Source organism: Podarcis pityusensis (genome assembly GCF_964106645.2).
Source record: "Podarcis pityusensis genome assembly, chromosome: 11".
NCBI classification, from domain to species: Eukaryota; Metazoa; Chordata; class Lepidosauria; order Squamata; family Lacertidae; genus Podarcis; species Podarcis pityusensis.
The window spans coordinates 55,344,194-55,405,153 of NC_138036.1; the positions used below are offsets into that span (position 1 = coordinate 55,344,194).

The following is a 60,960-nucleotide window of genomic DNA, read 5'->3' on the forward strand; positions in this document are numbered from 1 at the left end:
CCTAAGGGGGGTAGCTTGCTGCTCCGGCACCTGGAGCGGCGGAGGTGGGGTGAGCCACCCACAGAGTCCGCTTGACAGATGCAAGCCCCATGCTGCTGTTTCAGGCAGTGTAGGGGCCCGAGCCACTGTGTCACTCCCAGGAGAGACACCATTTTGTCACCCCCCTCAAGGATGACACCCAGGGTGAACCGCGCCATCCGCGCACCCCGTTCCTACGCCCCTGGTTCCCCTTTCTCTTCTCCAGCCTAAATTTCTCCAGCTCCTTCCACCATTCCTCACAGTACTTCGCTTCCAGACCGCTCGCCACCTTGCTAATCCGCCAGTTCACCAGTGTCGTTTTTAAAATGTCATGCGTAGAACCCTACCCAGAACTCCAAATGCAGCCACCACAGAACACGGCAGACCTATCATTTTTCATAATCTGAGCTCTAGGCTTCTGTCAGTGCAGCCTAAGTTTGCATTAGCCCTTTTAACAACCACTTTGTGCTGCTGCATCAGCTTTGCGATTCACGAAGACACCTTGATCCTTTTGAAGAAAAATTCAAGCACTGCTTAATGACACAGTCTGCCATCCAAAGGAAACACTTTCAAAAATAACATTGGGAAAGCAGGAGCCCTTTGGTGTGTCCAATTGAATTCTGGATATTAGTATTATTGTAGTTCAGCACTCCTACCTATAATGATCAAAGTCTTAGTTAAAAAATTTAAATGGTTTGCAAGCATTTTTTGGGACATTTCTTATAATGATGCTAGTATGTACCAAAGCTTTGCATACCCTGTCGAAGTTGAGTTATGTCATCATCATCTGTATGACCAAACCCAGCAATGCTGGTTCACCATAATTATTATAATTACTTTGACTTATGAGTATGTATGTTACCAAAGGTGCTCACATACCACCAAAGGCAGGAGAATAGCACTTTATGAACATGCCAAGCAACTGAGATCATCCCCAGAGGCCCTTTGCTGCATAGATTAGTAGGTGGTTACCAGAGAGAGTTTCCTTCTGTGGTGGCATGTGGATCATGGAACTCCTTCCCAAGGGAAAACTGCCAGGCCCAATCTTTGTTATCCTTTAGAACCAGGCAAAGGCCATTCCGTATTCTGGTTTTTGTTTTTTGAGTTTTCCATTTTGAATCTTAGGAGTTAATTATCTTGTTGCTGTGTTTTTTCATTGGGTTTTCTTTTTAGCAGTTTAAATTTGATTTTCGCTTTTTTTACTTGATTCTGTATTTACTCAGTCCTGTATACCTGAAGGAGCATCTCCACACCCATCGTTCAGCCCAGATACTGAGATCCAGCGCCGAGGGCCTTCTGGCGGTTCCCTCATTGCGAGAAGTGAGGTAACAGGGAACCAGACAGAGGGCCTTCTCAGTAGTGGTGCCCGCCCTGTGGAACGCCCTCCCATCAGATGTCAAGGAAATAAGCAGCTATCCTATTTTTAAAAGACATCTGAAGGCAGCCCTTTTTAGGAAAGTTTTAAATATTTAATGCTGTATTGTTTTTAACACTTGATTGGGAGCTGCCCAGAGTGGCTGGGGAAACTCAGCCAGATGGGTGGAGTATAAATAATAAATTATATTCATTATTATATTCCTCTAGGGGTTTTTTTGGTCTGCCTGCTGCTATTTATTTTGACAATTGTACAGTCATACCTTGGAAGTTGAACAGAATCTGTTCCAGAAGCCCGTTCAACTTCCAAAACATTCGAAAACCAGAAGCTCCGTCAGGCATTCAGCTTCCAAAAATAGTTCGCAAACCGGAACAGTCACTTCTGGGTTTGCGACATTTGGGAGCCAAAATGTTTGGGAACTAAGCTGTTCGAAAAACCAAGGTACGGCTGTATTTTTAAAATGATATTCTATCCTTTGTTCAACTGTTTTTCTTAAAAGTCAGAGCATACATTTTTATTGTAAATTGTCCTAAATGCTTGTTATAAAGGTGAGGTATAAATGCTGGAAATATAAATAAATAAACAATCTAGACCAGAGATTATGGAATGTGTGGCCATCCACAGCTGACCATTGGCTGTGCTGATAGGAGCTGTAGTCCATCAGTCATTGGGGAGCTGGTGGAAGTTGCAGTCCAGAAACACGTGAATGGTGAAACGTCCGCCAGCCCTGCTTTAGTACTGATTCCTGTACTCTCAAAGGCCGGGAAAGGGTCTTAGGAGCATTAGGCTCTTGGACTATGGCACAGCCACTGACAATTAGAGTTCCGTGTGTTAGAACAATTAAACACCATTCCATATATGCAAGCAATTAAAAACCATTCCATATAGGAAAAAACAATTAAAAAGTATTTTCTTTGTGAAAAGAATAATGGATCCAACAGAGATACACACAGGGATAAAGTTTTCCATTTAAAAGCCTTGTCTTCAGCTGAGCTTGCTCTCAAGTAAATGTGCAGCGGATTGTAGCTTTACAGCACAATCCTGCACATTACTCAGAAGTAAGCCCTATTGAATACAATTGTTCTTATGCTCAGGTAAGCGAGTAGAGAATTGCATCTTTAAAAGTACTGATTCCTGTAAGGGTGTGTGTGCATGCATAAGTAATATGATAATCATATGCACTAATAGAATAACTCTTATTATTATTGATCATCGGGTAGAATAACAAGTGTTCTGTTTTTAGTTATCTTATAGCATGTCCAGGATCAATAGGAGGTGTAGTTCCTAACTAGATGAGCCACACATATTCCTCATAAAGAGGTGCAGATTGTGGGTTATTTAATAATAGTTATTTGATAGCCACCAGGACTGTCACATGGCGGCTTGCTTACTCCTGCTCTGGAGGGTAGGACCCAAACCAATGGCTTCAAGCTACAAGGAAGGAGAGTCCAAGTAAACATTAGGAAGAACTTTCTGATGGTAACAGCTGTTCAATGGTGGAACAGACTCCCTAGGAGGTTTTTAAGCAGAAGTTGGATGGCCATCTGTCCTGAATGCTTTAGCTGAAATTCCTGCATTGCAGGGAGTTGGACTAGAGGGCTCTTAGGATCCCTTCCAACTCTTTAGAATTGTATTATTCTAAACCATTTGGGAGAAAAGCAATGACAAAACCTAGACAGCATCTTAAAAAGTAGAGACATCACCTTGCCAACAAAGGTCCGTATAAGTAAAAGCTATGGTTTTCCCAGTAGTGATGTATGGAAGTGAGAGCTGGACCATAAAGAAGGCTGATCGCCGAAGAATTGATGCTTTTGAATTATGGTGCTGGAGGAGACTCTTGAGAGTCCCACGGACTGCAAGAAGATCAAACCGATCCATTCTTAAGGAAATCATCCGAGTGCTCACTGGAAGGACAGATCGTGAAGCTGAGGCTCCAATACTTTGGCCACCTCATGAGAAGAGAAGACTCCCTGGAAAAGACCCTGATCTTGGGAAAGATCAAGGGCACAAGGAGAAGGGGACGACAGAGGACGAGATGGTGGGACAGTGTTCTCGAAGCTACCAGCATGAGTTTGACCAAACTGCGGGAGGCAGTGGAAGGCAAAAGTGCCTGGCGTGCTCTGGTCCATGGGGTCACGAAGAGTCAGACACGACTAAACGACTAAACAACAACAAGAGCTCATCCAGATGATGTCGTAGTCAGGATAGCACATCCCAGCTATAAACCATACAAGAAGGTGAATACAAGATGCACTCACAAAACAAAAACAAGGCACAGAGATGGTACAGTTTGAAGGTTCAAAGAATGTTCCAACAGGTGGCGAGATGAATAATCAGCTTCATCTGGACATGGAATGACAAAAACATTCACCTCATATAATACATTCATTCCACCCCATAATAAATTGCTTTGGTCTCCAGGCTGCTGTCAGCTTCCATCCTTCTTCCTGGGAAACTGCCTCTGGGAAAAGGGATCTTTTCTTCCTTTCTTTCTTGAAGAAAGGTATTAAAAGGCAGCAAGAAAATAACTCCAATCTTAGCTATTATTGTGGCAGAAGTTTTATGTGAACAACTCATGCAGCATTTATAGATGCTATTGCCAAACCATCTGCATTCTGATAAGGGCAGCTTGTGAATGTCAGCCTAATTAGCCAAGTCTAATGTCTGGTTTCCTGTAGAGAGCTTTTGTAGAGTAATTACCTTCCTTGAGGTCAAACTGCTGCAATTATAGGCCTTTAACTAATCGAGATAAACAGCCTTTGAATTCTCACAGCAAGTAAGTCAGTCCCACAGAGGGGCTTCTCATCTTGACCTATAACAATATAGGATATTATGACAGGTGATTGCAATGCCTTTTATTTATGTATATTTACCACAATCATCTGAATGCCAGTTTATCCGGCTAAGTCTTTTACAAATTACAAACATGCACTAAATTCTGCACTGTGGCGATTGCTGGAGTCCTTATGATGGCACTGGGGACAGTTTAACATTTACATTTGAGAGCGAAGAGTATACATTTTGACAGAATGATTGATTTGGATTTACTAGATGTCCTCAGTGAACCAAACTTCAGCCATCCCTGGATTAGATCCATTGAAATCAATGTGACCTAGTTTTTCATGATTAACTTACGTCCTATTGATTTCAGTAGTTGCACTCTAAGCAAAACCAAGGCCCCATCTGCATTATGAATTTAAAGCATCATGATACCACTTTAAACAGTCACAGCTTTCTCCCAAAGGATCCTGGGAACTGTAATATGTTAAGGATAATGAGAGTTGTCAAGAGACAGTGCTATTCCCCTCACAGAGCTGTAATTCCAGAGGTCAGTATGGAGAGGGAATGATTGTTAAACCACTCTGGGAATTGCGCCTCTGTGAAGGTAATAAGGGCCTCCTAACAACTCTCATGATCTTCTCAGCTGACTACAGTTCTCAATATTCTTAGAGGGAAGCCATGACTCTTTAAAGTGGTAACGGTAAAGGGACCCCTGACCATTAGGTCCAGTCGTGACTGACTCTGGGGTTGCGGCGCTCATCTTGTTTTATTGGCTGAGGGAGCCGGTGTACAGCTTCCAGGTCATGTGGCCAGCATGACTAAGCCGCTTCTGGCGAACCAGAGCAGCACACAGAAATGCCGTTTACCTTCCCACTGGAGTGGTCCCTGTTTATCTACTTGCACTTTGACGTGCTTTCAAATTGCTAGGTTGGCAGGAGCTGGGACCGAGCAACGGGAGCTCACCCCGCCGCAGGGATTCGAACCGCTGACCTTCTGATCGGCAAGTCCTAGGCTCTGTGGTTTAACCCACAGTGCCACCCGCATCCCCTTTAAAGTGGTATCATACTGTTTTAAATGTATAGTGCAAAGGGGGCCTAAGTCTGTACCCACTGCCAAGAAGCTGTTGATACCTATAGTCGAATTTGACTGGCGTCATTTACCTTAACTTTACCTTTGATTCTGATGAATAAACTTCCCTAGGAAAGCATGTGACATTCCCCAAAGAATCTTGGGAACTGTAGCATTCTTAATAAACTACATTTCCCAGGATTCTTTGGGGGGGGGAGGCATGTGCTTTAAATGTATGGTGTGCATTTCCTTTCTTTCTGATTCTACGAGCTGCTTTGGAAGGCTGTGTTGTCCATCCCATCCGGCATTCCAAAAGAGCCAGCTTTCACAGCAAGAAATCAACATGCAATGAATTGGAACATTTCTTTTTAAACTCGGAGGAGGTGTCTTAATTGCCTGGCATGATGCCTGAGCTACAGGGATGTTAGAAGGTCAAATACAGATGAGTGATTTGATGCAGGACCCATAAGTGCATTAAGGAGTCCGCAGCACGCCCCAAGCAAAAAATATTTTGACGAAGCACAACAGAGCAACACACTGTGCTGCCGGTTTCTACGGAAAGAGCCCGTGCTCTTTCCTTTATCAACAATCACAACATTGTACAGTCATACCTCGGGTTATGAACATTGCATGTTTTCGGGTTGCGGACCACACCGAACCCGGAAGTACCGGAACGGGTTACTTCCGGGTTTTGGTGCTCGCGCATGCGCAGAAGCACAAAATGACGTCATGCACATGTGCAGAAGTGCTGAATCGAGTCACGCGTGTGCGCAGACGCAGCGCTGCGGGTTGCGAACGCTGTGGGTTGTGAACGTGCCTCCCACACGGATCACGCTCACAATCCGAGGTACAACTGTATTAGCAGCATGGGGATAGGATAGCCCTAAATCCTGTCTGCAGTGAACAACTTGGAAGGCATGAGCTGATGCAGAGAGACAGTTCTGTAGAACGTGGTAGCACTTCATAAAGAAGTAGAGGAGAAGTTCCCCCCCAAAACAAAACAAAAACCTCACCACACAGCCAGCTCTCTGGGTGGGCCACACTTATTGTGGTGAGCTGTAAAGTTAAAAGGAAACTAGGAGGGGAGACTTGTGACTCTCAGTGTTGCATTCAGTACACATGGCTAAGGCACACACTATCAAGAGGACCTCCCTGAAAGGCCAAATGGGGGCGAGGTTATCCTTCTATAAATATCCTGAGACCCAGCAGTGTTTCCCATTTAGTTGTATGAGCGGCACCCTCGCTTTTGATAGCTTGCAAATGTCTTTTTTAGGTTTTAGTAACCACAGTCATCATGTTGCATTAAATATCAAAAGGGACGTTTGAGGGCGGGGGGGGGGGAGCAAACACAGTGGCCAGGTCCTCATTTATGGTTGAAATGTTTAGAGCAGATGCCAATTTGCAAGGAATGCAAATATAATGTAAATATCACTTCCTCCTCACTCCCCTGGATTCCGGCAGCTGCTGTCAGTGCTGGAGGGAGCCAATATTTCTCCATGGATGAAAAGTTTCTAAGCTGCTACGATATATATATATATATATATATATATATATATATATATATATATCCCCAACCCACAGTACAATAATCCCACAGCAAGTGAGTTACCAAAAACTAGAGACATCATAATTTGGGTGCTCTCATAAGAATCACTCAATATCCTTTTTGTCTCTTAACGTGTTTTCATTGGGGGGGGGGGGGGTTGTAGGTTTTTAAAAAAGCAATAGGCAGCTTCCCTGCCAACGAAAACAGCAATTTCAAGACTCAGTGCTTTTTACTGTGACCATGGCAGTACAAGGGTTAGATCCCCTTAGATCCCCTTCTTATTTGCCATAGTCTTCATCACCCCTGCACCTATTTGTTCTTTATTTTTAAAAAAGTGCGAACATGATCGTGGCTAAGTGTCAAATTGAACGTGACACTAAACTACTTTCGAAATTGCAAAAACAAACCAGTCACTGGTAGGCTGATCAGGATTAGGACCATGGTATGCAGGGAACATAAAAGTTCCAGCATCCTGTTCTCACAGTGGCCAACAAGATGTCCATAGGAGATGTTCAAGCAGAAGACAAACACAACAGCATTCTCAACACTTGTGATTCCCAGCATCTGATATTCAGAGGCATAATGCCTCCAACAGTGAAGGTAAAACATAGCCATAATCAATAATAACAATAACAATAACAATAATTCTTAAAAAGCAGAGACATCACCTTGCCAACAAAGGTCTGTATAGTTAAAGCTATGGTTTTCCCGGGAGCGATGTGTGGAAGTGAGAGCTGGACCATAAAGAAGGCTGATCGCCGAAGAATTGATGCTTTTGAATTATGGTGCTGGAGGAGACTCTTAAGAGTCCCATGGACTGCAAGAAGATCAAACCTATCCATTCTTAAGGAAATCAGCCCTGAGTGCTCACCGGAAGGACAGATCGTGAAGCTGAGGCTCCAATACTTTGGCCACCTCATGAAAAGACCCTGATGCTGGGAAAGATTGAGGGCACAAGGAGAAGGGGACAGCAGAGGACGAGATGGTTGAACAGTTTTCTCGAAGCTACCAGCATGAGTTTGACCAAACTGCGGAAGGCAGTGGAAGACAGGAGTGCCTGGTCCAAGGGGTCATGAGGAGTCAGACTAAATGACTAAACAACAGCAACAACAACCCTGCCCATCTGGCTGGGTTTCCCCAGCCACTCTGGGCGGCTTTCAGCAAAATATTAAAATACAATAATTCATCAAATATTAATCAGGGCTGCCTTCAGATGTCTTCTAAAAGTCATAGTTGTTTATTTCTTTGACATCTGATGAGAGGGCATACCGAGAAGGCCTTCTGCCTGGTTTCCTGTAACTTCACTTCTCACAGTAAGAGAACTGTCAGAAGGCCCTCAGCACTGGACCTCAGTGTCCGGGCAGAATGATGGGGGTGGAGACGCTCTTATTCTCCATGAATTTAGCTAATCCTCCTTTGAATTCATCCAAGTTGGTGAGCAACATGGTTGAACTAGCTGCTGTGAAGAAATACTTCCTTTCGTCTTTCCTGAATCTCCTAAGATTCGCAGAGGCCAGTTAAACACCTGGCAAAACCACTTCCGGGTTGGCGCGTCTGTCTAATGGCGGATTCCCTCCGAGCTCCGGAGGGAATCGGCTCAGCAGGGGATCGGGTCTTACCGTGCCGGCGACACGGGGACCCTCACAAACCACGTACACGGGGTACGTGGACATGGCGACTCGGCGGGCATCGTAAGCGCCCCCCCGACCCGTGAGAGAGCCTTTTTAAAGGCTAAGGATCGGGTGCCTGGGAGCGGCGTGGTGCTGTGAGTCTTCTGCTACCCCTGCCGAGCGAAGCCGCATGCCATTCTTCAGTCAGCGCTAACTTCTTCCTGCTAAATTTGGACTCAAAACTAAGAGCAACAACCCGTGAGTAATTTGAAAATTGGATTATAAATTTTTCGGATTGGATTTGGTACGAACGGAGGAGATGAAAAAAAAGGGAAGTCCGCCTCCTCCATATTGTTAACAGTGCAAGCAAGGATTTGACAACTAAAGTTGCGGGAAAACTTGTGAGATTGGATAAAAAATACAGACCTCACGGATTTAAAAGACCTAAGCTAAGGTGCTGGAGGACAAGAGATTATTTTATTTGAAATTAAGTATCACCCTACTCAAGCCCGGGAGCAATCCGAGCTAAGAGCCTGCTGAGACATAGATACTTTTGACAGCTGTCAAATTAGCTGTCAAAGTTGAAAGAACTGAAAATTGAAACTTTAACCGATTAAATTGCTACAAATTATTACAAATAAGGAAAGATCGACACAAACAAGTCTGACTTTTGGATCGGAGAGGGAGAGATCATTAAAACCAGAATCCCTCTAGAGGGGACTCTTGGACATTGCAAGAATGGAACTAAAACAAGGAATACAGGAAATACGTGCTGGTTTGAAAGAGCTGATCTCTCTTGTGGGAAATTTGATACAGAGGAATGAGAAAGGCCTTGTTTTGTCTATGAGCCCACCAGACCCGAAGCTATCTGAAAATATACTAACTGATTTGGAAAGGGACTCATTGTTTGAAACACAGGCAGCTGGACAAGGGAAAGAACCCAAGATTGAGGAGGAAAAGACACCTGCCAAGCAAAAGGAGCTGAAGGAAGGGAAGGCTGAGACACCACATAAAGGAGAGGAGAGACCAAGATCTGCTAAGAAGAAACCTAAACTGACTAAGGTGAAAACAGGACTATTTGGGACATATAGATTTATGAAACAATGTTGGAATATGGGACACAAGCAAACAGGTTTAACTGAAAGAATCATCGCCAACATTGAGAAAATAAGTCTTCGATCCTGGGAGTTAAGCATGAGAGACTTTCGAAGGAATCGGCTGAAAGGAACTGTGAGAGACTTGCGTGCCTCGGACGTGAGATCACCAGGCTAGAAAGATGGACTAAATGTACTTTGATTAAGGATTGAAGCCGGGGGAGAAGGGTGGGACTTAACAGTCCGAAGGGGGTTGAAGCTTTCTTTTTTTGTTTTCTACCTTTTAATTTTTATAGAATAAAGAATATTTTATAAGAATGGGGAATCTGTGGGGGGGAAAGGGTGGCAATTTTAGGAAAGGTATCTTTTTTCTTTTTTAGAAACATGCTTATATCTTTTTTCTGTTCTTTTACTCTTATACAGAGGATTAAGGGGTATACGTTAATAAAATGCTAGCACAACAAATGAATTAAAGTATAATTTTATAATTTTATAATTAAAATGAATTTAATCAAACTAGGGTTAAGTAATTTTAATAAAATAAGGTACAGGATGTTTAGGGGAAAAACTTGCTAGAATAAATAAACTGGAGTTGGGAAACAATAGGAGGAGACGTGGGGAAGTCCTGAAAAGAAGTTACTGAAAATAAGTGTAAAGAGGTGAACCTCTTTTTCTTTTTCCTTTTTTTCTTTTTTTTTGGATATATGTTTCTATGTTCCTGAGCTTTGATTCTTAATGTAATCTTTTTTGGAAAATTAATAAAGATTATATAAAAAAAAAAAAATAAACACCTGGCAAAACCATTCTTCCAAAGCTGCTATTCGTGTTGGGACAGAAGTTTCTGCCGGCACAAGGGATGGGGAGAAATTTGATTCCGTTCATCTTTATTGGTGAACCTACCAAAACACACACACTTTTCTGAAACAATATGAGAAGTGAAACACAACAATCCTTCAAAATTGTGCAACACCGTATACCCTGTGTACAAAATTACATATACTAGGGTAAAGTATGCACGGACATGTCTATATTACCGAAAATAACATACAAAAGGCATTATATTTGGGGGACATTGTATGCAAAAATGTGTATGTTTGGCAAAATTGCATACAAACATGTATACTAGGAGAAACTTTCACTAAACGTGCAAACTGGTGTGGGAATGTGGACAAGTGAACTTGAGACTGGGGGGGAAATGAGAAATGGAGAGAAACTGAAATTGACAGAATCACCCATCCCTAAAAGGTAAAGGTAAAGGGACCCCTGACCATTAGGTCCAGTCGTGACCAACTCTGGGGTTGTGGTGCTCATCTCGCTTTATTGGCCAAGGGAGCCGGCATACAGCTTCCTGGTCATGTGGCCAGCATGACTAAGCCGCTTCTGGCAAACCAGAGCAGAGCATGGAAACACCGTTTATCTTCCCGCTGGAGCGGTACCTATTTATCTACTTGCACTGGTATGCTTTCGAACTGCTGGCGGGCAGGAGCAGGGACCGAGCAACGGGAGCTCACCCCGTCACGGGGATTCGAACCGCTGACCTCCTGATCGGCAAGTCCTAGGCTCTGTGGTTTAACCCACAGCGCCACCCGGGTCCCACACCCATCCCTAGTTGGCACCAATAGTGTGAAACAAGTGAATAAACAGGCAGAATGTACAATACTGTGAAACCAAATCCATGAGTCCAATGAAACTTTATGACTCATTTTAATCCTATGGCCACACCCTTACTGGTTTTGGAATGGAGGGTAGTTTCAAAAGTAGTTTATTAGATGGCATGCCGTTCTGCTCCTTGAAGAAAAATAAACATTAAAAGTTCTGCACAAGTCCCTGACAAAAGCCTAAGCAATTCTTTTGAGCCCAGCCAATAAGTTGATAACTTCTGCAGATCAGTGTGATGTCATAATAACACAGATGCAGGAAATTAAACAATATATATGTTTTGGTTGAAAGCACTGCACCTCCTTTTCTCAATGCATCTAGTAGTAGCTGTGGGAAGCTTTGGGCTGCATCACAATTCTCATGAGATCTCTGCCAATACTGGAGGGGAGACCTCCAGGGCACAGGGCCAGATTTTATTAAGACTGCGACAAAACATGAGCAAGATGGGAAAATCGACACCAATATCTCACCCGGAATTATTAATACCAGCACAACACAGAAATCTGAGTTGTGATCTGAAATTAATTTTGAATAATGCTGCGCACAAACAGAACATTAAACAGGAAACAGCTTTGCCTAGAGAAAACACACAACTTTCTCACCGATAATGCAAACTGAAAGAAACAAAACCCACCCCAAATTGTTGATGAATATCCATCAGTAAAGGTGGACCAAAACAATAATTAGGCATAAGAACACAATTGCACATTCTGTAGTAAAAGAATGAATTTTATAAAGTTGATAAGAGGGCTTTCAATTTCATTTAAAAATAAGCAGGAGCCCAGAAGACCTTTCTAAAAACTCTGCAAAAGGTAATTCAGAAGCAACAGCTACCTAACTATACACACCTGTATGGGAGTGTCAAGATGTGTTTATAGAAGATGACGTATATAAAGAAACTGACTATGACAATCAGGGCCGGATTTAGGTTTGATGTGGCCCTAAGCTCCTGAAGGTAATGGGGCCCTTTATATGTCCAGCTGTCAACAACAAACTGTTGCTGTTTTGTGTGTTAAATATATGCTATATGGTAATTTATGGACCTAATATGTATCTAAAGCCATTTGCACATAACAAAATATGTATTTTATCAAAGTAATTGTTGAACTGAAATACTGTATTTTTCGCTCTATAACACGCACCCGACCATAACACGCACGTAGTTTTTAGAGGGGGGAAATCCGTAGGCATGCCACCTGTAGGCATTCCCTCCATAACACGCACAGACATTTCCCCTTACTTTTTAGGAGGAAAAAAGTGAGTGTTATGGTGCAAAAAATACGGTACAATTAATACCGGTTTTTTCCCCTTTAAATTTTTTGGGGCCCTAAGCTATAGCTTGTTTAGCTTGTAAGTAAATCCGGCACTGATGACAATGGCCCCGAACACACATAACACCAAGCCAAACCATAGCTTAGCACAGACAAGCAAGCCACAGCTCGCTCCCCACCAGTCCTGGAACTGTGCACTCCCCAAAGCTAAGCCATGGTTTGGCTTTGCATTATGTATAAACCTGGGGTTGTGGTTTGTCTCACTCCAGGAATACCACAAGTTGTAATTAAAGTTTGCTCTTCAATGACTGCTCATGCTTTAGAGACAAACCATGAGTCTGGTTTCAAGTGTATCACCAGGGCCGTCTTAAGCATATGTGGTGTCGGATGCAAAGATCCACCCAGCGCACACACACCCCGGTTGCCCAAAGTTGTTGACTTTTGAAGGAAAGCTTCCTTTGGTGAGACAAAGACATCAGTTGTCTTCTACCCTACTGCGATTCCTTCCTTCACCCTCAACACATGTTTTGTGGCCTGTGCTCTTGCCGCTCTTCTCCGCCTCAGAAGCCGGTGTAGCCGGGCAGCCCGACTACAAAAGGAGTAGCGTCTCCCTGGACGGGGCGGGAAAGCATCGGGGAGGAGCACGGCTGTCGGGTGAAGGGATCCGCCTGGAAAGCAATACTGGGGGCTCCTATGATGCGTGTCTGCCCACGATGCCCCCTCTGTGGCGTAACTCTGCGAGATCAGCTCCCGAGGAGCAACGCGAGTCTTGAGGGAACCCGGAGCAGGGCCGTGAGACGGCCACATCCCTTTCACATGCGAAAGGACCCCTTGCCAGGTGGGCGGCGGCAGCGGAGACACCACGAGGAAGAGATTCGTATTGGGGCCACGACCGGAGGGAGGGAAGGCGGGAGGCCAACCCACCTTCAGGCGGGACTCGTGGCTGCAGCACCCCTCCCTCTTTCCTCCCTCCCTGGGGAGCACTTAAATCTGTCGCTGTCTCCCCCTTGGCCAAGGCGGCCGGTCTTTTTCCTGCGCAGCGCCTTTTTTTCCCCACTGGAGGCGACACGGAGGGACGGCAGCTGCACTGGCTCAATCCGCGCTGCATGTTTGCCTCCTTGCTTTCTCGGTGGCGGAGGGGCACGCCAGAGCCTTGGCGAGTTGCACGCAACACCCCCCCCCCCACGAGACACCCCCCGTGTGGGCTCTGAGCAGCCGCGGGTCTGAGTAACGCGCGGCTGGGCTCCACTACTCCAGAGGGTGCTCTTCCTTGGACTCTCCAACTTGGCCCCAGACTCTCAGCCTGGCGCCCTCCAGAACTGGGCGCCCGGGTGCCATGCACCACTCGCACCTCTGGGTTAAGACGGCCCTGTATATCACCAAGTAAAGCCATGGTTTAGCATGATGACAGCAAGACCAGGTGAGGAACAGCGGAGCACTGCAGCCACAATCTTTGCTCTGGAAACCTGTTCATTCATACTAAGGCATTATTCGGCTTAGCCTTATGTAGGAACCAGGTCACTTTTGTGTTCCGTTCTGCATGAGATAACCTGGGTGCAAGTTCATTATGGGAGGCTTCTCTTCGGACGACAGAGGCAGTTTTCATTATAATGTGAAATTCTGGGGGTTTTGACACAGAAAATGCAACGCGCACCATCTCATTAGCCATGCAGTGAAAACACAGACAAGCCCCACGGCTGCCCGCTTGGGGTTTAAGCTTCAACCAACAACGTTGGCGGGCCTGACAGAGCCATTATGAAAAAGTCCTATCCGGAGGCACTGCATGTGGGAATGTTACCAATTGGGAATCAGGCTGTCTTTGTAGTACAAAATGTTTTCGTCAATTAAAAGTGTGCTCTGGGATATGAAAAAAAAAACTTGCTAGGTGCTGATAGATGAGGTTACGTCATTCTCTCTCTATTTACCCCCCGAGAAATAAATTCCTCAATATAAAAATATAAATTGTCTCTCCTCAGAGAGGGTACATTTTGCTCCCAATGGTAAAGTGGTCTGTAATCTTTTCAGTCCCAGAACCCATCTTCAAACCCAATCTGCTATATGAGATCCGCTTTTATTTTTTAACTGTGTATATTCTTTTTCTGCTTCTCCCTTTCATGATTTTTCCTTAACCCACCCCCAACACAATCTTTCTGCTATGCCCTCTCCTTCCTTCCTTCCTTCCTTCCTTCCTTCCTTCCTTCCTTCCTTCCTTTTTTGCACACTTATGCCTAAATCAAACTGAATAAAATAATGGTTGTGTCCTTGGTATAACCCACCTTAGGTTGGCGCGCAATATAATTTTTGGACCCAAACCACTAGTTGCAAAATCAGTGTATCAGAGGAGCCAGGCAACAGTGCTATAGAGCCAAGACCCTAGAGGAGCCATCAGATATCAACTCCCAAGCTAATGGTTAGCATAAGGATTTTTCGAGAGTCGTCTTCACCAACCCGGCACCTTCCTGTTGGTTTGGACTACAACTCCAATCAGCCACAGAAAACACAGACATTGGCAAAGGCTGTCATAGGGTCTAGCCTAATAAGCATCTAGCCTAAGCGTACTTAAAGGTAAAGGTAAAGGTAAAGGGACCCCTGACCATTAGGTCCAGTCGTGGCCGACTCTGGGGTTGCGGCGCTCATCTCGCTTTATTGGCCGAGGGAGCCGGCGTACAGCTTCCGGGTCATGTGGCCAGCGTGACTAAGCTGCTTCCGGTGAAACCGGAGCAGCCCACGGAAACGCCGTTTACCTTCCCGCCGGAGTGGTACCTATTTATCTTCTTGGACTTTGACGTGCTTTCGAACTGCTAGGTTGGCAAGAGCAGGGACTGAACAATGGGATCTCACCCCGTAGCGGGGATTCGAACCGCCGACCTTCTGATCGGCAAGTCCTAGGCTCTGTGGTTTAACCCACAGCGCCACCCGCGTCCCTACTTACTTACTTAAGTAAGTAAGAGTACTTACGCAATAACAAATCATTATATCAGCAGGGAAGTAATATATTGTGCAAATTTATTTTTTTAATTTAAAAAAAATAAAAATGTTTCCAATTGCTCCCCAAATGTAAGTAAGTTATTAGGTGTTACAGTAGCAAACTCTGTTTTATATGGTACTTTGAAGAATACAAACATTAAGTCACATGAAATCAAAGTGTTGGCCAATAAGATCTCTGGATGGCTTGCTCTTTTTTCAGCTGTAACAGTCTTGTCATGCTGTTTTACAAGGCAGTAATCCGGCCACCAAGCAGAGGGACTCTCAAAGCAAAGCCTTCAAACTTTATCCCAGCAAAGGTGGGCGGGGGGGGGGTCAAGTTATGACCTTGTAAAACAGCACGACAGAGCTGGGACAACCTTTGCGTCAACTGCCTAAAAACAATATTTTTTTTTTAAAAAAGAAAGAAATAGTAACTTGCTCAGAGGAAGAGTTGAGAGAAAAGCATTACAGGAATGCTCCGTTATAACAGCGGCAAGCGATCAAATCATCTAAGAGCCGTTCCCTTGCTTTAATCAATATCACTGGATGTGAACCAAAAAATCAAATTATACTTGCTGGGGCTTCATAACTTGAATAAGACATTTCTTTCTTTCTTTCTTTCTTTCTTTCTTTCTTTCTTTCTTTCTTTCTTTCTTTCTTTCTTTCTTTCTTTTGTCCTTCCTTCCTTCCTTTTACAGTGGCAACTTCATAGTCGTCATCGTCGTAACAACAACAACAACAACAATATATTACTTATATTACCCATCTGGCCAGGCCTCCCCAGCCACTCTGGACAGCTTCCAACAGGATATTAAAAACATGATGAAACTTCAAACATTAAAAACTTCCCTAAACAGGGCTGCCTTCAGATGTCTTCTAAAAGTCAGAAAGTTGTTTATTTCCTCGACATCTGATGGGAGGGTGTTCCACAAGGTGGGCGCCACTACCAAGAAGGCCCCCCTGCCTGGTCTCCTGTAACTTTGTTTCTCGCAGTGAGGGAAGGCCCTCAGAGCTGGACCTCAATGTCCGGGCTGAACGATGGGGTTGGAGGCGCTCCTTCAGGTATACTGGGCCAAGGCTGTTATGCTAAATATTCCCATAACACTACCTGCTGGATTAATTTAACTGTCTAGAGCTAATTGTTGTACTCTATAGCACCATCTCTTAACAGAAAAATTCTCAGCATTTTCCCCAGATGGCATGATTTCAATGTATGCTGTAACTAGAGTTTAACTATCAGATCTTTATGAGGCCTGTCTTTCTTACCTCTGTGAAAATAGAGAGCAGCGCTAAAACTAGGTTTCACCCTACAATGTAACTACTGGTGACAAAAAACACTTCCTCAAAGGACTTGGCTAGATTGGTAAAGAAAAAGTGTTTTATATGCGTTGTAAATACATTATATGTGAAACTGGGATAGCTCAGTTGGTAGAGCTTGAGACTTTTAATCTCAGGGTTGTGGGTTCGAGCCCCACATTGGGTCAAATATTCCTGCATTGCAGAGGGTTGGACTAGATGATGTTTTCTCTTTCATCTCTATGATTCTATAAAATCTTAGGGACATGGGTGGTGCTGTGGGTTAAACCACAGAGCCTAGGACTTGCCGATCAGAAGGTCGGTGGTTTGAATCCCCGCGACGGTGTGAGCTCCTGTTGCTCGGTCCCTGCTCTTGCCAACCTAGCAGTTTGAAAGTACCCCCAAAAGTGCAAGTAGATAAAGAGGTACCGCTCCAGTGGGAAGGTAATGGCGTTTCCGTGTGCTGCTCCGGTTCGCCAGAAGCGGCTTAGTCATGGTGGTCACATGACCCGGAAGCTGTACGCCAGCTCCCTCAGCCAATAAAGCGAGATGAGCGCTGCAACCCCAGAGTCAGCCACGACTGGACTGGTCAGGGGTCTCTTTATGTCTGAATACAAATCCCAATATTAGTTTTAGTTAGATGTACACTGCTGTATAACTCATGCATGAACTATGTGCAACCTGCTGTGGATTTGTTGTCCATCAAGCGTGCGTTGAGACACAGCAACAACACACAACTGGCACTAGAGAACTGAAATTGCTGTCCTGTTGTGAAACAGTGTTTGTACCACAGGATCCCGAGCAACTCCAGGCCTGGTTTGGTTGCCTCAACCATTTTTCCAGAATTCTGCCATATCAGTCCCACAACTTTGGACTGTGCAGCCGCAGCCCAGTATGAAAACTCTTTTTCCTTTCAGTCCGCAATACCAATAAACAAGGACCAGTTCTGCATTCCCCGCCCCAGGAGTGCAAACCAGCACAATCCATTCTTTATCCCTTTAAATCATAAAAGCTTAGATTTTGAGGGAAACAACTCTAATTGATGACAGATACATCACTGACTTGTGGATTCCACATTTATCTCACCGTAATAATTTTCCACTGTGTTGAGTAATGAGAAACAAATTGCCAGCAGCCTGGCACCAAAGCAGATGGGAAGGGCAGATTCAACAGACTGTCTAATTGCAGTAAATATTTAGGGAAGGAAATCTCCTTACGTTTCAATCTAAGTTCAACTTGTTTGTTGCATCCAAGCAAATTGAATTTCCAAATACAATTACCAGCATGCGTACATGAAATCTTGTAAAGGATTCATTAGGAAAGGAAACTGGCAGCCTTCACAATAAAATAAACAATGAGGAAAGCCCATCGCCCTGCAACAATTTGATTGCATCCCCGGAAAGAATAAGTCAAGAGGCAAAGTTGCTGATAATTCTACATAGAAGTAGGAATTCCTGGGGCTGTTTCAAACCAAGGGACACTAGTGGTTCTATGGTTCCATGGAAGAAGGAAGACCAACCTGGCCACGTCTATTGGTCACTGAAGCTGCTCCAAAGCTTGCTTTCCTCTACCCTCCCCATTCCTTTTTCCTTTCATGCCATGTGTATTACAAAAGTGAGCCTGCAGGCAGGGACTGACTTTTCTACTTGTTTGTTGTTTAGTCGTGTCCGACTCTTTGTGACCCCCTGGACCAGAGCACACCAGGCACTCCTGTCTTCCACTGCCTCCCGCAGTTTGGTCAAACTCATGCTGGTAGCTTCGAGAACACTATCCAACCATCTCATCCTCTGTCATCCCTTTCTCCTTGTGCCCTCCATCTTTCCCAACACCAGGGTCTTTTCCAGGGAGTCTTCTCTTCTCATGAGGTGGCCAAAGTATTGGAGCCTCAGCTTCACGATCTGTCCTTCCAGTGAGCACTCAGGGCTGATTTCCTTAAGAATGGTCAAGAGTTTCCTCCAGCACCCTAATTCAAAAGCATCAATTCTTCGGCGATCAGTCTTCTTTATGGTCCAGCTCTCACTTCCATACATCACTACTGGGAAAACCATAGCTTTAACTAGACGGACCTTTGTACACTTTCCCCGTCTTTCTTATCTCCCATATACATGGTTTATTTTAACCATGGTACAAGAGTACGTCTGAACCAGAGTTAACTATGGTTAATGTTCCCTCATAATAGGGACGCGAGTGGCACTGTGGTCTAAACCACTGAGCCTCTTCGGCTTGCCGATCAGAAGGTTCGAATCCCTGCGATGGGGTGAGCTCCCATTGCTCAGTCCCAGCTCCTGCCAACCTAGCAGTTCGAAAGCACCCCAAAAAGTGCAAGTAGATAAATAGGTACTACTCCAGCAGAAAGGTAAACAACGTTTCTGTCCACTGCTCTGCTTTTGGTGTTCCGCTGTGCCAGAATGTGGCTTAGGCATGCTGGCCACATGTCCCGGAAAAACTGTCTGCAGACACTCCCTCAGCCTGTAAAGCAAGATGAGTGCCGCAACCTCAGCATTGTCTGCGACTGGACTTAACTGTCAGGGGTCCTTTACCTTTTAATGTTCCCTCATAACTAGGGTTTGCAAACACATTTCAAACCCCAGGGAAATGCTGGTCAGTAACCAGTGCAGATGTGACACTGTACTGCAGTTAATACAAAACAAGGAAGGAAGGAGAATTCAAGTTTGCAAGCCCATGACATGCTCCCCATGTCCTAATCACGGTTAGGAGACTGGGAACAGTTTGTATGCGCTGGGCCACTGTATAAATGCACATGTAGTAAAATAAATGCATGTGTGATCATTAGAGTCCCTCTCCCCTGCCCTCAGTTCTTCCTACATGGAAGTGCTTTCAATGCACCATGTTTGAAGCTCCCCATGTATATTGTCCAGACAAAGGTTTTCGTTTTGCTTTTTCAAAAAAGAAAAGAAAAAAAGATTGAGTTGAGAATGGGATTTCATTCAAGGCCTCAGAGTAATTATACATTTTACATATCTTTCAACGGAATGCTTTACAAAGCCTGGGAATGCTCTTGCAGACTTGTAACAATATTTCCACACTGCACATTTACTGCAGTTACTCATTAAGTCAAATTGTTAGCACATGAAGTCATTGTAGCAGGGGGGGGGGGGAGGGGAGAGATGTAAGGCACAACATTTGCTGGATGCAAAGATGAGCCTTAAAAAAAACCCCATAATTGTGCTTTGCTTCACAGTCAAAGCAAAATTCCATTGACCATACGGATTGTGATTAGTATGAAAATGACTTTTGCATTAGATTTCAAAGCAACTTTTTGTTTTCAGCTTCTTGTCAAATCACTGGTAGATATCAGAGTTTCAGATCTGTTCAAGTAGAAATTAAATAATAACCCATTAGTCACTATATATATATATATATATATATATATATATATATGACGAAATAAAGATTATTAGAACTGCAAGCTTTTCTGGGTAGAATAATCAACTAAAGTTTCAGTTGATTAATTGGTGGGGGTCAATTTTAATAGGGGGAATCATTTCTAAACAGTAAAGATGTTAAATATGGGCAGGCTATTTTGGTTCTGGCATGTTACTGAAGCATGTAATAAAAATAAAATGTTTTACATATTCTTCTTTTCTGACAATGCAGGACAGCTTTTTGCAGAGGGGTGTTGCTTAGGTCACAATTTGGGGACTAGAAAAATTGCTTTATTATAAATGCATACATGTTGGTTTTTTCAGTAATGTATGCACTTTGAAGATGATTGAATTTGCCTTCTCCCTCCGCCACAGACGCCCCCCGGCGGGAAGGTAAATGGCGTTTCCATGCGCTGTTCTGGTTCGCCAGAAGCGGCTTAGTCATGCTGGCCACATGACCCAGGAAGCTGGGTCCCTTGGCCAATAAAGCGAGATGAGCGCCGCAACCCCAGAGTTGGCCACAACTGGACCTAATGGTCAGGGGTCCCTTTACCTTTACTCACACCATTGTGGTGGTCAATTCTGTCCCCCACCAAAAACAGGCTACTGTTTGTTCTACTGTTCAACTGTTTGTTCATGCAGTTAAAAAAAAAAAAATGTCCTCATGAAAATTCACCAGCATTTTAGTGTGAATTTCTACTAATGTACACATTTTGTAAGTAATGTTGCCAAAAATATTTTTGCAAAACAATTTCTCCTACTATAATGCATTTCTATATGCAATTTTCATTAATCCATGCATTTTATGTATGCTTTACCCAAATGCATGCATTATTGTGCTGGGCTTACTTGGCTGGAGAATGGAATTGCAAAATTCAAAGAAGTGCAAGTTTCTTTTTTTCCCTTGGCTTAAAAAAAAACAAAGAAGCCTAAATTAACATTGCCTTCTACCGATAAGAAATAATAATAACTATTAAAATAATGAAAATACTAAAAGTACATTTACTTCCCTTTTTAAACCTATTCTGGTTACAATATACTACTATTCTATAAGAATCTATTATATCCTTTGCTGTCCCATATATTATTTTATTTCCCAAATTCAACCTAAACCTCCCCTCCTCCCCACTGCTTCCCTTCACCTGTGTGAGATCTTCCCATCATATTTTTTTTTCTAGTTGCTTTGATAAAATAGAGTAACATGAAAACTGTTAAATTATAATTACTTCTTTTGTGCTTACACTCTTAACAATTGCCTATTAAGAGTTCTGCTTTAACACCATATTTCTTCCTGTATTCCCCTATGCATTCCCATTCTGTGTAGAATTTTTTATTTGAGCAGCCCCTGATTGCTGCAGTCATTTTTGCCATCTTGGCAAACTCACAAATCTTCACTTGCCATTCTGTCATTTGCGGTACTTTTTCTGTTTTCCAGTATTTTGCCATAAATATTCTCGTGGCTGCGGTTATATACAAAAATATATTCCTTTTGTCCTTGGGTATGTTGTTTGTCAATAAACTCATACTCATTGACTCTGGTTTTTTTGAAATAGAGCACGTTTCAAAGGATGACTGCCTTTATGTTCATGTATTGTTTTGGGAAGGGACGCGGGTGGCGCTGTGGGTTAAACCACAGAGCCTAGGATTTGCCGATCAGAAGGTCAGCGGTTCAAATCCCCGTGACAGGGTGAGCTCCCGTTGCTCGGTCCCAGCTCCTGCCAACCTAGCAGTTCGAAAACACATCAAAGTGCAAGTAGATAAATACCGTATTTTTTGCTCTATAAGACTCACTTTTTCCCTCCTAAAAAGTAAGGGGAAATGTGTGTGCGTCTTATGGAGTGAATGCAGGCTGCGCAGCTATCACAGAAGCCAGAACAGCAAGAGGGATTGCTGCATTCACTGCGCAGCGATCCCTCTTGCTGTTCTGGCTTCTGAGATTCAGAATATTTTTTTTCTTGTTTTCCTCCTCCAAAAACTAGGTGCGCCTTGTGGTCTGGTGCGTCTTATAGAGCGAAAAATACGGTAGGTACCGCTCCGGCGGGAAGGTAAACAGCGTTTCCGTGCACTGCTCTGGTTCGCCAGAAGCGGCTTAGTCATGCTGGCCACATGACCCGGAAGCTGTACGCCGGCTCCCTCGCCCAATAAAGCGAGATGAGCGCCGCAACCCCAGAGTTGGTCACAACTGGACCTAATGGTCAGGGGTCCCTTTACCTTTACCTTATTGTTTTGGGAAGTTGGCATTTTATGTAAAGTCACCTTCAAAGGTGACCTGAAACAAATTTCTCCTTCATCCCTAATGGAAAGACCACATGGTTCAGATTCCTAGCATGTCTATAAAAGCCTTTGCAGTGTGGTTGCTTCCACCCTCATTGTTATTCCCATGCTATCTGAGCTACCTGTAAGGACCTGCCCAAGCAGTTAAGCTTCCTGGCTTTTGCACAAACCTCACAAGAAGCGCCTTGGGAGGTCCTCCGTTTGCGTGGTTTGTAAGCGTGCCTGGAAGGGCGAGGTGAACCGTACAGGCAAGAATCCTCTCACCTGTGTGGACTGCATGTAGCGGCAATTGCACAAGCATCCCGAAATCTCTTTTCAAAGAAAACAGGGGTGAGAGAAATAAAGAAGGGGAACATACAGTGGGCCTGGGCTAGCTTTCTTCCTGTCAAATGTTGCATTCCTTTGGGGGCAATCTGTGGAGAGCTTCATGTGGAGCTGAAGCCGGGAGTGGGCAGGGCCAGAGCGAAACAGCAGCAAGAAATTCAAAGAATATTTAACTAAATATTGTAATATAAGATAAATAGACAATTCTTGGAAGTAACAAATAGGCCTAGGGGTAGAATAAGGATATGTGGTAGTAAATATTAAGGATTAGAATAATAATAAAGGAGAAGTGGTTAGTTAATAAAAAGGATGAATATTATTAGAAATAGGAAGTTGGAGAACTGTTATACAGGTGATATAATGAAATTCAGATAGAGGGGATTCGAGGAAGTCAGTTACCAATGTAATGAAATTATCGATGTGAAATAATAATTCTATTTTGTGGTCTTTTTGTTTTTTTATTGTATGTTTTGTAAAAAAAAAATTCTTTCTGTGATAATTGTGAAAATCAATTAAAAATTTTGAAAAAAAGAAAAAGAAAACAGCAACAACAGCGGCAGCAGTGGCAGCAGCAACAGCAACAACAATTTTATTATTTATACCCCACCCATCTGGCTGGGTTTCCCCAGCCAAATTAAGATTTGCATTGGATTCCGAGAAAGAATCCAAAAGAGAACACCAGTCTGCATGATACTTGCATATGGAAAGGTACACGTATTCATGCAAATTTAGAAATAATGACTGAGATTTAAATAGAAATACAATACATATCACCAGAGCAAGGAAGACACCAGGTGACTTGAGTGCCGGCTTGGCTTGCTGGCCCTGTGCTGATATTTGTTGACGGACAACTTCGAGGCTCCTGGTTTCCTTTTTTAAAGGGAGCCTTATCTTTAAACAAGACTTGGACAGGTTAGCACTCAGAGAACACTTTCAAATGTCCTCTGACAGCTCTTCAGAATAGAAACAATTGTCCTCTACTGTATAAAGTAGGAGACATAGCTACTGTGGCCAAAACAAGACAGGGCACCTCGTTCTTCCTTTCTCTCTCTCCTGTGGGGCAGCAGTGGCATGGCTAAATTACTCTTGCCAGAGGTATGAACTTGTACAGAGTTTTTGAAATTAGGCCAAGAAGGGCCTTGTGTGACACTAGGGCTGCAGATTGTTGACTAGCCACAAAACAGAACCCATTCCTCTAGAACAGGCATAGAAGAGGAAGAAGAAGAAGAAGAGTTTGGATTTGATATCCCGCCTTTCACTCCCCTTCAGGAGTCTCAAAGCGGCTAACATTCTCCTTTCCCTTCCTCCCCCACAACAAACACTCTGTGAGGTGAGTGGGGCTGAGAGACTTCAAAGAAGTGTGACTGGCCCAAGGTCACCCAGCAGCTGCATGTGGAGGAGCGGAGACGCGAACCCGGTTCCCCAGATTACGAGTCCACCTCTCTGAACCACTACACCACACTGGCATAGGCAAACTTGGCCCTCCAGATGTTTTGGGACTACAATTCCCATCATCCCTGACCACTGGTCCTGTTAGCTAGGGATGATGGGAGCTGTAGTCCCAAAACATCTGGAGGTCCAAGTTTGCCTATGCCTGCTCTAGAATGAGGAGAAAGGCGATCACAAGGGGGTGTAACCTACAGACCCCAAGCACCTGATCTTAGAAATTAAGGCCAAGGGCATAATATGCCTTGTTTGCTTCAACTTGGGCACATGGTTGTGTGTGCAGAACGCTTTAAGTGTGAAGTATAGAGATTTGAGGACTTTTGAGTCACAGGTTTGGGATTCTATGAAAAATGACAGGATTTAGTGAAATGACAAATTGGTACTCTCTGAAAGGATTAACACACTGTGTGTGTGTGTGTGTGTGTGTGTGTGTGTCTTTTTCGACCTCCAATCAGCTACAAAAGCTGGGGCCTCACAACGGAGCAAACACAAGAAAGCAGGCAGAACAGCAGAGCTGTTTCCTCTGTCCCTGTGCGAACCCCAGAGCAAGAAACAAAAAGCTAGCAGACAGCTGGCACCTTGAGATATTTGATATGGCATCGGAGAAAGACGCTTTCTGGTTTAAATCCAGAAGGGGAACAGATCCTCTTGCTTTTGCTGATCTTCACTTAAAAGCCTGACTGCCAAAGACATAGTTGGTTTTAATTTAAAAATCAATACGAGGATTTCAGTTTTCCTTACTTTTGCTGCTCCTTGTCATTGACACATGGACATTTTGTTCCCTGTTTGCTCTTCCGAGGACTCTTCAGTGGACGCCATGGCTGTTTGAAGTGGGACAACACTGTTTTAAAGTGAGAATGAAGACGGGCCCCCATTTTCTGCTTCCTTCTCCATTCCCTCCCTCTGGCTTTTTCCAGCTCCAGCTCCCTTCCATTCCACCTTTCCTACGGCCCACACCCTCTGTAGCAAAATATGTCACTTGATTAGTAAAAATGTTCATTTTCGCTTTCCCCCGCCGTCCTGAAAATCACACTCTTCATTTCAAAATGAATCGCATCGAAGTGCTGAGTGGAATCCTGGGCTACCATCGAACAGAGCCGACTTGCTGCATCCAGAACAAATTGTTTTGTTTTTACCAGGATTGCTTCAAGGCAAGCTGTGCATCTTTTTATCCCTGTTAATTTATAAACACTGTGGATTGCAAACCGTCATTCCACGAGCAAATGCCTCCTCCCAGTTTTACCAGCTGCTGAAATATATTTGGGAGTTTCAGCAGCACATATAAGCACAGCAAGTCACGCAAATGGGTTTAACTGATAGCACTTTATCCACATTTTTGCCAAAACAAGCTACAACGGTGAGAGCGGTTTCCTGTAATTCTATGGTCTTTTAAAGGTAAAGGGACCCCTGGCCATTAGGTCCAGTCGTGGCCAACTCTGGGGTTGCGGCGCTCATCTCGCTTTACTGGCCAACGTAGGGAGCCGGCGTACAGCTTCCGGGTCATGTGGCCAGCATGACTAAGCCGCTACTGGAGAACCAGAGCAGCGCACGGAAACGCCATTAACCTTCCCGCCGGAGTGGTACCTATTTATCTACTTGCACTTTGACGTGTTTTTGAACTGCTAGGTTGGCAGGAGCAGGGACCGAGCAATGGGAGCTCACCCCGTCATGGGGATTCGAACAGCCAACCTTCTGATCGGCAAGTCCTAGGCTCTGTGGTTTAACCCACAGCGCCACCTGTGTCCCTGATTGGTCTTTTAGCAACACACTATAGAGCTGACCTAGTATCATTTCAGTGCCATATGGGCGAGTTTAGTGTTGACTTTGCATGATTGTAATTCCAACTAGGTGCCACAAAAACACGGCTTGCTGTGGTAATGCATCTAGGTAATGCATCTAGGAAAACAAGTGAGCACCAATATGGCTCCTGGCTACACTTTTCTGACTGTTTTTCATTCTTTTTCTCAGCATGAGCACTTCAAGCTTTTGCCTGAGCTTGAAAGCAAACATAAAACCTCCATAGCAGGCCAGAGGAGAAACAGGGCAGAATGAATGCTAGCTGCAGGCAGCTAAAGGTATTCAAAAACAACGACTCACCCCCTGTGGCCTGAAGTGGCACAGTCCACAACTTTTCAGCCGTCTGATTTTGCTAGAAGTACAGATTAAGCCATCTGTGCACAAGAGGGAGATATCATAGGGTAGCAGCCAGATGCAAAAGCCAGGCAAGGCTCCTGTTTAAATTTTTATCTTCTGCAGAACTCTTAAAGGTGCAGTAAGTCCTGCTTTTTGCACCTGGACACCCTAAGGTATCAGCAGTGTCAGGGGAACCTCAAAGTTTCCAAAAAATACAAAAAAAGAACCTGAGTGGGGGATTAAAAAACAGCCCAATGAGGACTGAGCATGCTCAATGGACATGGAATACAGACTCACCATAGACTGTACCAAGTAGTTTGTCAGTGAAGGTGCTCAGAAACTATGTAGTATGTTGTGTTTCATGGCTGAGAACTGCACTTTGACATGGACCTCTGACTGCAGGGGAAAGGAGGGCCAAGGTGTTAAGTTGTGGGTGAACATATCAGACAACACAGCGATTCTTCAAACAGCTCTTGTTTATTCACAGGCCAGAACAGAACTGAACTGAAGGGTTCAGTCAGCCTGCTTATATAGAGCTCCAGTACAACATAACTGTAACAATTTTCTAAAACTATCCAATCACTGAACGTCACTTTCGATCCCTTATTTGCATAACTATCTACAGTATCCCCCTGCTGGCCCAGGGTGAGAACTTCAGTCCATGACACAAGGCATTTTCAGAGTTAACATGTGCCCTTCTTGTCAGGATTGGCCCTACCATTACGTAGAGTGAGATGGTCTCCTTAGGCAGCAGGCGGGATGGAGAACAATGGTGAAAAGCTGGGGAATAAACCTGTGTGGGCCTTGTGGCTTGCTCTGGGCCTCTGAAGCCACCCTGTTGCCCTCAGTGGTGGACACTGACCCATCATCAGTATCAAAGTAAGAATGAACAGCCAGTCTGGTTGGTTTCTGTATATGGAATGGGGAAGGCTGCCATCTTGTTCTTCACCTCAAGCAGCAAAATTTCTTGGGGTGGCCCTCCACCTTAAGCAATGCAGTATCATCTATGCCTGTAACCTAGGAGTGGGGAGAGTTCAGGTATATATACAATACAAATGGCTACAGCAGGGATGGGAAATTGGTGCTACACCAGATGTTGCCACACTGGAGCTCCTATCAGCACTAGCCTGCTTGGCCTATGGTTGGGGCTAAAGTGAGTTATAGCTCTGCAACTTCTGCAGTTCCGAACCACTGCTATAACCATGTGGTCTAAGCCACTGAACTTCTTGGGCTTGCCGATTGCAAGGTAGGCAGTTTGAATCCCCGCAACGGGGTGAGCTCCTGTTGCTCCATCCCAGCTTCTGCCAACCAGTTCGAAAGCACGCCAGTGCAAGTAGATAAATAGGTACCGCTGTGGCGGGAAAGTAAACAGTGTTTCCATGCACTCTGTTTTCTGTCACAGTGTTCCATTGCACCAGAAGCAGATTAGTCATGCTGGCCCCGTGACCCGGAAAGCTGTCTGTGGACAAATGCTGGGTCCCTCGGCCTGAAAGCAAGATGAGCACCGCAACCCCTTTGTCGTCTTTGACTGGACTCAACTATCCAGGGGTCCTTTACCTTTACTGTTACCTTTTAGACATACCTGAAGTCCATCTCTCATGTTTAATAGACATTTCATTCCTTTTCAGCCATGCAAATGATAACGCTTTCTAGCCATTTCAAACCTGGAGTGAGAACCAAGCAGCAAAGATGACAGCGCATGAAGCTCTTTTGATGAGAATGTTCAGAATTTGACGATCAGACTGGATGGGTAATGAGGACACATTACATCTGGTAAGCGACATTTTGTACCCTTTGTCATAACGGCATAAGTCTAACTTCCCTGAAACGAAAACAAGGTAACCTAAGCTTTCCGCACTGTTAATGCTGTTAAAGACTTATGGAGGACTGAAAATGCAAATGCAGCAAAGCAAGAGGGCAAGGGAGCTATGTTTTAGGAGATTAATCAATTAGAAAAAAAACACATTAGAAGCAAAGGCACACATGTGAATATTATTATTATTGGAAAGATGATTTCGCTAAAGAATTTTTATAAATGGAAACTGCTTCAAGTTCAAGCCATGCTTGAAAACACAACCATATGGGACAGTTGAGAGCAACAGCTGTGCCTAAATATTTTCCTAAGAGGGGAATATTTGTACTTGCTCTACTCTGTATCAAAACAACATCTATGTCTCGTTGGTTAATTTGTAAGCATGTTTGCAAGAGTCGTTGTTTTTGCCACTATGGAAACTTAGATGCCCATCTTCGAGCAAAGTGCTGTATTGCCCAATAAATGTGATAAAACAATGCTTTGGGGGCTCTGGCTCTCCAAACTGTAAAGAGGGGGTGTGTGTCTATTTTTCAGTGTTAAAAAAATCAAGAAAAACATTAAAAAATAAAACATCTGAGAGCAGTCCTAAGTACTGTATTTATTACTATAAAAACATAAAATTGGAGGCCATATTGAAATATATCCTATACATATGATCATAAATCACAAAGTGCCGTAAATTTATGTAGCACTTTGCAAGGAATGGCAATCTAAATAAAAGAGTGACAGGCGCATGGAACAAAGCAACAGTTTTGCAGAGACGCAGCGGAGGAATTATTAATGGTGAGAAAGGAGCTGGCATTGTTGAAAATGCTCTGTAGAATAAACAGGGAGGAGAGAATAGAAAAATAAAGAGTTGCATTGAGATGATTAATGCACCATGTGGCCCGGTAAAGTCTACCCTGATGCAAGTGAGACGGAACATGACCATGTGTCATATTGTCATAAATTATGCTGGCCCTGCCATGAGTCTCACATTGCACCTCCTGGTAACTTGGTGGCAACAGAAAGATGGCTCCAGCCATCTCAGGAGCCTTGGTGGGTGGCAGCCAAATGGCTGGTGCGATCAGGGACCCTTCATAAGCAGTGGAAGAAATCTGCTTTATGCTTAGTCAGACCACTGATCCATGAATTATCTCCGCTTACTGGCAGTGACCCTCCACTGTTTCAAAAAGGGCTCTATCCTAGCCTCATCTGGAGACATCTGAGATTGAACCTAGGACTGTCTGCATGCAAAGCATATGGTGTTGGAGTTCATAGTCTACGTGCAGCTTGGCAAGTGAGCAGTTTAGTGCTTTGACTACAGGCTAGGGAGACAGAGCACGGGAGAAATTTGCCTGGAGATAAGAGGACCTAGTAACAGCTCGGTGATGGCTGAGGTCTCTCATATAGGCAGCATGGCCTATGACACCGTTTGGCTAGTTAGGAGTGTGGTCCCCGGATGTTTCACCATCTATTGATCCCTGTGCCACCACTATATTTCTCGCTGCCGCCACCCAGGTCATACCTGGGACAATACTGAGTCCAGTCAGGTTTAAATTGGAACATAAACTTCTGTTTATTTATTGCAGTTTAACAAGCGTGTGGTTTCATAAACGGTATCGGTCAATTACAATCATGGGGTGCCTATCCAGACCTATAACTTCCGCTACCTGCTCTCACTCAGGTATTTACTTGTCTTCCTAGCCCCTAACTGTTCCTTATTTCACTACACTAACTCAACCTACCCACAGACTCTATCCCAACTCACTCCCACTCCAACCAACTACCCAACTCCCAACGAACTCCTCCCTTCGCCCCTCCCAGAGCTGGTTTTATAGTCCCTCTGACTCCACCCCCCTAGGTCCTGATTGGGTAACCTGTTTAACTATTTCACCTCCAGCACTCTCTCATATGTTAACGTCACAAGGAGTATTCTGGAGTGCTTGGAGAGTGATAAAGTTTGTGTCTGTATATAGTAACTTGTATATAGCTTGTGAGTTTGCTGCCATATATAATAAACTACAAAATCAAGTTGCTAGTCGTCAGCTTTGTTCCTGATCGTTGTCCTGACTGAGCGGTCTTGATTGTTGCCTAGGAATAGCTGAACTACTCTGCTCCTTATGGGGTCCTCGCCACGGGACCACATTCACCCAGTGCTTTTCCAGCTGCACTGGCTCCCGGTGGAGTACAGGGTCAGGTTTAAGGTGCTGGTTTTGACCTTTAAAGCCCTTCGCAGCCTAGGACCCTCGTACCTACGGGGCCGCCTCTCCTGGTATGCCCCATGGAGGACCTTAAGGTCCATAAATAGGAACACTCTAGAGGTCCCGGGCCCTAAGGAAGTCAGATTAGCCTCAACCAGGGCCAGGGCCTTTTCAACACTGGCCCTCATGAGACCAGGGCCCTGCAGGATCTGATTTCTTTCCGCAAGGCCTATAAGACAAAGTTGTTCTGCCTAGCCTTTGGCTTGGAACCAGCCTGATCCCCTCCCCCTCTTTCCTTTTCCTTCTGTGATTGAACCCCTATTTGGGGACTTCCCTGGCTTTTCTGGCCCACGTAGTGAAGGGAGGGGGGGGGTAAAACTCCATCGTGTTTTAGCTAGCTCCAGCTAACAATTGTTTCTAGCTATGCAGGATAGCTCTGCAGGCCGGCAGTGGTTTTCCTGTCTGGCTTCCTACATAGCTGAGCTGAAGATGCTCAGCTCTGCAGGCCGGTAGTGGTTTTCCTGTCTGACTTCCCGCCTCAGCTGTGCAAAGATGCAAACATTTATAATGCGAAGCAAATAATATGTGCAAAGATCTGCAAAAGGGGGGGGCTTAGCTAGCCTAATAAGGTAATAAAGTGTATCTCTGCCTGTTGATTGGGGAGCAACGGGGGAGCCAAGCTTGCAGCTTCAGTATAAGAATGCTCGGAAGACAATAGGGGGCGCGGCCAGTCTTTGGAAGCTATTCCGCTGGCTGTCTCTGTGCAGATTCTGCAATAAACCTTTTTCTCTGTGAAACCCACCCTGGTGTTTGCTTGACTCCTTCACGCTAACGGCAAGGGCACGAGATGACTGGATCCGGACCCCTTAGGTTCAGATATCCTAACAGTAGGACCAGTCTGGATAGTTGGATTTGGTGAAGATTTGATGTTTTCTGCCCCCCAGACAGTTTTTGATCTGGGCTTCCACTAAAATGAGGCTGCATTTTAAGTAGCATTTTAATCTTGTTTTTAAGTTGTATTTTAATCAATTGTTTTTATACCTGATGTGGATAACACCCTGTGGAACACCCTTCCTTCAGATGTGAAGGAAATAAGTAGCTATCCTATCTTTAAAAGACATCTGAAGGCAGCCCTGTTCAGGGAAGTTTTTAATATTTAACGCTGTATTGTTTTTAACACTTGATTGGGAGCCACCCAGAGTGGCAGGGGAAACTCAGCCAGATGGGCGAAGTATAAATAAATTGTTGTTGTTGTTGTTGTTGTTGTTGTTGTTAGCCGTCCTGAGCCCGGTTTTGACCAGGGAGGGCAGGGTATAAATAAAATAAAATAAAATAAAATAAAATAAAATAAAATAAATGGTCCACCATTGAGCGAAGTCACTTATGCCTCTGAACACCAGTTCCTAGGGAGAGTGCTGTTGCAACCAGGTCCTCCTTTCAAATTTCCTGTAGACATCTGATTGGCCGCCATGAGAACAGGATGCTGGAATGGATAGACCTTTGGCCTGATCCGGCAGAGCTCTTCTGATCCTTCTGTTTAGGAATGCTGCCTTCAAGCTCAAGGTGCTGTGAGCAGAGGTGTACCTAGAAACCAGCCTTGCCAGGAATGCAGGCCAGCGGTATGGAGGGCGGGGTGGTACAAAAATCAAGAGTGGCCCAAAGGCTAGGAAAGCCCCTCTGCCCCAACAAGCAGATTATACATAGTCTGAGAAAAGGCAGGCAAAGGAGCAGAAGTGGCAAGGAAGTGGTGGACCTGTAAAAGGGTAAAAGAGTATTGGGAAATAATCCATAATCAATTGAAAAAAATGTTTTAAAAGTACTTTTCCAAAAAAACCCAAGAACTACAGAGTCCTTGGGGGGGGGGGGGGGATAATTCACTACTATGGCCCGTGTTTCGTTAGCCCAAAAATGGAAAACAAGCGAGGTCCTAATTAAAGAAGAATGGCAACTCAAGCTGACAGAATATGCGCAGCTTGCAAACTTAACATATAGAATAAGAGAACAAGAAGAACATATGTTTAGAGAAGATTGGATAATGTTTATTGAAAGGACGGGAAAAGATTGTGTACACTTGGAAACGTTGGCAGCATTAAGATAAATTCAGCAGTGTAAATAAGTTTTGATGGCTATAATAATGGAATACTGAATGCTTTAGTTTTTGTAAAATGTGCAGGGATTTATGATATGCAAAATGAACCATGGAAAGAGAAGAAGGGGAAGTCATTGATATTTTAAGGATGTTTAAGTGAGGATTCTAAATTGTAAAACAGAAAATTTAATAATAATATATATATATATGTTTATATATATATATATATATATATATATATATATATATATATTAATAATATATATATATAATAATAATAATAATTATATATATGTTTATATATATATATATATATATGTGTGTGTGTGTGTGTGTATATATATATATATATATATATGTTTATATATATATATGTTTATATATATATATATATGTTTATATATACACACACACACACACACACACACATATATATATATATATCAGAAAGTGAGGAGGAATTAAAGAACCTTTTAATGAGGGTGAAAGAGGAGAGCGCAAAATATGGTTTGAAGCTCAACATCAAAAAAACGAAGATCATGGCCACTGGTCCCATCACCTCCTGGCAAAGAGAAGGGGAAGAAATGGAGGCAGTGAGAGATTTTACTTTCTTGGGCTCCATGATCACTGCAGATGGTGACAGCAGCCACAAAATTAAAAGACACCTGCTTCTTGGGAGAAAAGCAATGACAAACCTAGACAGCATCTTAAAAAGTAGAGACATCACCTTGCCAACAAAGGTCCGTATAGTTAAAGCCATGGTTTTCCCAGTAGTGATGTATGGAAGTGAGAGCTGGACCATAAAGAAGGCTGATCGCCGAAGAACTGACGCTTTTGAATTCTGGTGCTGGAGGAGACTCTTGAGAGTCCCATGGACTACAAGAAGATCAAACCTATCCATTCTTAAGGAAATCAGCCTTGAGTGCTCATTGGAAGGACAGATCGTGAAGCTGAGGCTCCAATACTTTGGCCACCTCATGAGAAGAGAAGACTCCCTGGAAAAGACCCTGATGTTGGGAAGATGGAGGGCACAAAGAGACGGGGACGACAGAGGACGAGATGGTGGGACAGTGTTCTCGAAGCTACCAGCCTGAGTTTGACCAAACTGCAGGAGGCAGTGGAAGACAGGAGTGCCCGGCGTGCTCTGGTCCAGGGGGTCACGAAGAGTCGGACACAACTAAACGACTAAACAACAACAAATGTGTGTGTGTGTGTGTGTGTGTGTGTGTGTGTAAAATCACCTATCAGAATATGGAGTGTATGATGCATATGTGTGCTGTGACGCACTGCCACTGTTGTGGTGAGATCAAACATAGGAGAAGCTTCCTGTCCTTGCACAAAGGCATGTGGCAAAGTGATTTGGAGGGGAGGGGGGGAGGGGACATCAATACAACTCCTTGCCCCTGGCTGTGGGCCTGAAAAGTCCCCTCCCTATAACCTCTCTCACATGTGCCATTATCTGCCTTCTCAGGGATGTCAACTGAAGCCTCGGAGAGCCCCATCCTTGATGGACAGCGCTGCCAATCAGCATCACGGCACCATCCTTGTCTGTGTATTATATATCCTGGCTGCTCAGTCATTTTATAACATTCACGTCTCATTTTACAGATGGGTAACTGAAGTAATAATAAAACTACCCAGACCTGATGAGTAAACTTTTGGTAAGGTAAAGGTAAAGGGACCCCTGACCATTAGGTCCAGTTGTTGCCGACTCTGGGGTTGCGGTGCTCATCTTGCTTTACTGGCCGAGGGAGCCGGCGTACAGCTTCCGGGTCATGTGGCCAGCATGACTAAGCCGCTTCTGGCGAACCAGAGCAGCGCACGGAAACGCCGTTTACCTTTCTGCTGGAGGGGTACCTATTTATCTACTTGCACTTTGATGTGCTTTCAAACTGCTAGGTTGGCAGGAACAGGGACCGAGCAACAGGAGCTCACCCCATCATGGAGATTCGAACCGCTGACCTTCTGATCGGCAAGTCCTAGACTCTGTGGTTTAACCCACAGTGCCACCCGTGTCCCAAAAACTTTTGGTAGCTGTGTACAAAAAGCAGCAGCAAGTATAGAGCTCCTTTTCAGGTGAAGAAAGGGAAATTATGCAATGCAATAAGGAGGCCAGTAAGGGATAGAAGCAGGAATGGCTTGGGAGCATGCTAAGTAGAGTTGAAACGGGCGATCTCTGCACATTTATTTAGCTGTATCATTTGCTTTATCTGAAGGGCTTAGGAAGATTAACAGCAGTTTCTCATCCAAGTCTGTGTCCAGCGCTATGAAAAGGGAGGTCACAAACTTTCTCAGCGATCTGTCATGGGGAGTTCATGGCTTGATGGGCTGGCTTGTTTCAGCTTGCAGTGTTTTTTTTTCCAACCTCATTTGTAAGTCAATGCTTATATTGGACATTTGCTATATTGCAGTTTAACTACCTAGTGACAAGCCTTGCGCAGTTTCCAAGGAATTATTTACTCTTGGCCTTTGGAGATAGAGCTGTTGTCACCGAAGGTTTTCTCAGCCAGCATCTCCTACAATCACATTAAGATAAAGCAGGGTCTTCCAAGGGAGTTTATGATGGCTGGTGTCTTTTGAAGGATAGCACTGCACTTTGGGGGGTGCTGACATTAACCATTTTCCTGATGGTTAAAGGATGCTTCCAGATGGGTGTTTATGGTGGGATGGTGCTTCTCCTCATTCATGCAAGGGGCTTTTATGCTTTGGGGTTTTTTTGCAGCATCTACATGACATTGTCAACATCAAAACAGCAGCCTATATTTCCCCCTATTTAATCCAGATTTACCATTTATCAGGGGAAATCTGATAAGTAACAAACTAAACTGTCGCCAACAAGACATTTGCAATATCTCAACAGCCCATTTACCAATTAAGCCCCAGTCTGGAAGCACTGAAAATCTACATTTACCATGATATATTATCTTGTTACAAATAGTGGTGGGTTGTTGTTGTTCTTTGTTGTTTTTTAAAGAAATGATCAATTTACCAGGATTTGGCATAGAAAGAGGTTAACAAATAACACACACACACACACACACACACACACACACATTTCATCCTGGCATTCATCACAGATTAAACAAGCCTTCCAGATTTACATTTGAATCTTTTAAACATCTGACTTCTTCTGTATTGAAGGTGCATCCTGTGAACATGCCACTAACCCATGGTAAATTTCTATGTGCCCTGGAAATCACTAGATTTCCTCCTACTGCCAAAGTAAACTGCTTTGAGGAGTGGGTTTTTGCTTTTGCAAGCTGCTTTGAGGCCTTTGGTGTGTGTTTGTGTGGTTTTTTTTTACAATCAAGCAGTATATAATTTTTATGAAATAAATGAATAACTGCCTCAGAAATTTGTTGAAAATTTCTGATTTTGAAGTGTTAGGAGAAGTGGGAAATGCAGCAAAATCTTTATTCTTCAAAGCTGGATGATCAGATATTGGTGCAATGGAGTTCATTTTGTAGGGACCAATTGTTTAGTGGGGCAGGGATGGGCAGAGACGAAGTGTCACCACTGTGTTGTAGGAATTGTGTCATTTCATGTGGTGCTATGGCAAACAGATGCAGTTTTCTCAGACACAAGCCCACCAAAGCAGATAAGAGAGAGAGAGAGAGGTAAATGATGACCCACTGTTAAGCTGCCACCTTTATTTCAAGAAATTTATTATGAAGAATCAGAATGTCACAAAACAGTGAGGAAGCTCTGGGTCCGCCAGAACTTGTCCTTAGGATGGATGTTAAGCAAAGGAGGGGCAGGAGATGAGAATAAAGCTAGCTTGGCATTGAAGCCATTGGCCAAATTGTTAATTTTTGTTGTACAGTCTTTAAAAGGGCATGGCTATGCTAGGTGCCACAAAGAGCACCTGCACGTCAGGATTTAGCATTAGGTGGGAGCTAAGAAGAAAGAAATATTGTTCTTTTAAGACAACAAAAAACAGAACCATATTTCTGCGTTTGAAGCACATTCAAATTATATTCTGTCCCTCAAAGAATTCTGGGCACTGTAGTATATCACCCACAGAGTTAGTGCTCAGAATTCTTTGAGGGAGGAAATGTGCCTCAAATGTATACCTTTTAAATGTATCATGTGTACATAGCCTTAGGAGACAAACCGCCCAGTAGTCAGACAATGATGGTTCTCGATAGCACAATGGTAGCTGTCTCCTTAGCTATTCAGATATTTCTTCCAGCATAATGTACACACTTCCCCTGCCTACTGTAAATAATAAAAGAATATCAAGCGGTAAGAAAAAGAAGAGAAAGGCAAATGGACATTTAGGGCAGATTAATGGACTAGTCTTCACCTCTTCTTCAGTTTTTACAGCAATGTCTTTTTGGAGGTTCTTTGCTGAATGAATGACGAACTTAATGCGATTGCAGATAACATAAAAGCCTGTTCAAACTTTCTACCTCTGAATCACATCAGTATGCGAGGGGGAGAATGATGTTCATAGCTGTCAACGTTTCCATTTTTTCCCTTTTTTTAAAGGGAAATTCTCTTATTCCAAATAGGATTCCTTGCATGAAAAGGGAAAAGTTGACAGCTATGATGACGTCAAGCTATCCCCATCAAATAAGCACGAGTTGGAGAGATACCTTGTAAAGAAGAGAGTCTACACAACTCATGCTGGATCTTCTCCAAATTGCACAGGGAATCTACACAAGAAGTTGTTTCCTCACTTCAGCTCATTGAGGGTGATAGAGACAGTGACAGAGAGGTGGATCCAATGTCCTTGTATGCATGTTGATTTAACTCTGAGGTTGAAAACTTAATCAAGTCTTTTATCATCTATCTATCTTTCCAGCGCTGTTTTTAGCATTTTCGCCGCCGGGATGAAAAGATCTGCCCAGCGCCCCCAAATTTAGTTTAGCCCCCAAATTAACTTTTATTATGCTTATGTCAGACACCACGCTTGCATCTTATCTCTTGTTTACGAAAGAAGGGAGGAAAAAGAAACAAACTTTTTAATTTGCTCATTTATTTACAATACACTTATACTTAAGTACACAACACCACCACACTTAAACTTATAAGTATTGTTTAGGCACCTTCTTAAGAGAAACATCAATTGTTTCAAAGGTGCTGCTGACCCTGCTGCCGCATAGCAGCTCAACACAATACGTAACATAATATTTTGATGTAAGAGTTCATTTTGCGTGCACAGCACCGTTGTGAATGACAAGTGCCACCATTGTGAATGACAAGCACCGCCGCTCGTGCGGCGTGTCTTTGGTAAATGAGCGTACAAAGCCGAAAGTCCTTCAGTGAAACAGTAGGTATACATTTCGGTAATACCTAGGTATATATGTATTTTGTTTTTCTAGCTTTATCAAAATTATTTATTATTTCATAACAGGTAGATAGTTAAGAGTTTAGGCGGCTTCAGCAGCGGGTACCTGTTGCCCCACAGAATTCGGCACTCGGGTGCCCTGCACCCCTCGCACCTCCGGGTAAAGACAGCCCTGTATCTATCTATCATCTATCTCTCTATCTATCATCTATCTCTATCTGTCTATCTAGGTTGAAGGAGGTCATGTGAGAGCATCCAGAGCAAATTAGATCCTGGAAGCAGAAAACAATAAGCCACAGATAAATTTGCAGCCTCTGCAATTAGAATCCTCGTAATACTTTCATCACAGGCAAATATGGAGAGTTGCCAAGCTTCCCAGCTGTAACTAGAGCAGGTGACATTAAACCGCTCATTGCTTCTGGCTCTCCGTGGAGCACTGACAGGTAAGCATTTGCACACTCAGCCACAGGCTCTTATGATCAGAGGGCTGCTGCTATCAACAGTGACAGCAGGCATCCAGTTTCAGAGATACAGAGCTATGTTTGGGTTGGGAAAATCCTTTAAGGTTTATGATGGTGAGTATGTCATAACATTTCTCGTTTGATGTGATGCAGTGTAAATGCTGTAATGCTCAGTACTTGACGTAATAGGTAACATATTGCCTGTCACAAACTTTTGCATTTAAGCTTACTCGTAAGGCATGCGTGTACTCCAAAATGAGATGGCTCAGAATCATGCACTAGCTCCCATGCACCCAGAAAAGGGCTTCTGAGCAAACCACCCACTTCTAACATTGATCACTCGGCAAGATCAACAACACACACATTTAAAGAAAAAAATCGAGTTAAATCTGAACTTGCATATGGTATGGATTCTGTTCTTCCTGAGTTATTTTAACTTAAAGTGGGCTTTAATGCATTCATCTGGTCATGGCTGCCACCCTGCAACCAGAAAACAAACTTTGGGTCACCAAATCCTAATGTCACAAACATACTTATGGAGTCTGAACTGGCTGTGGCCTTGGAATTAACAGTGGAGGAAGAAATGAGATTCAATTTGCATTGAAAGCCAAATCTATCCAGTTCACACTGCCTCAAACAATCTGAGAATCAAAATGCAGACATCTTTCCAAATTCACAAATCTGAATTTTGCAATGCCGGGGAGTGTACATAAAAATGGATATATTTATGAAAATAACACACGCAAATGCAATATATTATATTACATCTTATTAGTCAAAACTGCATACAAAAATGTGTTCCTTAGCTAAAATGCTGAAGAACTTTATTGAGGACCCTTTTTTAAAATTGCAAATTGCTGCAGAAATGTAGAGAGCTGAATTTAAGATTGGAAAAATGAGAATCTGAGAGAAGTGAAATCGACAGATTCTTCCATCCCATCTCTTCCCATCAAGGGAAGAGATCATGGGGGTCATCGTGAGTGAAAGCTCACTGGCATCAGGTAATGTCAATACATTGCGCCCAAACAGTGGAAGGGGCATTTTAAATTCTGTATGTGTGCCAGGGGAATAATTTATTATCCAAAAGGCAAAGGGAAGCTTGTAAAAATCTACGAGAAACAGATTGTTGCTTGCCCACTGGCACACTGATTAGATCCAGAGGAACAATAAAACAGAATGGATATACCTTAAAGCAGCCTTCTCCAATCTGATTTCCTCCAGATGTTCTGGACTACAACTCCCATCATCCTAATCATTGGCCATGCTGGCTGGGGCTGATGGGAGTTGTAGTCCACAATTCCTGGAATACATCATGAATGGGGGGGGCTGCATTGAAGGATGAGCACATGTGAAAGAAGAGCAGTACTGGAAGAAGAAGATGGGGAAATGGGGGGGGGGAAGGCCATTAAAAAAACCAACATCTGTAAACTGCATGAGCTGAAGGACCAAACAGCTGCATTAGTGTCCTGCTTTGCCCTAGAATAGATGCTGTATTTTACCAATATTTAAAAATATTGGAACCGTTTTGAACAAAAGAGCAGCCAATCTTTATTCCTATACAAACATGGTTTTTGTCAAAGAACAAAGTTAGTAGCAAACACCAGGGATTATATCAGAGTACTGACTCCGAGTGCTTCCCAATCATTGTTCCTGATGAACTAGCTGCACAAATTGCCTGCCGGGCACTCTGGTGCACAACAACAATTTTCTCTAAATTCAAATCATTTTTCCATTCTGCATCCTAACCAGCAGTGGGCAAACCAGCTTATTTGCTTGAAACAGCAGTAATAGTCCATACAAAAGGCACTTTCAGCATATTGCACATTTGGCCTGCAGGCCTGAGGTTCCTCATTCCTGCTCTAAAAATATACAGAAACATAAATATAAATGTAGAACTACTGCTGTGGAGTTGGTCTGAGAAAGCTCACCTTTGAGTACTCTGGTTATCAGTGTTTATTGTGTCAGTCTCTCACAATTCTGATCTTCCTCCATTATGAAGACATACCCTCCAACATTTCTCTGGTGAAAATAGGGACGTCCCATTCTGTAACGGTAATTTTGCTATTTATACCCCACACATCTTACTGGGTTGCCCCAGCCATAAAAAAATAGTACAGTGTTACCTCTGGTTACGAACTTAATTCGTTCTGGAGGTCCATTCTTAACCTGAAACTGTCTTAACCTGAGATACCGCTTTAGCTAATGGGGCCTCCTGCTGCCGCCGCACCGCAGGCGTGCGATTTCTGTTCTTATCCTGAGGTAAAGTTCTTAACCCGAGGTACTACTTCTGGGTTAGTGGAGTCTGTAACCCGAAGTGTTTGTAACCTGAGGTGTTTGTAACCCGAGGTACCACTGTAAAACATTAAACATTAAAAAAAAACCCACTTCCCTATACAGGATTGGCTTCAGACGGCTCGGAGGTCGGATAACTCCAAACCCTCCAATATTTCTCCAATGAAAATAGGGACATCCTAAGGAAAAGTGGGGCCATCACTTCCTGGCAAATAGAAGGGGAAGAAATGGAGGCAGTGAGAGATTTTACTTTCTTAGGCTCCATGATCACTGCAGATGGTGACAGCAGTCACGAAATTAAAAGACACCTGCTCCTTGGGAGAAAGGCGATGGCAAACCTAGACAGCATCTTAAAAAGCAGAGACATCACCTTGCCAACAAAGGTCCGTATAGTTAAAGCCATGGTTTTCCCAGTAGTGATGTATGGAAGTGAGAGCTGGACCATAAAAAAGGCTGATCGCCAAAGAATTGATGCTTTTGAATTCTGGTGCTGGAGGAGACTCTTGAGAGTCCCATGGACTGCAAGAAGATCAAACCAATCCATTCTTAAGGAAATCAGCTCTGAGTGCTCACTGGAAGGACAGATCGTGAAGCTGAGGCTCCAGTACTTTGGCCACCTCATGAGGAGAGAAGACTCCCTGGAAAAGACCCTGATGTTGGGAAAGATGGAGGGCACAAGGAGAAGGGGACGACAGAGGACGAGATGGTTGGACAGCGTTCTCGAAGCTACAAACATGAGTCTGACCAAACTGCGGGAGGCAGTGGAAGACAGAAGTGCCTGGCGTGCTCTGGTCCATGGGGTCACGAAGAGTCGGACACGACTAAACGACTAAACAACAACAAAAGGAAAAGTGGGACATTCCCAGGATCAAATCAGAAACCGGGACAGCTTCTCTAAATCGGGGACGTCCCTGGAAAATAGGGACACTTGTAGGGTCTGTGAAGAGCATTTGTGTGTCATACAGGGAAAACGTAACATGCAGTTCTTCCAAAAAAGGATAGTGGTGGCCTAAGCAGAAAGAAGGTTATGCATGGGAAGAAAAGGTTAAAAAAAAATGTTTTTCCATGTCCCCCTCCTTAAGGAATTTACCAGCATTACACTTATCCTCTCCCCAGGCATTCTTTTTTATATAAGGGTACAATAGGGTGCTTAAATTTTATTACTATGTTAGCCAAGTACTTCAGTCTATATGCCGTATGTCCCTCTAGAGGCCAGCAAAGTATCATAAAACAGCTGCGGCAAAAAAAGAAAAGAAAAAAAAGATGACTGCTGTGTAAATCCAAGACTTACTGCACTCTGTATATTGCATTACAAGCTTCCGCCAGCTTTCCAAGGTCTGCCTGGCTGTTTTATTCAGTCTGATTCACACAGCACTTACTGCTGCAATTTAAAACCATTCTGTTCCTTGCTAGGACCACAGATGTTCAAAATGCAAATATACCACTCAGTTAAGGCCTCTTGCCCTGATGTGCGTAGATGGATCTGCTGGGTTTTTCAACATGTACACAAGCACATTCCTGGGAACAAGGAAACCAAACCTTGCCGTTGCAATGTGTTTTAGTTAGAAGGATAGAGGCAGGGAAATTAGGGCCCTGTGCAAATTCCTGATTTATAGTGTCTCTGGCATGGATTGCTACCTCTACCAATATTATTTCCCTTTCTAAATAATGGATATTACATTTTATCTCCCCAATGGAATGTCTTCTAAAACACTTTGCACACGGATTCACATTACTGCTTCCAGTTGCTGTGGCTGGCAAGATGGCGACACCATGTCGGGAAGTAGCAATGGGAGGAATACTTTGAAACTTTCTGACTTGAGGTAAAAACACAGCTAGGCCATTCTTTTTCTCAATCTGGATCAAAGCTGGTTTGGGGGAAGATGCACCAAAATATCTACTATGAAAAGAACAGATTCAGGATGCGTGTGGATTGGGGCAAATGTCGTGTGTACCCAACTTCCCAAATCCGCAGTTGGAGCACACTGGTTTTAAAGTACACAGGAGTGTTTACACAACCATGTTTCTTCCAAATATAGCCTTTGCCTCTCCGAAAGGTGATGCATTGTGAGCTGGATCCATGTCTGCAATGGCTGGATTGAAACATCATTTCTGGTCTAAGAGGTGCGTCCTTCAGCAGGGAAATGCTTCTCTGGTGGTTTCTGTTATGTACTGAAGTTCTCACCCTGGGCCAGCAAGGGGGATGCTGTAGATAGTTATGCAAATAAGGGATCGAAAGTGACATTCAGTGATTGGATAGTTTTAGAAAATTGTTACAGTTACATTGTACTGGAGCTCTATATAAGCAGGCTGACTGAACCCTTCATTTCAGTTCTGTCCTGGCCTGTGAATAAACAAGAGCTGTTTGAAGAATCGCTGTGTCTTCTGATATGTTCACCCACAACTTAACAGTTTCTGAATCATGAGCAAGGCTCATATTACTCAGAATCAGCAGCCCAGACTGAGGAGGAGAAGGTGTTAAGGTAGGAAGAAGGTACAGTGGTACCTTGGTTTACAACCATAATCCATTCTGGAGGTCCGTTTGTAAACCAAAACAGGTTGTAACCCAAGGCGCGCTTTCGCCAATGGGGCCTCCAAAAAAAATTGTTCGTTATCCCCCCCAAAAAGGGGGGGTTGCAATCTAAATAAGTTTGCAAACCGGGACACACACTTCTGGGTTTGACGTGTTTGTAATCCAAGACGTATGCAAACCAAGGTACCACTGTACCTGTGACCTTCCAGATGTTGGATTCCAACTCACAATCAACCTGAGCCAATATGGCAGGTTGTCAAGGATGACAGGAGCTGTAGCTGAGCTATAACTGGAGAGCCCCTGGTTCCTCAAACCAGGCTGATTATCATGTCATTCCCTGCTCCTGTGCTGGGCCTGGGGGTAACCCGAGAACCACGGTCCAGGTCCGGTCCAGAATCCATAGGCTCCGCTAGGAGTCAGTCCGACAGGGTCAAGGCAGGACACGAGGCAGGAAACCAGGCAAGGACAGGTACAGGATATCAGGCAGGGTCTGGCATACAGCAATGTTGCTCCTGCAACCTGGGGTGGGGTCCAACAGCCTTTTATCTTTGTCGGGGTAGCGGCTGGTCCTGATCCCCCAGTGACTCACCTCCCTGTCTCGCCCAAAGGCGAGCACTCCTCCTGCGAGTACTCAGGTCTTTCCTTCTCTCATACCTTAGTCTCTGCAGCTCGGGAGATTTTGGTGGGTTACTAGACCCAGGGGCCGCCTCAGCCTCCCCTGACCCAACCGGTAGTGGAGCAGCTGTAAGTGATTGCCCAGTTGAAGGCAATGAGGTAATCCCCGCATCTGGAGCCAGGGCAGGCTCAGGCCCCTGACTCGGCCCAGCTGGTGCTTGTTGCAGGGGAACCTGTGCAGACTGGGACTCTTCAGGATCAGGCCCCAGACTTGGTTCAGATGATGCCTGAGGCAGAGGATCCAGTGCGGACTGAGACTCCTCTGGTTCTGAGTCCGAGCCTGAGTCCCAGACCATCACAGCTCCCACACAAACCAGACATAAAGCTATTAATGGTGTAGCGCATCTCATCATGAAGAAGTGGGGGGGTGGACCCAGTTTGGTGAAGCTGCTTCCTTCTTCTGTTGAGAAACATGTTTCAGTTGCTGTTCTGTCCATTTAGGACAGATTTGAAAGTTTTGGATTTCCCCCCATGGGATATATTTTATATGGATTCTTAACTAAGTAAATGACTTTTATGGGAGATGAAGAAGAATATGACTGAGTAATGTTATCAAGACTCTTTCTTGTGCAACGTTGTTGTTGTTTGCGGCTGTGAGAGAGAAATAATCTGCATGACAGCTAACCTTTCTTTCTTTCTTTCTTTCTTTCTTTCTTTCTTTCTTTCTTTCTTTCGCGACATTAAACGCTCCAGATGCAATTTTATCTCTTTGGTTTTACCATAGGGCTGAAGACCCAGTGTGGGGAGCGGGGGGGATTGCAAAGCAGAATTTTCCACACTTTTTGTAAGAAGGAGGCATTTTTCAAAGCCCTTGTAGTCATGTGGGTGGGCAAATGGATGGATAGATAGAGAGACGGAAAAAGGGAGTTTCCTTCATGGGTTTCCAATAATTGGTATGTGGTTTACATTCCATTCATCTGAAGGGCTGGGATATTAATCAGAACCAGGCATGGGCTACTAAAACTACCTCTAGCATTCGAAAACATGCGCCAGTGTGTTTTTTCACATGTGTCTTTGCCTCGACACCCACAGTCCCCTGAGAGAGCTTGTGGTCATTTACTAGCCTAAGCTCAGCTGCAGGTACTATAATAGGAACAGCCTTGGAGATCTTTTTCCAGGGAGAGGTTTTGATGATTGCTAGCTTCAGAAGTGAATTTGTTTTATAGCCGGGGAGGCCATTCTCTCTCTCTCTCTGTCTTCCTGTCAATTGGCTTAACTCAGACGCAGGAGAGATGAAGATTTTTTTGAGGGGAGAGCTCATCTGGACGGAGTCATGGAGGTCTGGCAGTTTCGTCTGGCACCTGGGAGCCGGACATTAAAGCGGCCAGGCAGTGAATAAAGCCCTGCTGCTGGCAGTGGGGTTTACTGTGTGGTTAGGAAGCGTACAAAGAATCCGTCTGGAAGTACCTCGTGGTCATACAAACTTACTTTTCAGCTCTCTCCCAGAGGAGGGCGAGGAATGTGGCATTTGGCTTCAGCGACCACTCACACAGGGAACTGGCTAATGAGAAAAGGATGGGCAAGGAGGGCTGGGATCGTGGCCTGCGATTTTTGGCTAGAGTCACTGCAGATTGCATACTGGAGGTCCGAGTTCAAATCCCAGCACCACCATGGACTTACTAAGTGGTCTTTTGTTAGGTGCTCTCTCCACTTGCAAAAAAAATGAGGGGGCATAATTATAAATGCCCTTTGCTGCCATCACAGCTGCCCTGTGTGGAAGACACTTTAAGGCTATGTATACAATGCACATTTAAACACACACACCCCTCCGAATCCTGTGAACTGTAGTTTGGGAAGGGTTAACTACAGGATATATAAAAACATAACAAAACATTAAACTTTTTTTATAAAAAAAAACAAACCCTCCCTATACTGGGCTGCCTTCTGATGGCTCAGGGGTTTAATAACTCCATACCCTCCAACATTCCTCTGATGAAAATAGGGACACCCTAAGGAAATGTGCTGGGACGCAGGTGGCGCTGTGGGTTAAACCACAGAGCCTAGGACGTGCCGATCAGAAGGTCAGCGGTTCGAATCCCCGTTACGGGGTGAGCTCCCGTTGCTCGGTCCCTGCTTCTGCCAACCTAGCAGTTCAAAAGCATGTCAAAGTGCAAGTAGATAAATAGGTACCCCTCCGGCAGGAAGGTAAACAGCGTTTCCATGCGCTGCTCTGGTTCGCCAGAAGCAGCTTAGTCATGCTGGCCACATGACCCGGAAGCTGTACGCCGGCTCCCTTGGCCAATAAAGCCAGATGAGCACCGCAACCCCAGAGTCGATCATGACTGGACCTAATGGTCAGGGGTCCCTTTACCTTTACCTTTAAGGAAAAGCGGGACGTTCCAGGATTAAATCAGAAACCGGAAAACTTGCAACACTTGGAGGGTCTGCAGGATTTTGTTAGGGGGTAGAAATGCGCTTTAAACATATGGTGTATAAGCAGCCTAACTCTCAACTAATGGAGGTCTGTCATGGGCAGTTCCTCGAGAGTACCAGACAAATTTTCTCCACATGCCACAAGGAACTCAAGAGGAGTCTGCCCAGTACTTGTAGAATTGCTGCACACAAATGGCTGACCCCACAGAGATAGCTGCCAGGTGATGTGAATTAAAGTGCCGTCCAGAAGATAGGATAGACAAGAAGGTCGCTCATCCCAGAATGAATTGTGGCCCCTTGAGCAGCCTGGAAAAAACTTCAAAACCCTCCAAGGGTAAGTCTGAAAGGGCCCAGTTCTCCCACTCCTACCAACCAACCCATCCTGTTCCCACAGTAATCCTAAACCTGTATGAATACAGTGATGCTCTAGGCCTTCAGAGCTGAAGGGTAGCACACTTTGGCTCCTGCCATTGGTCAGGCGATTTTAAGAACATAGGAAGCTGCCTTACCCCAAGTCAGGTCCCTCTAGCTTTTCCGAGTACCAGGTGACATGTTGCCATCGTGGAGTCGCGGCGCAGATAAAACAAAGGTCTAATACTAACACTAGCTGACTTGGAGAAGAAGGAGATTGCAGATTGTTTTGTTGGAAGCGGGTGCCAAACTACATGTCACATTAGGACAGGGCACCAGGGTGAGCCCACTGCATTCTGGGAAAATAAAAATGGCAACTGCCTGGCTCCAATACCAGTTTTAAAATAAAGTAAAGTAAGGCTAGTAAAGTTAAAGTACAGTGGTACCTCTGGTTATGAACTGAATTCGTTTGGGAGGTCCATTCTAACCTGAAACCGTTCTTAACCTGAGGTACCACTTTAGCTAATGGGGCCTCCTCCTGCTGCCATGCCACCACCACACGATTTCCATTCTCATCCTGAGGTAAAGTTCTTAACCCAAGATACTACTTCCGGGTTAGCGGAATCTGTAACCCGAAGTGTTTGTAACCCGAGGCACCACTGTACAATGGTACCTCGGGTTAAGTACTTAATTCGTTCCGGAGGTCCGTGCTTAACCTGAAACTGTTCTTAACCTGAAGCACTACTTTAGCTAATGGGGCCTCCTGCTGCCACCGCGCCACCAGAGCACGATTTCTGTTCTCATCCTGAAGCAAAGTTCTTAACCTGAAGCACTATTTCTGGGTTAGCGGAGTCTGTAACCTGAAGCGTATGTAACCTGAAGTGTATGTAACCTGAGGTACCACTGTATATAAAACCATTGCCTGAGATTTATTTCCTTTCAGTAAGTGCACTTATGTTGGGAGTAACTGTAACTGGTATGCAGGTAGAAAGGTAAATAGCCTGAGGAAAGCTGCATACACATCATCCATTTAAAGCGCATTTCCTCTCAAAAGAATATTGGGAATTATAGTTCCTCAAGGGTGCTGGGAGCTGTAGCTAAGTGCAGGGCAAACTACAGTTCCCAGAATTCTTTTGAGGGGCAAAATGTGTTTTAAATGTATGGTACTTACACAACCAAAGTTACAGCCTGAGCAGTCATTTAATCATTTCCCCAAGCCTTAACCCCATTTCCCTTTCTGACCATGATTTTATAGCCCCTTGTGAACATCAAGACCCTGTAATCTGGCTTTCAGACTAAAGTAGCCCCACCCTAATAAGCATTCAGGTTTGTATTTTCTTTTTCCACGGCCATATGTTGCTTTAAAGTTGTTACATTTAAGCTTTGGGGGAGGGGACACCTGAGTTAAATAAGTTCGCTTATTCACTTTTGCTGATAGTTGCAATCCGCCCACAGAGCCCTTTCAAATCTCCCCCCCCCCCCAGTGTTTTGGAAAGTGGATAAGGGGCTCATTCAGTGAGGCACAAGGTTTGCTTGAGCCCAGAATGAAGCATGCATTTCATAAAACGAGAAAATAACCTCAGACCACACACACAGTGCAATTTCTGAACTCCGGCTCACTCCTCCTTTTCCTCCCCCCCCCCCCCCACTGATCCTGCCACCCCCCCTCTCTCCTGCAAAACAAGATGATGACTGACATTCTTAAATCCTTTAAGCATCCATCTACAACTAACGGCAAAAGGAGGTTTTCAGAGCTTAGGTGGCTGATTGTTAGCAATAAGCTGATGAAAAAATGGATTACTACAGTATATGCCTGCCATGCTGAAGGGGAAATCACAGAAATCCTTTCCCCCTGACCCTTCTGCTTTTATAGGCAGGTTTTGAAGGGAAAGGGCAGCTGATATCCTTGCAGTTTTAGACAGTGCCTATTAAAGGGGAGGCTGGACACAGCAAGAGGCGCAACTTTAAAGCTAGTTTTCTTGCTGCTTGCAGAGACCATCTCTACATACAAGATGTGAAGGTTTGACCATGCTTTCCTTGAGCAATCAGTGCCTTTTTGTCCAGTAAAATGTGCTGCTTCTTTTTGATTGGTGTTGGTGTAACAGGCCATTCTCTCAAGGTATTTCTACTGTTTGTGGGGTTTTACATTTTGCAGGCACTGCTATATTTTCTACCTGGAAATCTGTGATACACACAGAGCATGGAGTCAGATACTAAGTACAGTCATACCTCGGGTTACAGACGCTTCAGGTTGCGTTTTTTCGGGTTACGGACACGCTGAAACCCGGAAGTACTGGAACGGGTTTCTTCTGGGTTTCAGCAATCACACATAAGCGCTAAATCGCGCTTTGCCCATGCACAGAAATGCCAAATAGCAACCCTCGCGTGCGCAGACGTTGCGCTGCAGGTTGCGCACGTGCCTCCCGCACAGATCACGTTCGCAACACGAGCATCCACTGTATTAAATGGGTATACCTAGCAGTTCGAAAGCACGCCAAAAAGTGCAAGTAGATAAACAGGTACTGCTCTGGCGGGAAGGTAAACGGCATTTCCGTGCACTGCTCTGGTTTCGGTGTTCCATTGCACCAGAAGCGGCTTAGTCATGCTGGCCACATGACCCGGAAAAACTGTCTGCGGACAAATGCCAGCTCCCTCAGCCTGTAAAGCGAGATGAGCGCCGTAACACCAGAGTAGACCAGGGATGAGGAACTGGTGGGTCAAATTTAGCTCGGCACCAGTCCCAATTTGATCCACTTTCCTCAAACCAGTGATTGAGCTTTTTTTTTTTTTTTTTAGTTTTTTAGTTTTGTCCAAAGTTGTTGACCTAAATCTTTAAAAAGATAGGTGGAGATACAGCTAGGTCGATTGTATGACCAAGCTCGTCGTGCAGCAGAAACCAAGATTTGAAGCCACACTTTTTGTACACCACCCTGGAACCTTTAGATAAAGTGTGACCCCTGGGCTTTCCCTTGTGGGGTGCCTCAGGGTTCTGTCCTCTCCCCCATGCTTTTTAACATCTATATGAAGCCACTGGGAGAGATCATCAGGGGGGTTGGACTGGGTGCTCATCAGTATGTGGATGATACCCAGCTCTACTTCGCTTTTAATTCAGAACCGGTGAAGGCCCTATGTGAGTGTCTGGAGGTAGTTGGAAGATGAATGGTGGCTAACAGATTGAGGTTGAATCCTGACAAGACAGAAGTACTGTTTTTGTGGGACGGGGCAGGCAGGTGTGGAGGATTCCCTGGTCCTGAACGGGGTAACTGTGACCCTGAAGGACCAGGTGCGCAGCCTGGGAGTCATTTTGGACTCACAGCTGTCCATGGAGGTGCAGGTCAATTCTGTGTCCAGGGCAGCTGTCTACCCGCTCCATCTGGTATGAAGGCTGAGACCCTATCTGCCCATGGACTGTCTCACCAGAGTGGTGCATGCTCTAGTTATCTCCCGCTTGGACTACTGTAATGCGCTCTATGTGGGGCTACCTTTGAAAATACCCAGAAACTACAACTAATCCAGAATGTGGCACCTACACTGGTGACTGGGAGTGGCCACCGAGACCATATAACACTGGTCCTGAAAAACTCCCAGTATGTTTCCAAGCACAATTGAAAGTGTATACCTGATGGAGCGTCTCCACCCCATCATTCGGCCTGGACACTGAGGCCCAGCTCCGAGGACCTTCTGACGGTTCCCTCACTGCGACAAGCGAGGTTACAGGGAACCAGGCAGAGGGCCTTCTTGGTAGTGGCACCTGCCCTGTGGAACGCCCTCCCACCAGATTTCAAAGAAATAAACAACTATCTGACTTTTAGAAGGCAGCCCTGTTTAGGGAAGTTTTAAACGTTTGATGTTTCATCGTGTTTTTAATATTTTTTTGGGAGCTACCCAGAGTGGCTGGGAAAACCCGGTCAGATGGGTGGGGTATAAATTTTATTATTATTATTATTATTATTATTATTATTATTATGGTCAAGAAATGAAATGAAATTCTGAATATTGTTCAAGGAGAAGCGGTGGAATTGGTAAAGAATTGTCTTCTGCGCTTTATACTTTTATCCAGATATGCCAGTTTATCTCATTAAATGTTCACTTGACAAATCTTTTATAATGTGGATGTGTTTTTGCTTTCAAAAGCAGAAGAAGATTATTTACATTTATTTTATTTTTTTGCGGTAGTGATGGAATACTCCTCACCCCTCACAGGCACATGATAAACAGCAACCAACATTTGTGTGAAGTGTAGAAAAACAGAACGCTGCCCTAGTATAGCTTGTATCAACTCTGAAAAGCACTTATAAAAGGTAGGATCTTTACCATATGGGGCATGTGCAGAACACATGCTAGATTCTGTGAGAGGTTTTACCCACACTTATATTGGATAGATCATCATAACTTCCTTCTCGTTTCACCACTTGTGAGTTATGTGGCTATCTGAATACAAAAGGTAGGGGGGAGTCTGCTATCAGACTACATAGTCATTTATTTAGTCCCTTTTTAAAAAACCACAGCTTTTACCCTTAGGGCAAGATACAATCAATATCTGTTGAGGAGAAAACAGAAGCAAGCAATCTTCCCTTCTGGTGGTCCCTGTTATCAGATGTAAGGGCAAACAGGTCGTCCCCACAGTAAATCTTCTCTACCTGAAAGCTGTAATTTATGTGTCTGGTGGTGTGGGTGGGTAGGTGGGGTCATATTAACATGTTACAGACCATCCTCTGCAACAGAGTAGATTGACTGAAGGGCCTTGGTAATAGCACAGTGGCAGGTTTTGCATGTAACTCTAAGCCAGGCATCCCCAAACTCAGCCCTCGAGATGTTTTGGGACTACAATTCCCATCATCCCTGACCACTGGACCTGTTAGCTAGGGATGATGGGAGTTGTAGTCCAACAGCATCTGGAGGACCGAGTTTGGGGATGATGATGATGATGATGATGATGATGATGATATTTATTTATACCCCGCCCTCCCCAGCCAAGACCGGGCTCAGGGCGGCTAACAACCAATAATAAAAACAAGTTGATTAAAATACAACTTTAAAAACAAGATTAAAATACAACATTAAAACATTAAAATGCAGTCTCTTCACAGGAGGAGAAAGGAAAAAAAGAAAGAGGGGGAGGGAATCAAATTGATTCTAAGCCAAAGGCCAGGCGGAACAACTCTGTCTTACAGGCCCTGTGGAAAGAAATCAGATCCCGCAGGGCCCTGGTCTCATGAGACAGAGCATTCCACAGGCCGGAGCCAGTGTTGAAAAGGCCCTGGCTCTGGTTGAGGCTAATCTGACTTCCTTAGGGCCCGGGACCTTTAGGGTGTTGCTATATATGGGGACCTTAAGGTCCTGCATGGGGCATACCAGGAGAGGTAGTCCTGTAGGTAAGAGGGTCCTAGGCCGTGAAGGGCTTTAAAGGTCAAAATCAGCACCTTAAATCTGACCCTGTACTCCACCGGGAGCCAGTGCAGCTGGAAAAGCACTGGGTGAACATGCTCCCATGACAGAGACCCCAGGAGGAGCCTCGCTGCAGCATTCTGCACCCGCTGGAGTTTCTGGGACAGTTTCAAGGGCAGCCCCGCATAGAGCGAATTACAGTAGACAAGCCTGGAGGTGACCGTCGCATGGATCACTGTGGACAGGTCAGGGCGGGAAAGGTAAGGGACCAACTGCTTGATGCGGCAAAGGTGGAAAAATATTGTCTTGGTTGTTGCTGTGACCTGCGCCTCCATGGAAAGGGAGGCATCAAGGATTACACCCAAACTCTTAATGGAAGGCAATGGCACTAATTGGGCCCCCGCAAGAGAAAACCTGGTTATCTCACTCCACACAAACTGCAAGCTGTAACCAAGCTTGTTCTTGGTTTTACAGCTCATGGTTTGTCTGGAGGTGAGAAACCATTAGCCCAGGTTTAGCTGGTGGGAACGTGGAAGAAGCAGGACCAGAGGAGGAGCAGGGCAGTCACAATCTCCTCTTTGGGAACTCCCCTGTTCAGGCATGGCCATGGTTTATATAGAGCAGCAGCAGGCAGAATTGCTCTATAAGACTCACTTTTTCCCTCCTAAAAAGTAAGGGAAAATGTGTGTGCGTCTTGTGGAGTGAATGCAGGCTGCGCAGCTATCCCAGAAGCCAGAACAGCAAGAGGGATTGCTGCATTCACTGCGCAGCGATCCCTATTGCTGTTCTGGCTTCTGAGATTCAGATTTTTTTTTCTTGCTTTCCTCCTCCAAAAACTAGGTGCGTCTTGTGGTCTGGTGCGTCTTATAGAGCGAAAAATACGGTAGGTTCTCAAAAGTTCTACGTGGTTCAGTGAAAGGAACACACATAAAAAAAAGGTTCTCAAAGACCAAAAGAAGGTATGGAGGAAGGACAACACTCAGTGTGAGTGGGTTTTTTTTCATTAGTGTCCTGTATTTTGAGACGGAATCCAGACAAAGGTTGTGGGGAGGGCTTCCATGCAGAAACCTTAATCCAATTTATTTTCTTTCTCATCCCTCTTTTATCAGGATGTGGGATACCACAGTGGCATTCACAACTTGCCAAATTTTACGTGTGGAGAGGGAGTTTGCTGGGGAGATGGGAGACCAGTCTTTTGGACATGAGCAAACTTATAGCAACTGCACTTGCCATACTCTTTCAGATACCTGATGAAAACTTTTATATTTCAGCAAGCTTTGCTGATTTTATGTTTTAATTGGGGGTTTTTTTAAAAAAATGTATACAGTATTTTTTTAAAAAAAAAATGTATACAGTGGTACCTCGGGTTAAAAACTTAATTTGTTCTGGAGGTCCGTTCTTAACCTGAAATTGTTCTTAACCTGAGGTACCACTTTAGCTAATGGGGCCTCCCGCTGCCGCTGCCTGATTTCTGTTCTCATCCTGAAGCAAAGTTCTTAACCTGAGGTACTATTTCTGAGTTAGCGGAGTCTGTAACCTGAAGCGTCTGTAACTCGAGGTACCACTGTACTTGTTTAGGAGTTTTGTGGGTTTTAGTAGGGCTTTATTAATGATGGAGATGGAGTTGGGTCCCTGTGTCTACCTAACCCAAGAACATAAGAGCCTACTGGATCAGGCCAATGGCCCACCTAGCCAGGATCCTGCTCCCACAGCGGCCAACCAGAAGCCTGGGGATCCTGCAAACCGGACCCGGGTGCAAGAGCACTCTCCCCTCCTGAGGTTTGTAGCAACTGGCATTTTGAAGCATTACTGCCACACACCACGGAGGCATGGTATAGCCCATCATGTCTAGTAGTCATTTATAGTCTTAAAGGTAAAGGTAAAGGGACCCCTGACCATTAGGTCCAGTCATGGCCGACTCTGGGGTTGTGGCGCTCATCTTGCTTTATTGGCCGAGGGAGTGGGCGTACAGCTTCCGGGTCATGTGGCCAGCATGACTAAGCCGCTTCTGGCGAACCAGAGCAGCGCACGGAAAAGCTGTTTACCTTCCCGCCAGAGCGGTACCTATTTATCTACTTGCACTTTGACATGCTTTCGAACTGCTAGGTTGGCAGGAGCAGGGACCGAGCAACGGGAGCTCACCCCGTCACGGGGATTTGAACCGCTGACCTTCTGATTGGCAAGCCCTAGGCTCAGTGGTTTAACCACAGTGCCACCCGCGTCCCTTATTTATAGTCTTACCCTTCATGAATTTGCCTAATCCCTTTTTCACCTCTTAGGGGTACCATATAAAAATTCCTGCTCAAGAAGCCACTTCCAAAGAGGAAATGACTTGAATCCCACAGGAATCTGGTTCTGTGCAGCCAGGGCAAATGCATCTGCTCTGCCACTTTGCATATTGCAGAGAATTTGTTGCATGCCCTCCTTTTTGGCACGTGAACACACGGTGGGGGGCGGGGAGCACAAATATATATCTTAGCATTAAGCTAGAAGAGAAATAGTAGTTTTCTAAAGGCCATTTTAAACTTAAGGCAGAAAACATCAGACCCCACAGCTAATTCTCCCCTGGCCTCCTCGCTGACCCAAGTAGGACCAATTCAGCCAGCTAGCCCTGGGGATTATCTAATGCTTATTTCCCCTAAATTGATTTTTTATTTTTGAATTTTATTGTTATTCATGTTTTTATACTGTATTTTATGCTGCTTTTATAATTAAGCCAAAGTGAGAGCATTTGGGTCAAAATTAAGGGAGAGAAGAATAACAGTGACCTCATTGTGGGAGTTTACTATAGATCCCCAAGCCAAACGGAGGACATAGATGATGCCTTCCTGGAACAGATGGCTAAGCATGCAAAAGGAAGGGAGATAGTAGTAATGGGGGACTTCAATTACCTGGATATTTGTTGGATGTTAAACTCAGCCAAGAGCATAAGGTCAAACAGATTCCTCACTGGCCTTGCAGACAACTTCATTGTCCAGAAAGTGGGAGAAGCAACAAGAGGAACAGCCATTTTAGATCTGGTCCTAACCAATGTTGATGACCTGGTTAGTGGGGTAGAAGTGGAAGGATCATTAGGCGCGAGTGATCATGCTCTTCTGAAGTTTACTATACAGCGGAAAGGAGCAGCCAAGCATACTAGGACTCAATTTCTTGACTTTAAGAAAGCCGACTTCATAAAACTTAGGGAAGTGCTGGGTGAGATCCCATGGACAGTAATACTAAAAGGAAAGGGAGTTCATGATGGCTGGGAGTTTGTTAAGAGGGAGATACTAAAAGCACAATGTCAGGCAATACCAATGAGACGGAAACATGGAAGGTGCCTAAAGAAGCCAGGGTGGCTATCTAAAGAACTTTTAACTGAGTTAAGATTAAAAAAGGATGTGTACAAAAAATGGAAAAGGGGGGAAACCACCAAAGAGGAATTCAAACAAATAGCCAGCACGTGTAGACACAAAGTCAGAAAAGCTAAAGCACAGAATGAACTCAGGCTTGCTAGAGAGGTTAAAAGCAACAAAAAAGGCTTTTATGGGTATGTTCGTAGCAAAAGGAAGAACAAAGAAACAGTGGGGTCACTCAGAGGAGAAGATGGTGAAATGCAAACAGGGGACACAGAAAGGGCTGAACTCCTCAATGCCTTCTTTGCCTCAGTCTTCTCCGATAAAGAAAACAATGCCCGACCTGAAGAATTTGGAGCAAATGATTCAGCAAAGGAAACACAGCCCAGAATAACTAAGGAGATAGTACAAGAATACTTGGCTAGTTTAGATGTATTCAAGTCTCCAGGGCCAGATGAACTGCATCCAAGAGTATTAAAAGAACTGGCAGATGTGATCTCAGAACCACTGGCAGTCATCTTTGAGAATTCCTGGAGAACAGGCGAAGTCCCGGCAGACTGGAGGAGGGCAAATGTTGTCTCTATTTTCAAAAAGGGGAAAAGAGAGGACCCAAATAATTACCGCCCAGTCAGTCTGACATCAATACCAGGGAAGATTTTGGAGCAGATCATTAAGCAAACAGTCTGTGAGCACCTAGAAAGGAATGCTGTGATCACCAATAGTCAGCATGGATTTCTGAAAAATAAGTCATGTCAGACTAACCTGATCTCGTTTTTTGACAGAATTACAAGCCTGGTAGATGAAGGGAACGCAGTGGATGTAGCCTACCTTGATTTCAGCAAGGCATTTGACAAGGTGCCCCATGATATTCTTGTAAAGAAGCTGGTAAAATGTGGTCTTGACTATGCTACCACTCAGTGGATTTGTAACTGGCTGACTGACCGAACCCAAAGGGTGCTCATCAATGGTTCCTCTTCATCCTGGAGAAGAGTGACTAGTGGGGTGCCACAGGGTTCTGTCTTGGGCCCGGTCTTATTCAACATCTTTATCAACGACTTGGATGATGGACTCAAGGGCATCCTGATCAAATTTGCAGATGACACCAAACTGGGAGGGGTGGCTAACACCCCAGAGGACAGGATCACACTTCAAAACGACCTTGACAGATTAGAGAACTGGGCCAAAACAAACAAGATGAATTTTAACAGGGAGAAATGTAAAGTATTGCACTTGGGCAAAAAAAAAGAGAGGCACAAATACAAGATGGGGGACACCTGGCTTGAGAGCAGTACATGTGAAAAGGATCTAGGAGTCTTGGTTGACCACAAACTTGACATGAGCCAACAGTGTGACGCGGCAGCTAAAAAAGCCAATGCAATTCTGGGCTGCATCAATAGGAGTATAGCATCTAGATCAAGGGAAGTAATAGTGCCACTGTATTCTGCTCTGGTCAGACCTCACCTGGAGTACTGTGTCCAGTTCTGGGCACCACAGTTCAAGAAGGACACTGACAAACTGGAACGTGTCCAGAGGAGGGCAACCAAAATGGTCAAAGGCCTGGAAACGATGCCTTATGAGGAAGGGCTAAGGGAGCTGGGCATGTTTAGCCTGGAGAAGAGGAGGTTAAGGGGTGATATGATAGCCATGTTCAAATATATAAAAGGATGTCACATAGAGGAGGGAGAAAGGTTGTTTTCTGCTGCTCCAGAGAAGCGGACACGGAGCAATGGATCCAAACTACAAGAAAGAAGATTCCACCTAAACATTAGGAAGAACTTCTTGACAGTAAGAGCTGTTCGACAGTGGAATTTGCTGCCAAGGAGTGTGGTGGAGTCTCCTTCTTTGGAGGTCTTTAAGCAGAGGCTTGACAACCATATGTCAGGAGTGCTCTGATGGTGTTTCCTGCTTGGCAGGGGGTTGGACTCGATGGCCCTTGTGGTCTCTTCCAACTCTATAATTCTATGATTCTATGATTCTATGATTCTATAAGTGTTTTTAATTAGTTGTTAGCTGCTCTGAGCCCGGTTTTTGAACCAGGAAGGGTGGGGTATAAATAAAAATGTATTATTATTATTATTATTATTATTATTATTATTAACATATCCTGGCTTTACTTGCTTGTGTAAACAGGTATGTTTTCAGCATATTGCTAGATGCACGAAATGTTGTGAAATTAGTATTTTTGAAGTTGTTTGGGGCCAACTACCTTGAACTTCGATATTTAGCAAACTAAAATGCATTATGTCTACTGCAAGGACAGAGTGAAGTTTATAGCATCTTCCCATGACCTAAAGGAGAATCTGCTACAGATAAAATTTAAGTTTATTTTCAACTGGGCAGTCCTCCAGACCACAAAACCCACCACAGTTCAGAGATTGCTTTGTTCAGTTTTCAGTGCCCAGGGTTCAGAACAATTTCCCGTTGCATAAAACAGCTTATACAGGCAAGGACACCCACAAGTCCTTTTATTAATGTAGTGTTAAATCTGAAATTTCAAAACTTTCAGGAGTCACACAAATCAAAATTGATTCACCCCCTCCCCGGAAACTATGCATCAGAAAAATCCCTCCCATAACCTGGTCCATTAATCCTTAAGCTATGCAACATAGTTTGCAGCAAACAAGACACTATGCCGCTTTTAGTACTGTACAGGCAACTCCCCATTTACGCAGGCACCACGTTTAAGTGAAATCGCATATATTTGAAATACCATTGAAGAAGCCTGCAAACACCACATTCCTCCCCCACGCCTTTTTGTGATGTTTTGGGCCACTTCCAGGTTTGGTCTGATGTGTGTATGTGCAGTTGCACAAAGATTGAGCATCCATAAATGTGGGGTTGCCCCTATAGTAATTTTGTAATCAACAAAGGACTAGTTTCTTACTAAGTGATTGTACTGCAAACAGCAATGCCTTTGGAACAAGACATTAGCAGGAGGACTTGAACATATACATTCGTACCTTGGAAGTCAAATGGAATCCGTTCGAGAGGTCCATTTGACTTCCAAAACGTTCAAAAACCAAATTGCAGCTTCTGATTGGCTGCAGGAAGTTCCTGCAGCCAATCGGAAGCCGTGGAAGCCCCGTTCAGGTTCCAAAAGCACGTTCGCAAACTGGAACAATCACGTCCAGGTTTGCAGCGTTTGGGAGCCAAAACGTCCAAGTTCCAGGGCATTTGGGATCCAAGGTATTTCCATACAATTGAACAAACTGAGGTTGTATCCTACCTGAGAGTCTACGGAAAGGATAGTCGAGGCTTTGCCAACCTAGTGTCTTCCATATGTTCTAGACTGGGGACAGCAAGGTTTATCTTGCCTGGGCCGGATCGGTCCTGCTGAGATCCGGGGACCGGATTGTGCATGCACGTGACCTGAGATTTTTGGTGTCTGCACATGTGCAGACGCGATTTCCGGCGCCGCGGAAGCGAGTCCCCATGCCGTGCTGGTTTAGCGCAGCATGCGAGTGGGCAACTCAGTTTGGGGGCAGCTCGTGGGCCAGTCAAACAACCTCTGCGGGCCGCTTTTGGCCCATGGGCCTTAGGTTGCTGACCCCTGTTCTAGACTACAGTTCCTTTTGCCTGTAGCCAGCACAGCTTATATCTGAAGAGAATCAGTCTGGCAAAGGATGTGACTGACCACCTGTTTGCAAGCTTTCACAAAAAGCTTTTTACACATCACCTTGTCTTCTGGAGACTATTCTATGGCATAGCCTAGGCTATTCTCTTCTGCACTGTCTCCTGACTAGCTGATAGAGGCCCCAGGGAATTCTTACTCTTTTTAATGGGGAAGCTGGGTGGCCTGGAGTGCAACAGGGTCATAGTTCTTTGGCAATAAACCTAAGATTTTCATTGTCTTAAATAACTTATGTGGGATGTAATGATAATCTATCCACAGTGCAGGCCATTCATAAAACTGAAAAGTGCCTCGCAGTACAAGAAATTAGCTTTCCTCAACAAATGTTTGTTTTAGCAGAACTCTATAGAGATGTTTTTCATTGAAGGGATTGTCAACAAAGGGTATTAAAAAGTTTTAAAGAAACTTAATTATGAGGTGCTCTACTCCATCTAGTTAAAGCAAACACTACTACATTATGCTTAATTATAGGCTTGCAAGCATTTTAGATTTTTATTTATTTATTGTATTTTCAACTACTTAATTCTAACTTGCCCTGTTCACCGCTATTGAAAGGGTGAATACAAGCTTTAAAAAGTAAATATAGTAACACAGAATATTAAAATCTAAAAGGCTGAGAATACTTTTGCAGGCAAAATACTGATAATGGAAGAGGCAAACGTGAGCTTCCAAATTTGCAAGGTTCTTGATTTTGGAAAAAAAAATCCAAATCTAGCTATTTTAAAAAATTGTTTCTGTTAAAGATTTTCTGGGGTTACAAAAGTACATACAGTGTCTCTGCTTTCAGTTCATAGAGTCCTTTTTACAGATCAGTTACATTCAATGTGAGACAGAAATGTTATAGACCATGGGTAGGCAACCCAAGGCCCGGGGGCGGCCTAATCACCTTCTCAATCTGGCCGGGAATCAGCATGTTTTTACATGAGTAGAATGTGTCCTTTTATTTAAAATGCATCCCTGGGTTATTTGTGGGGCATAGGAATTCGTTCATTATTATTTTTCAAAATACAGTCCGGCCCCCCACAAGGTCTGAGGGACTGGCCCCCTGCTGAAAAAGTTTGCTGACCCCTGTCTTACATAGTGCATGGGCAAGGTTACTGTTTCAGCATCACGTGGGTAGGTTCTTTAAAGGTAAAGGTAAAGGGACCCCTGACCATTAGGTCCAGTCGTGGCCGACTCTGGGGTTGCGCGCTCATCTCGCTTTATTGGCCGAGGGAGCCGGCATACAGCTTCTGGGTCATGTGGCCAGCATGACTAAGCCGCTTCTGGCGAACCAGAGCAGTGCACAGAAACGCCGTTTACCTTCCCGCCAGAGCGGTACCTATTTATCTACTTGCACTTTGATGTGCTTTCGAACTGCTAGGTTGGCAGGAGCAGGGACCGAGCAATGGGAGCTCACCCCATTATGGGGATTCGAACCGCCGACCTTCTGATCGGCAAGTCCTAGGCTCTGTGGTTTAACGCACAGCACCACCCGCGTCCCTATGAGTAGGTTCTTTATCTATTCATTTATTAGCTTTTGTTGGCAATGAGAGAGATTGGGGTGCCGAGGGCTTGCTTATTTGCCTTAGTTTTTACTACCATCTTAATTTCATCAAAAGGGACAGTACAAATCAATCCCCAAAAGGAGAATGTTCTACAAATCTACTTTGGAGGAAGTGAAGCACAGAAGAACCAATGATACATTACTGATTTTATAAATGCTCACAGCTGCACACGTGAGGTATCGTATGTAAAAGGATTTTATTTTCAGACAAAATGCTTGCAATAAATTCATCCAAGCTGAAATTTCATCATTTTTCTGGCAAAACCACTTGGCAATTCTCTTACCAATTTAGTGATGCACACTTAGCCAATTACTTATGCACTTAGCCAATTGTAATTACCGTATTTTTTGCTCTATAAGACTCACTTTTTTCCTCCTAAAAATAAGGGGAAATGTGTGTGCATCTTATGGAGCGAATGCAGGCTGCACAGCTATCACAGAAGCCAGAACAGCAAGAGGGATTGCCGCTTTCACTGCGTAGCGATCCCTCTTGCTGTTCTGGCTTCTGAGATTCAGAATATTTTTTTTCTTGTTTTCCTCCTCCAAAAACTAGGTGCGTCTTGTGGTCTGGTGCGTCTTATAGAGCGAAAAATACGGTAATTCAAGAAAGTGGCACGGTGAAATGAAACAGCAAGAAAAGGCTGCTATTCATTTATTCATTTAAATGAGGCTTGTGCATACGTTTCACAAGACACATTATAGCAGTGATGGCCAAACTTGGCCCTCCAGCTGTTTTGGGACTACAGTTC

The 60,960-nt window shown here is 44.3% G+C and overlaps 1 long non-coding RNA gene across 1 annotated transcript; it reads left to right on the top strand.

Moving 5' to 3' along the window:
• Window positions 1-33,229: 33,229 nt before the first annotated feature.
• LOC308458392 lies at window positions 33,230-60,655 on the top strand. The gene is made up of 3 exons (XR_013977341.1): window positions 33,230-33,536; window positions 59,521-59,785; window positions 60,158-60,655. It is a non-coding gene; the product is annotated as an uncharacterized lncRNA (long non-coding RNA).
• Window positions 60,656-60,960: the final 305 nt, after the last annotated feature.